The 69,740-nt window shown below is 35.1% G+C and overlaps 8 protein-coding genes and 1 long non-coding RNA gene across 12 annotated transcripts in view; 6 read left to right on the top strand and 3 right to left on the bottom strand.

Moving 5' to 3' along the window:
• The window catches only part of LOC111436897 (dual specificity protein phosphatase 1-like), a 3,124-nt gene extending 462 nt beyond the window's left edge, over nt 1–2,662 (top strand). The window contains exons 2-6 of the mRNA XM_023074688.1: nt 404–558; nt 854–989; nt 1,707–1,824; nt 2,032–2,177; nt 2,267–2,662. Of these exons, the coding sequence (XP_022930456.1) occupies nt 451–558; nt 854–989; nt 1,707–1,824; nt 2,032–2,177; nt 2,267–2,304 (546 nt within the window). The 5' untranslated portion in view covers nt 404–450 and the 3' untranslated portion in view covers nt 2,305–2,662. The remainder of the gene's footprint in view (nt 1–403; nt 559–853; nt 990–1,706; nt 1,825–2,031; nt 2,178–2,266) is intronic.
• Nucleotides 2,663–14,139: 11,477 nt separating this feature from the next.
• LOC111436793 (heavy metal-associated isoprenylated plant protein 33-like) lies at nt 14,140–16,625 on the bottom strand. Its single transcript, XM_023074530.1, has 3 exons — nt 16,263–16,625; nt 16,091–16,166; nt 14,140–15,966 (listed from the first exon to the last, which is right to left on the bottom strand). The coding sequence occupies exons 1-3, from the start codon at nt 16,290–16,292 to the stop codon at nt 14,459–14,461; spliced, it is 1,614 nt and encodes a 537-aa protein (XP_022930298.1). The 5' UTR covers nt 16,293–16,625; the 3' UTR covers nt 14,140–14,458.
• LOC111436794 (DUF21 domain-containing protein At4g14240-like) lies at nt 16,423–34,871 on the top strand. Its single transcript, XM_023074531.1, has 14 exons — nt 16,423–16,511; nt 29,791–30,108; nt 30,344–30,420; nt 30,655–30,738; nt 30,827–30,940; nt 31,645–31,728; nt 31,807–31,878; nt 31,996–32,063; nt 32,535–32,622; nt 32,750–32,823; nt 32,932–33,307; nt 33,390–33,436; nt 33,534–33,609; nt 34,448–34,871. The coding sequence occupies exons 2-14, from the start codon at nt 29,868–29,870 to the stop codon at nt 34,499–34,501; spliced, it is 1,455 nt and encodes a 484-aa protein (XP_022930299.1). The 5' UTR covers nt 16,423–16,511; nt 29,791–29,867; the 3' UTR covers nt 34,502–34,871.
• LOC111436796 (TVP38/TMEM64 family membrane protein slr0305-like) lies at nt 18,887–23,779 on the bottom strand. The gene is made up of 9 exons (XM_023074533.1): nt 23,393–23,779; nt 22,865–22,926; nt 22,704–22,758; nt 22,489–22,587; nt 22,222–22,308; nt 21,239–21,355; nt 20,040–20,132; nt 19,786–19,816; nt 18,887–19,313 (listed from the first exon to the last, which is right to left on the bottom strand). The coding sequence occupies exons 1-9, from the start codon at nt 23,486–23,488 to the stop codon at nt 19,126–19,128; spliced, it is 828 nt and encodes a 275-aa protein (XP_022930301.1). The 5' UTR covers nt 23,489–23,779; the 3' UTR covers nt 18,887–19,125.
• LOC111436795 (adenylate isopentenyltransferase 5, chloroplastic-like) lies at nt 27,170–28,694 on the top strand. The gene is made up of 2 exons (XM_023074532.1): nt 27,170–27,339; nt 27,605–28,694. Exon 2 carries the CDS (start codon nt 27,611–27,613, stop codon nt 28,583–28,585), a length of 975 nt encoding a protein of 324 aa, XP_022930300.1. The 5' UTR covers nt 27,170–27,339; nt 27,605–27,610; the 3' UTR covers nt 28,586–28,694.
• Nucleotides 34,872–35,974: 1,103 nt separating the features above from the next.
• LOC111436778 lies at nt 35,975–36,965 on the top strand. Its single transcript, XR_002709330.1, has 3 exons — nt 35,975–36,306; nt 36,512–36,708; nt 36,850–36,965. It is a non-coding gene; the product is annotated as an uncharacterized LOC111436778 (long non-coding RNA).
• A 2,040-nt stretch (nt 36,966–39,005) lies between these two features.
• On the top strand, nt 39,006–43,753 carry LOC111436777 (uncharacterized protein At5g19025-like). 2 transcript variants are annotated; one of them, XM_023074506.1, is made up of 3 exons: nt 39,006–39,931; nt 40,980–41,041; nt 43,405–43,753. In XM_023074506.1, exons 1-2 carry the CDS (start codon nt 39,303–39,305, stop codon nt 41,029–41,031), a joined length of 681 nt encoding a protein of 226 aa, XP_022930274.1. In that variant the 5' UTR covers nt 39,006–39,302; the 3' UTR covers nt 41,032–41,041; nt 43,405–43,753. The 2 variants fall into 2 exon arrangements, with proteins under 2 accessions (XP_022930274.1, XP_022930275.1); XM_023074507.1 differs by lacking the exon at nt 40,980–41,041 and having other exon boundaries at nt 39,009–39,931.
• A 2,003-nt stretch (nt 43,754–45,756) lies between these two features.
• Nucleotides 45,757–59,293, bottom strand: LOC111436776 (mediator of RNA polymerase II transcription subunit 33A-like). 3 transcript variants are annotated; one of them, XM_023074503.1, is made up of 12 exons: nt 58,913–59,293; nt 58,039–58,149; nt 56,691–57,038; nt 56,132–56,451; nt 55,928–56,019; nt 55,115–55,475; nt 54,199–54,412; nt 53,507–53,621; nt 53,203–53,364; nt 48,022–48,670; nt 47,493–47,699; nt 45,757–47,158 (listed from the first exon to the last, which is right to left on the bottom strand). In XM_023074503.1, the coding sequence occupies exons 1-12, from the start codon at nt 59,185–59,187 to the stop codon at nt 46,047–46,049; spliced, it is 3,966 nt and encodes a 1,321-aa protein (XP_022930271.1). In that variant the 5' UTR covers nt 59,188–59,293; the 3' UTR covers nt 45,757–46,046. The 3 variants fall into 3 exon arrangements, with proteins under 3 accessions (XP_022930271.1, XP_022930272.1, XP_022930273.1); XM_023074504.1 differs by having other exon boundaries at nt 54,199–54,409; XM_023074505.1 differs by lacking the exons at nt 58,039–58,149; nt 58,913–59,293 and adding an exon at nt 57,867–58,011.
• Nucleotides 59,294–64,795: 5,502 nt separating this feature from the next.
• The window catches only part of LOC111436856 (mitogen-activated protein kinase 15-like), a 6,060-nt gene continuing 1,115 nt past the window's right edge, over nt 64,796–69,740 (top strand). The window contains exons 1-10 of the mRNA XM_023074628.1: nt 64,796–64,851; nt 65,456–65,650; nt 66,189–66,597; nt 66,747–66,874; nt 67,006–67,065; nt 67,662–67,811; nt 67,912–68,067; nt 68,303–68,514; nt 69,003–69,104; nt 69,228–69,388. Of these exons, the coding sequence (XP_022930396.1) occupies nt 65,627–65,650; nt 66,189–66,597; nt 66,747–66,874; nt 67,006–67,065; nt 67,662–67,811; nt 67,912–68,067; nt 68,303–68,514; nt 69,003–69,104; nt 69,228–69,388 (1,402 nt within the window). The 5' untranslated portion in view covers nt 64,796–64,851; nt 65,456–65,626. The remainder of the gene's footprint in view (nt 64,852–65,455; nt 65,651–66,188; nt 66,598–66,746; nt 66,875–67,005; nt 67,066–67,661; nt 67,812–67,911; nt 68,068–68,302; nt 68,515–69,002; nt 69,105–69,227; nt 69,389–69,740) is intronic.

Here is a 69,740-nt window from a genome sequence, read left to right as displayed (position 1 = left end):
ACATCCGTTTTTTTTTCCTTATTTTAATTAGAACCTGTTTCTGCGGGTCAGCTAAGGGGTAGATTTGGGGATGTGATATTGACATGAATTGGCGTTTTGAAATCGTTTGTTTAAAACAGTCGGCGTTTGGCTCTTCGGCCTTTGATTGAGGCACTACCTCTGTGCAATTAATTCAGTTCATCGATCCTCCAATTTTCTTTGAATCTAATACAATCTTCATCACCTTGTATTATTGAGTACTGTTGAATTTCAGGTCATGGACTTATGATATCATGTATATAATTTGAATCCGTGATAATCTCCATTTGTTTGTCTGGATCCGTGTGCATTTCAATTTCCAACTTCAAATGATGAACCATGTAAATTGGGACGTTTTTAAGAATCTGCCGTGCATTTTTTGAAGGGGAAGGAAAAGAAAGAACATACAGGACTTGGTTTTGGTTTTCAACTATGGAAATGGATCAAGCTGATTTGAGTGTTCGATTATCTGCGCTTTGGAATATCATTGGTGCAAGAAGAAGCCTAAAAGACGACGGAATTCCTTGCCAAATTGAAGAGGTAATCCTAATTAGAACGAGTCTAGAATGACTTTTGAGAGTAGTGCTTTTACGTGAAATACTCTTTAAAAACACTACATAATCTTTGTTTCTCGAATTCACTAAATTACTTTGGCTAAACACCATGAAAATTTTGAAAAATACTTTGGGTAATAGCAATTTTCATCCTTTCAAAAGTCATCCTAATTCACCCTTCTAAACTTTTTGGCTGGTTGATTGTGTTTACTATTGTAGTAAGTGGTTCAGACTTCTGCTTAAACTGCATTCTGAAGCTGCTGTTCTTTGTTGTTTCTCAGGGTGTGTTCTTAGGTTCTATTGGAGCTGCCCATAACAAGGATGAACTGAAGAAATTGAATATCACTCACATTTTAACCATTGCTTGTTCCATGCCACCTGCTAATCCAAATGATTTCGTATATAAAGTAGTTGGAGGTATGTATGAAGTTCCAACTTCAATTTGGTGCAACAATTTTTTTGTACATGTCCCATAACTTAGTACTTTTACCCAATGTTTATTAGAATTCTAGCTACTTCCCTTCCCATCCCATCGTATATTCGTTGGAGAGGGAAACTTCCCTCTAACACATGCTTTTTAAAACCATGAGACTGATGACAATACGTAATGAGCCAAAACGGACAATATTTGTTAGCAGTAAGCTTGAGCTGTTACAAATGGTATCAGAGCCAGACACTGGGTGGTGTGCTAGCGAGGATGTTGGGCCCCCAAGGGGGTGGATTGTGAGATCCCATATCAATTGGAAAGGGGAACAAAGCATTCCATTTTAAAACTGTGAGATTGACGGTGATACGTAACGGGCCAAAACGGACAATATTTGCTAGAGGTGGGCTTGGGCTGTTACACCTATGGAGAATGATTCAGTCTGCATTTCTCAACCAACGAGGATTTTACTTGATTATTTCATTTCTAGTTGCATCTTCTTAAAGACAATTTTTTTCCTCACATCCTACTATTCATGTGGGATATTCATTATGCATCTTAATAATACCGTGAACGACTTACAGTATCATTGCTGTTTAGGCTTCATGTTCTGAACTCAAGTTATCAGTGCTTATCATAGTTTTTCTTTCAAATGTATATCCTACTGCTGACATCAAATGTCATTTCCTGTTGTGCGCAAATCGAGGTAGTCGTGGACACTAGAGATGCCGATATTAAGCAGCACTTCGATGATTGTTTCAACTTTATTGAGGAAGGAAGACAATCTGGAGGGGTCTTGATTCATTGCTTTGCTGGAGTATCCAGAAGGTGATTTTGCATTCTGATTCAGTCGTTGGCTTTGGCACCAATTCTGCGAAGACTTTCCTCTCTCTTTTTAAAAACAATATATATTGTTTTCCTCCTTCCCAACTCATAGAATTTGTCGAGCATTCTGATTCATTCAACTGTTTAATCTTCTGCATATTGACATAATTCTTCCGTGTTAGATGTAAACTTTCTTCATTTACCTTGCAGTGTAACCATTACACTTGCCTATCTGATGAAAAAACGTGGTATGAATCTAACTGAAGCATTGGAACATGTCAAGAGTAGACGACCACAGGCTTCTCCGAACGTCGGTTTCATGGTTCAACTCAAGGAATTCGAAACAACTCTTCAAGGTCAGCTTTGTTCAGCTGAAACTGTCCCTTTTTGTTTTTCATTTTCAACTTTCCTCAACTGAATCTGGGTTTGATTTCACCATATGTAGCTAGCAAAGAGGATGGGATGAAATTGTCAAATGTTTGAGCTCTCTGCAGCTGCAGATAACTTCCATTTACAACCGAATCAGGTAAGCTCTCGAGCCACTATGAGTATAGCTCAACAATAATTGGATTGTACTTACTGTTTTCAAGGTCTGTTAAGTTAGACGTTCACAATTTCCACTTCGAATTGGACAACAAATGATAACAACAGGCTGGGAGTAGGGCCGTAGTGTAAAAAGTAGGCCCATAACCAAATGGGCTTTGTTCTGAGCCCCATAGTAAGCCACCCGTGAGCCAAAATCCACTTTTGTCGGCCCATTAACACACACAGAGCGATATTCTGGCCTTTTAATTGGAATAATTTCATTTCCAAAGGATTTGCTTAGGAATAATTCACGTAATTATTGGATAAGATGAATGCTAACCATTAAAGTTGATTTCCCCAACAGCCGCCAAAAATAAACACAATTGTTCAAATAGCCCACACTATATCTAGGTTGAGTAAATTAATTTACTTATGTCGGAGGTAGAGTTTTATTTATTTATTTTGGTTTTTTTTTTGGGGGATAAATATTAAAAGTATGATTAAAATAAAATAATGGCGGAAAAAGGAGAGAGGAACCCACAAGCAAAGGAATGTCTCTATCAAACCAAGTGAGGGAAATTTCAAAAAATTAAATAAATAAAAAAAAAAAAAGGAAGCGCGTTAATGATGGGAGTGTAATAATGAGGCGTGGTTGGTTGTATTTGCTAGTTTGTTCACTTCTATGGGCCCCATCTCTTCCCTTATTGGGCCTTTCTCTCGGCCCAATTTCCCATAAATCACTACCGACATGGAAATTTAAAACCATGGATTTTAGGAAAAAGAATAAACATCTAAATTATTTTCGTGGCATTTAAAAAAAAAAAAAAAAAAAAAGTGAAATAATCTCCGTCCCCGAAAAAAAAGAAAAAACAAAAAGATTCCGCGTCTTCAGAGGGGAGGAGAGAGAGAGAAACAGAATGAGTGGGGCCCACCAGAGTCAGGCTAACTGACAACTTTCGCCGTTACTAAAGCTTCCGTCAGCGTTTCTCCACTCCCTTCTCTTCTTCTGAGTTTTTTTTCCCTTTTTGCCCCTTTTGGACTTTTCTCTCTTCTTCCTCCCCGTCTTTCCGCTCCACCGTCCAAACTCCAAACCCTCTCCGCTCGACTCGGCTCGGCTTGGCTCGGCTTTTTTAAAAAATATGTATATATATATATATATATAACTTGTAAATATTTATTTTAAGTCAATTTCTTCGTTAGTAATTTCATTTTTAGTTTTTACATGGTTTGCATAAATTTTACCTGTTTCATATAGATTAGGGTAAATTTATCCATTTTTTTTCGAGTTTAACACGTCATACTTACGCATAAAGTTACAAAAATAGAATTTTACGTTATGATAGTGCTAGATTTCCACAAAATCTAAGGGCTTCTTTCTATTCGTGCTTACCGAATCAAATTCAAATTCGGCTTTCAATTGGTCTATATAGCCTTCTATATATATATCTGTATCAACATGCTAGTTAGTTAATAATGGAAAAGGCTATAATCGTAATGCCAAAACATAGCTAAAAAGTTAGTCTCAATTTCATAAATATTAATTCTATCCATGAATTTCTTTTTTTTTTTTGAGATCGACAAGTAATAAATATTTTTTTTTAAAATCTAAGCTAAGATTTGACTACCAATAAAATGTTAAATAATTATCTAACGAGTTTTACGATGGAATGAATTCAAATTTTTTAGGTACTTAGTAAATTTCAATGTTCATACTATTAGACGAACATGACTCTCCACAATGGTACGATATTGTCCACTTTGAGCATAAGTTCTCACGGCTTTACTTTGGGCTTCTCCAAAAGGTCTCAAACCAATTGAGAGAATATTTTTTGATTTTAAACTCATAATCACTCTCTAAATTAATAGGACAAAAAGAATTAAATTTATTATTGGGGAAGAGAGCAGGCTAATAAATCCGATAACCTCTTCCACGTCACAACGTTTCCTTCTCTACCCTACTTTCCCCCTTTTCTTTCATTTTATTTTTAATTTTTTAATTTTTAAAATTAAAAAAATTAAAAAATCTCACTTCCCATTCCAGTAACCAATCAACTGTCCTGCACAGTCTCTCAAGAAAAAAAAATTGCATTGTCAAAATGACACAAATACCCCTCTGGATAATCCAATATAGGTGCCTTTTGAAGACCCGACAAGGGTATTATGGTAATTTCCATAACCTATTTGAAAAAAATAAACCCATAAATAAAATTCCTTTTATAGGTCCCAACAATATTAAATAAATTTCGAGTTTGACATTTTTACAGGTGTTTGATGCATGAAAAAAGGTATCGACTCATAAATTGGATTTTTGTTGCATTTTTATTTGTTTGGTTCTTTGAATTTGTTTATTTACCCTGCATATATTACACGTGTTCAAATTACGTTTAACTTACGAGCCATGAAATTCACGAATTCAAAAAAACGTTAAACTCTAAGGACCTATTCGATATTTTTTAAAAATTATAAAGACGTTGACAAAAAAAAATTGAAAACCCGGGACGTAATTTCACCTTTTATCTTTCTTGTACGAACGCTCCGAATTTCATACACTCGAACTTATTAAATATTTCATTAATTATATAAGATTTTTAGAGATTGTGGGGATTCCTTGAAACAAAATCAGATTCTCTGTGCATATAAATTAAAATTGGTATTTATTGTTCTAAATGAACCAAAAAAATGTGGGTTTTTAATACATTCAATCCTATCTTTTGCAATATTGCAGTTAGGTCCCCCAACTTCATCACATGTCATGAATTAATAGTTTGATAGAGATAGCCATCTAAATTTTCCAAATATTTAATTTTCTTCATACCCTTCAAATTTAATGTAATTGTGTTTGTGGGAGTTTGGGCAATAAATTGAAATTTGATAAATGAAGAACACCCACGTGGGAAAAGTCGAATCGAGTAGCTTTCTAGAACATTGTTTCTCTTTATCGATAAAGTTCGGCTAAGATTACATCGCGGGATGTAAGTATATACCAACACGTTTAATTCTTTGAAAAGAGGAATAGAATCATACTAATTAACTGGTTTAGCTCGACTGTTATGTTTAGATCAGCTCGAGTTCAATAACGGTCATGTTTTCATCCAACGTTGCTAGCACGAGTCTAATCATTGTAATTACTTTGAAAGGAGAAATAGAATCTTTTTAGAATTTAGCGTTAACACTAATAAATGTAAACTTTTATAACGGGTTTAGCTCGGCCGTTATGTTTATTGAGACGAGCTCGTATAAGATCAGCTCGAGCTCAATAACGGTCATGTTTTCATCCAACGTTGCTAGCACGAGTCTAATCATCGTAATTACTTTGGAAAGAGAAATAGAATCTTTTTAGAATTTAGGGTTACGACAGTTAAATGTAAGATTCTATATCTGGTTTAGTGAGACGAGACTATATAAGATCAACCCGAGCTCAAAATTCAACGGTCATACTTCTAGCCAAGAGCTGTCTCGAGATCATTATGGGACAGATGAGTATAATCGTCGTAGAACCCGAACGAAAAGGAAAAGAAAATCGGGGTTGAAGATATCTCGGGAAATCGAGAGAAAGGAAACAAAACATGGGAATTGAGGGAATTGATACCAAACTTGGAGAAGGAGAGAATTAAGGGTTTGGTTTATAGGGTATAGTAAAGGTCTTAGAACATGGCCTCCATGTGACCTCACTGCCCTTCATATTCCTTGATTTTTGAGCTTTCAGTCCCTTCAAATTCTTTATTTTGACTTCGACCCCTCTTCTTCAATTTTATTCTTTTTTTTACTATTATTTTCATTTAATTAAAAAAACATTAGGGATTTTTGAGAAACTAAAAACCCATTTTTAAATTTTAAAAAAGGGTTTATTCTTATTGCATATTTTGCAGACAAATTGGTCTGAACTTTTATGGTTTCCATGAGCCGACCGACATGTCGGAAATGGGAGAGAGAGAGAGAAAGCATCCTTCTCTCTCTTGTTTCAATGGATACAGATTGGTTGACCACAAAATATTCCAAATCAAAATTATCCTTCCGAAATAATAATTTAATGATAATATTATTCGTTTTAGTCCGTTACGTACCGATGTCAGCTTTACGATTTTAAAACACGTTTACGAGGTAGCGGTTTCCATACTCATATAAGGAATAAAAACTATCCTCACAAATCAACACGAGTGTTTCTAGCATGTTTTATTCCCACTCATAAGCATCCAGACCATTAAAAAAATGCACTTTATTGGTATAGACAGTAATTTTAAATTATTTTAAGTTTTTCTCACTCATCATATCCTCGGAATCGCTCTCATTTAAATGTGGTCTTGATTCATTCACGTATATTTCTTTTTACTCGAGTATTATAGAATTTATCAGTATCAAGTGTTAACTTATAAGTTTAGTAATACAAGATTTGATTTCAACCTAACTAAAAAAAAATAATATTAATAATAAAAAACAAGAAAAACACGTGCGTGGAAATGAATGTGTTACAACCATGTGACTCTCTCACTTTATCAATAATAATATAAACACAAAATTACGACTTTGAATATTATTTTCGTTATGTCGATGTCGAGAGCATAATTCAGTTGGTTACAAAGAGTAGCAGAATATCGATATTAGCGGAAATCGAGGTTGTATTGGACAAAAGTGATATTTGGGTTTTCGGGTTTGTGGACATAGGTGAAAATCGAAGAAACGAACCCTAATTCAGGTTGATCTAAAAAAAAAAAAAAAAAAATCTTAACTCACGAACCAAACTGAAATTTTAATTCTTTAAAACTCCAATCTAACTGTAACCGAGAAAAAAAGTTAACCTACCTCACTTGGATAAATAGTCGAAAATTTATGATTATCAAATGATTCGAGCGTAAAAAAAAAATAAAAAATGTAAAAGAAAGTCAAATGAGTGGAAGTGGATTGACATTGAAAGGAGGTATCATTAAGCATTAATATTATGGCACCAAGTTGTTGAAATAGTGGCCACCATTTTCTACTTCAATTGCTACCCTTCTTTATATATTAATACACCTAACAATCTCCACTTTAATGTGATTCATATTCGCCTAACTTTTCACTAAAAAAAAACGTACAAAATCTGACCTAACTATAACCTAAAAGAGTTCTAGTAAATATTGTCTGTTTTGGCACGTTATGTATCGTTGTTAATCTCATGATTTTTAAAAGTGAAAAGATATTGTCAGCTTTAGGTCGTTACATATCGCTGTCAGCCTCACGATTTTTGAAACGCATCTGTTTGAGAGAGGTTTTCACACCCTTATAAGAAATGTTTCGTTCCCTTCTCCAACTATCGTGGGGATCTCAAAGTCCATCCCCTTGGGAGCCCACACATCTTCAAGGGCACATTGCCGGATGTCTGGCTCTGATACCATTTGTAATAACTCAAGTCCATCGCTAGAAGATATTGTCCGCTTTTGCTCGTCATGTACCGCCGTCAACCTCACGGTTTTTAAAACGCATTTGTTAGGGAGAAGTTTCCACACCCTTATAAGAAATGTTTCGTTCCCTTCAACAACCATTGTGGGATCTCACAATCCACCCCCTTGGGAGCCCACACATCCTCAAGGGCATATTGCTCAGTGTCTGGCTCTCATACCATTTGTAAAAACCAAGCCCATCGCTAGAAAATATTGTCCTTTTTTGCTCGTCATGTGCCGCCATCAACCTCACGGTTTTTCAAACGCATTTGTTAGGGAGAGGTTTCCACACCCTAATAAAAAAATGTTCCGTTCCCTTCTCCAACCATCGTGGGATCTCACAGTCCACCCCCTTGAGAGCCCACACATCCTCAAGTTCACACCGCCTAGTGTCTGGCTCTAATACCATTTGTAACAACACAAGCCCATCGCTAAAAAATATTGTCCGCTCTTACTCGTCATGCACTGCCATCAACCTCACAGTTTTTAAAACGCATCAGTTAGGGAGAAGTTTCCACACCCTTATAAGAAATGCTTCGTTCGAGATCTCACATAAATAGAGTTACGGGACAATGTAAAATGTCTAAATGACCCTTTACTCGATGGTTTGATCCTTTTTTTTTTTTTTTAAGAAAAAGGGAAATGTGTGTTAAAGTAATGGAATAAAGGGGTGCTATGATCTCTCTCATGTTTAAAAGTTTTGTTGGGATCTTAATCTTAGCTTTCTTTAATTGTCAAAGTTAGGAACATAATCATTTGTCCCATTCTTTCTATATCTTTGCAAATCCTTTGACATGTGAAAAACATAAAAGAAAACAAATTAATTAGTAAAAAAATATTCAAGTTCGTGTTAGTCAAACTTCGATTCGATATTCAAACAGGTCTATCCTTGATCGAGGAAAAAGACGACCCCTAGAAATCTTTAAACCCTTAAAAAAATCAAAAGAGACTATATGTTTCCTACTTTTCAAGTTCTCGACCACTGTTTCGACAGCTATAAGGTATAATAGTGAGTAATGACAACTAAAGTACAACCCAACCCGACACTCTAGTGACCTCGAGAATCAATTGCTGCTTACATGCTATAAATAATCAACATTAAATCACTGTTAAAGTATTCAAACGTTTCTTCTATCAACCCTAAGATATCTATCGAAATTATATTAAAAAAAAAAGACTTTAGAGATCAATAAGATACCGTAAGAGTTGAAAGTTTTTGAAACAATCATTTCAATATGCACAAAAGAGTTAGCACATTGAAAAGTCAAATGTTTGACCAATCCTCCACTTTACAAAGCAAAAACCACTATCTATCTTGACCCATCAAGAACATCAAGAACGTCAAGAACGTCAAGAACATCGAGAACATGAACAATTCAAGTCAGATTTCATCGATAAACGAGAAAACACAAAAACTTCCCCTTTTTCTATTAAAAATCTAGACTTCTATTCATTTTCCCTTAATTCGAGCCAACAAATTTGATGTCGAGAACGGTGAAATTGTACTACGCTAATAGTGTAGCAAACAAAATGGTTGAGGACGATGGGGAATGACATTGTCTTTGCAGTGGTGGATAGAATTAGAGTTTAGGGAAATTAGGGTTTTCTTCCTTCCTCATAGTGGAAGATAGTGGAACTTCCACTTTTACTAGCCATACCAAATATTAGGTATACTTCAACATCTCGAACGATCGGGATCTAATCTTTTAGTTTCAGCCAAACGAGCAAGTATTTAAGTATTGAGTTATTATTCAATAGCTCGTTTCAAATACAGTTAATATCTCAATCATCTTGAAGGATCGAAATTTGATCCTTTAATTTCAGTCAAACCGCAAGTATTTAGCTATTGAGTTATATTCATGTTGGTGAGATATTATTCAATAGTCCGGGTATTTTAAATTATCGACGGTTCAATTTTTTTTTTTTTTTTTTTTTTTGCTATTATTAAAGTCAATTATTGTTGATTTTTGTTGAGGAATGCATGATAAGGATAGTATGGATTATAATATATTTTAAAAAATCTCGACTTAATAAAATAAACAATTGAAAAAGTGATAAATAAAATTTTATATTAAAAATATAAATTGGGTCTTTATTAATAAAGATTTGATTAAAAAAGTTATTCATAAAGATAAAGAATTTAAACTAATAAAAAAGAAATAAAGTATTAATTTATAAAATGAAAGGGATGTTGAAGGATAAAAGCGCGTGTGGCGCGTGTATACACCTTCTCGGGGTTCGATGGAATGGGTAGTTTTTATAATTATTGAATTCTTGGGGGGTCTTGTTTCCATTCTTCTATGGTACGAACTTGCCATTTCATGTTTTCCTTTTCCCAACTCGTAATTATTAACTTTGAATTTCTAAGCCTTAAAAAAAAAAAAAAAAGCAAAAAGAAAAATCGTAATTATTAATCGCATTTGACGGCGTTTGGTACCCGTCAACTTTTGTCCCAAATGTGGGACCCACCGAGTGGAGGCCGAATAGAGATAATATTGTCCAAAGTGGGGTTAATATATAATAATACCTTTGATTTCCCACTCATTTTAAAATCTTATAGAAATGACCCATTATTTTCATTATTTCTATTTTTGACCCCATTTATTTTTCTCACATTTAATCACTGTTACTCTTCGAGATGAAATAGATAAGAAAATGATCCAATGACTTCGAAAGAATCGTGAGCTAAAAATTTCAGGTACAGTTTTATCGAGTTGCAATCATAGTGACTTATCTGTCAACTTTTTTCATTATCACCTCTGAAAAAACCGAACGTTTATGAAATTAGTGTAGTAATTATGAAGATAAGAGTTTTAATCTTAATTAGTAATTATAATCGATTAATCCTTACACTAATTCATTTCATTAGTGGTGGAATTTCGTGTCATAAATTATCTAATAATATATTACATCAAATTGTCAACATGGGTGTCGTTTTATAATTATTATAGGTGGGCCTTATTACATTATGATTTGATAACACTCGTTTTATAATGTAATAAGAGTCTTATGATGATTTCACGTCACGTTCATGCTTATCCAAGGTGTGTTGTGTGTAGCTGTGTGTCCGATATCTCAATCATGCTTGTCCAGTATGTGTGTTTATTGTTCAATTGTGCTTGTTCAGTAGGATAACGGATAGCGGACAGCTAATGCGTTCCACTTATTGAATAGGGTTCTATAGTCGGTCCACGACCCCTGGATACTAAAGGCATTCTTGGGGTGATCTCGTAGTTCCTATGGGGTGGAGACGATAGGGTCGGTCCATGAATTTTCGTATATATTTGCCATTAAATGAAAAAAAAAAATAGATATTGAAACGACGAGGAAAAGAAAAAGGGAAAGAATCGGCGGCGAGTAGAGTATAGAGCAATAGTGGATTAGATGACGTGGCAAAGATGGAGTGGATATTCGAAAAGTGACACATTTCATTACAGCCAATAGGGAAACACTGGGCCCCACCTCAACCTTCATTTTAAAATGCCCCTCAAATAAATATCCTTTTTTTTTAATAATAATAATAATAATTATTATTATTATAAATTTAATCTTTTTCAACTCCGATTTTGACGTAGTAGTGCTTTACTTAATTTACAAACTACGTTCTTTACTTTTGACTAATAACCCCTTCTCATTAATCTTACCATGCTTATTATATAATGGATGATCCATTATGATTCGGGATATTAATTCAACGGTACATGAGTATTGTAGATCGGAAGAGACGTGTTTGGTATCACGGTCGTACTTTTCAAATCGCACGACGTCACGACTCCGACACGATCATGACCCGCTTTCGGAACTCAACCTACTCTTTCACTTGAACTAGTCATTATTCTCGATAACTTTCTCGTGAGAACAATTGTACAGTAGTGATTAGATTGGCTTGACACTAATGATCGAATAGTGTGCCCTGACGGTTCATCAAAAATCACGAGAAAATGGATAGTAAAAAGAAAATGGAATGGTGTAAATGAAGAAACCTACGTAACAAGTAACCTAGATGAAAAAAAGAAAAGCGAAAGGAAAAAACTTCGAAATAGTATATTTTGAATCTCTCTTTTTACTTTTACGGTGCGGAACTTACAATCCTTTGTTCCTATTTTCGGATCTAGATTCAATTTGGTTTCGAGTTTTTTTTTCCAACCCGTTTTAAGATTAAGATCGGACCTAATTTATATATTTTTTGTTTATGAAATTTAAAAATATTTATAATTTTATGTTAATAGAATCATAAATTTTGTATTTTTGCATATATGAATAATTTATTAGAATGTATTTGAAATTTTAAATATTTACTAAATATAAAATTCAAACTTACCATATAAAAATTAAAAAATACATATATTTATTTAAAAAAATGAAGAGGATTTAAATAATTTATTTATTGGAAATCAAATATTTTAATTAAATTAATAGTTGTTTTTTTGTGTGAGATTCATTTCATTCAAGTTGACACCCGTGCAAACCATGCAGCATGACCTGAAACTCATCTATCTGACACCTTTGACCTTCTCGAAATATTCTATCAATCCAACGGATCAGAACACAAGTCCACATTAGATCTGGTCGACCCGGCGCAGAGAATCAAATCTCTGAGCGGCGATCAGGTGTTGGCGACCTCACATAGGGCTCCACATCAGTAACCCTCTGATTGGACAGATGGGATAAAGGTTTTATCTTGATGTTGATGATCAACAGATGGGAGGCTTCTCATTGGTGGGCTCCTTTGACAAGACTAGACTCCTTGCATCAAACAAATCTCAGCCGTTGGATCTTCCAAAATTTTGATTCAAAGTATTAAGATAGTTTAGTTAGGTGGTCAATGTCAAAGGTGTACTAAAGTTTGTTTTTTTTAGAACTTGAGATTGAACAAGATAGATAGGTTTCTAGCATCTATACTACACTGCCATTTTGTCGAATCCCCCGAATCCCGGCTCGAGATCGGAGGTTTTGCCGACTCCCTCTCCTAATCATAAATCGAGTTATCACTCTTATAATCGTCTAATGTATTACTAAAGATTCTTATCTTTTTTTTCCCACTGTTCGTAGATTTAGTAAATTTCTCGTCAATTATCTGTACCCAGTTCTTAAAACGACATTTGCATCATAAGAGTCTCGATTCTTAGCAAAAACAAGTAAACCCATCATAAGGGTCTCGATTTTTTATTACTCAAAAGTCAAAAGAGAGTTTAACGTATATACCCTTTTAGTTAGATTGAACTGATGTGAACGTTACCTAACTCAAAACATTACAAAAAAGAAAAAAGGTAATTAAATTTAGCATTAGTTAAATTAAATTTTTATGAGATAAATCTCGAGCGTTTGTTTAACTAAATAAAACTTTTACTGATTAATTGGTGACGTCACAAAATTTATCTATAAAAGACAAAAATCTTAAATTTTTTCTTTTTTTTTTCTACTTTTATAAAAATAGAATATTGAAGTAAGAGAATATATTCTTCACACTTGAAAGAGTTTGAAAATGAAGGTAAGATAAAAGGTTGTTCCACTTAAAAAAAATCTTTTTTGAGAAATTTAGGTCATCAATTTATTCATTTCAATGAAAATAATTATACTAAATAATTCAAAATGAAAATTGACGACCATTATATTCCCTTATAAATCAACTCAAATCATTCTATAGTTTTAATTATTTTTTTCACTGTACCAAAGAATCTAATCCAAATCAAAAGAATTCAATATTATTCTCATTAATATTCATTCCCCTCATCAATATTTCAAATAAAGTGAAATTACAAATTTAACCCTTCAAATTTTAAAATTATGTCAAATACGTCCTTAAATATTAATACGAAGTTGAAGGGATAAAACTAAAAGGCCCATTAAATAGTTTTTAACGTTTCTCAACGCATTTGAATCAATACTAGAAGGTAAAGAGTTAGATGTTTAGTTCAAGTCTCGGGTCTCTAATCTTTGCATTGGTCTACAGGAGAGAGGGCATAACTCGAACAGCTAAAGTAATATTTCTTCAACTAAAAATGTCAAAAGTTCGAACCTCCCTGTTTCCTTTGTTAAACTAAAAAAAGAACGACCCAAACAAAAAAGAGAAGGAGACAAACTGAAAGGGACCCCAGCTCATAGGGTGAGGTCCACTTCACAAACATTCATGTCATACCATAGCCATGGAAGTGAAGCAAACCACATGAGGCTTCTCAAATAATAAATGAATTAATAATAATAATAATAATCATTGTAAATCCCAATTTGGAACACATCAAGCAATTGGAATTGGGGAAAGATGTAGGGACAAAGTTGTAATTTTACAATGAACTGATTTTTTTTTTTTTAGAAAATGAAAAGATTCTTATTATATTTCATTATTTATATAGCAAAGACCACAACCCCATAATAATTAAGAGAAACTCCCACTAATCTAATATTAATCATAATTTAGAACCTAATTAGGATAAGAACAGTTAAACGGAGAGAGATTACTGACAATTAAAAACCATTAATTCCCAAAGTATAAGATAAGAGCATAATCGAAATTTCCAAGTTTTTGTTTTTGTTTTTTTTTTTTGGTGTGGATTTCTTGAGCTTCTGAAGAAAAACAACTATAAACTGAACATTTTTATCTGTCGTGAACACCAGAATTTCATCACCATAATTGAGAGCTCGAACCATGGTGGGAAGGCTCTGCAAATTCTGGGTTTCTTTTTTCTTTTGATTTTTCACATTACATGGCAGCTTGAGGTGTTTTCGTCGCTGAAATAGTGGCTGTAATTGTCGCCGCCTGGCGGTGGTGGCGGATATGGGTACGGCGGGAGGTAGTTCACCGCTGGTGGTTGCCGTGCGTACATCATTGGTTGGTTGGCCATGGCGGCGCGTTGTTGGTTCATCATGGCCGCCATGTATTGTTGCTGTTGGTATGGATTTCCACCCATTGCTTCCGATGCTCCGCCTGGTCCTTGGAAATACCCACCGCCGTGTCCGACGCCGTTCATGGCAGTCGCTGGTAGTCCTTGGACTGCCGGAATCGAGCCCATTTGGCTCATTTGCATGTTGCCCATTTGTGCCATTGGCATGTTCATGTTTCCCATCGGGCGGACGGCCCCGCCTGCAGCAGCGGCGGACATTCCTCCTGCCGGTAGTCCGTGAGGACCACCCATGGTTGGAAACCCACGAGGACCACCACCGTTCATTACATGACCCATTTCACCACCGATCCTATTCCCGCCGTTGCCAGTATTAATTGGGCCGCCACCGCCACCGCCGCCGCTATTGTCGCCGTTCTTGTGAGCCCCACCATTATTATTCCCATTCTTAGCTTCGCCGCTTTTGCCTCCATTTTTGCCACCACCACCGCCGCCATGACTCTGGTTCCCGCCGCCGGAAGCACCACTTTTCTTTCCTCCATTTCCACCTCCACCGCCCATTCCATTCATTGGCATTGGCATAGCTCCGCCACCGCCGGGCATTTTATCAGCTCCCATAGCAGCCTTCTGAGCGTTCATTAGTTGCTGCATATTCATCATATTCGAATTCATCATGTTCCCATTCATCATCATCATGTTCGGCATCTGACCAACACCCCCACCGCCACCAACAGCGCCGGCGCCGGCGCCTACACCGCCACCGACACCGCCCATCGGAGGCTTCATTTTATTCGGAGGAAGAGGAATATCATCCAAATCATCTTCAAAATCATCATCAAAATCATCTTCAAGATCATCATCTTCAAAATCATCATCATCAGTCAGATCATCCTCCTCCTCCGGCAAATCGAACTTCGCCGCCTTCTGATTCGCCGGTATCGGATCATTAAACGGCGGCATTCTCAAACCCTTCAGCTGCGTTGGCATCAGCTTCGGATCTTGTAGCTGAAACCCATTCATCTGCTGCTGTAATTGCTGCAGCTGTTGAAGCTGCTGCGGCGAAAACTGCGGCAGGCCGCCACCGCCACCGCCGCTGCCCGGTTTCGGCTGATTATTTGCCCCCTTTTGAGCCCCCTGTTTATTATTGCCCCCACCTTTTCCATTGTCAACCTGCAAATTCTTCATCATAGTTTCAAGTTGGCTCTGCTGGCCGCCATTGTTATTGCTGGGATTTACCTTCGGAGCTCCCCAAATCTCTGCATATTTCTTCGATTTCGCAAGCTTATTGATTAAAGTGGCTGGGTCTACATTTCCAGAGACTGTCACCTTCCCTACCTCTGCATCTATATCTATAGTGAAAACCCCTAAAAATTTCGAACACAAACAAAAGAAAACCATTACAAAAGAAGGAAAAAAAACAGAGAACAAGAAGATAGAACTTCAAAAGCAAAAATCGAAGAGAAACAGAAAGGGACAACAAGAACCCACCATCAATTTTCTGCAAGATTTTCTTCACTTTCTGCTTACATCCATCACAGTGGATATTCACTTTAAGAACACATTTCTGAAACAGAGCAACAAAACAGAACATAAACCCACAAACAAAAAAACATCATATTACGCCACAAATCTCCAAAACAAAACAAATGGGGTTGCAAACCTTGATCTTCAGAAACTCCTCTTTACTCATTGCTTCGTCTCAGAGGAAAGAAACCAAGAGAATGGAGGAGAACCAGAGGAATGAATAGTCGTAGATCTAACAGAACAAAAACGAGGTGAAGAAGAAGAAGGAGAAGGCTAATTAGAGAGGGATTTGTAAAGGGCATCCATATTTCTTCCTTCTTTGAGGACTTTGGCTCCAAACAAGGTAACCAAGAGAGGCGAGAGAGAGAGAGAGAGAGAGAGAGAGGTTGTCCAAAGCCTTACTCTATCACTCTATCTTCCATTGGAGCTTTATTTAATAATATTGTTTTTTACAACACATTTCTACTTCCTTCCTTCGCTTCTCTAGTTGTTTGAACCAGTGGAGTGTTTGGACGGAAAGAAAGTTCACAAAAACAGAGAGAAAAAGAAAAGGAAAGAAACAGAGTTTGGCTCAGCTCGGCTTGACGAGATAAGCCTCCAATTCAGAACTGTTATGATTCTTTGGATTTTATTAACAGTGGGCTGTAAAAGAATTAGCTTTTTGGGCGGAATTTCCTCTTCACAACCTTGGATTTATGTGCATTAATGACCTTCACCAATGAATGCCCCTTTTCTGCTAATACTCTCATTCTTTTTCGCACTCTTAATCTGGGCCTTCCTAATTATCATATGAAACCGTGTTAAAAAACACGGTTTGTTTCAATGTCTTCGCTGTTAAGCTATGCTTATGCTATAGTTTCTAGGCTGTTATCTACCCGTTTTTTACTAAATTGTATGAAATTCTTTTAACATATGAATCTTGTTTCAATAATACATCTTAATTTCAAAAAGCTTCAAAAATTGTCCCCGGAAATGTTAAATATTATTCTTTTTCTTTCTTAATGTAAAATTTTGCTTATAAAAACAAACATCCACTCTGGTAACATCGTAGAGAAGAAAAGGAATATGCTTACAAATTTGTCAGAGTGTAAACATTGGTATTTATAATGTAGGCCGTATGCAATACATTAAACTATACAATATTTCATGCAATATAGATTTGAATTTCCCTTCAACAACATACTTTTATTTCCTAAGCAAATCGGTTTTTGTCCTCCTTAAAAGTCCAAAAAGCCTCTCCCCCTTCCTCCTCTCCCTCTCCTTCTTTGTTTCCATTGAAGGGGTTGCTTTACCTGAAAAGGCTAATTCTTCAAAGGAGACAAAACACCTAAACAAAATGCCTTTCTTCCCTTAATTTAAGCTAAAAGACAATGACTTAATCACCAACAATACCCTTGTTTGCAAAAACAACTTTTCAACCACATTTACTCGAAACTACATATAGTCTTCTCTATCCCTACATCCAAATAAGTTGTTGATCTACCCGACGCTGTCGAACCCTAACCAATAATGAGAAGGATTTGTGTTAGATAAACCTATCATATAATCGAGGCCGGGGTGGGGGTGGGGGTGGGGGTGGGGATTTACAAAGCCTAGATTTGGGATCCGATTCAACGTGCTCTTTTGTTGGTGTGACACTAAAAGAGGGGGTTTTCAAAACAACTGTGCTATGGCATTTCCATATGTGTAGAGGGTGCCAAATGAGGCACTACATGCTGTTTTGAAACTTGAAACTTGAAAGATGTTGGATAAGAGAAGGAAATAACAATAATAATGAGGGTAAAAAATCTCTGACCTACAAAAGCATTCCCATTTCACATGGTTTCTGACCTTTGCTTGTGCAGCTGCTCATAAACTTGGCACACAAGGGTGTAAATAGTAAATGAATGCATAAGAATGAACTTTGAAATTTAGACTGTAAGGAAAAAGAGACTTAATTTCTGAGTGGTCCTCGTACGCAGTTCTATCCACCATCTACCATCGCAGCTATCTGAAGAACAATATCCTATGATAAGATTATCAATCAACAAACAACAATGAGACAATACATTTTGGATTACAAGTCTCTGACAGATGGGAGTTTTTCCATTTACTGATTGCTTCTCTGCCTAGTAATAAGACAGAGGTCAAAAGTATTTACTGCGGGATACCTAAAAGTTAAGAACTCAAGTGAACCAATAACAATCATTCATTCCAATCAGTTAAGTGATTCATTCAAAGGTGATTATCCTGAAAAATAAAGAAGTCAAGTTCAGAATTATATTCTAGTGAACCAATAATAATTATAACAATCAATCAACAACTTTGATGGCTTAACAACTACCTTTCATCATAGCATACAAAAATATTTAACTGAACCATGCTTAGGACAAGCTAACCTATTGCGAGCTGTGAGGCGCTTTGCTAGATGATGATCAGCAATGCGAGCAGCAGCACCACAATGGCTACCCAACCGATGCGGGCTGCAGGCAACTAAATTAGAACCAGAATATTGCAGCATGAACCTTAACGTCCTCTAATGTTATATAAAGAGACTAATGGTAAAGAAGAGGCACAAGGAGGTCTTGGAGTAGGGAATCAAAAGTTATCTTGTTTTGAGGAGAAGATGATGATAGAGAAAGAGAATAGGGTTCAGTACAGTTGAAGTTCTTTTTCTTTTTCTAATCAAGGACAGGAAAAGTTACAAACAACATGCCTACCATTTGAGAAACAAATCAGACTCGGTGCCAGAAATCACTGTAGATCATGGAGATAACTCACTAAACGAACACTAAAATCTATAGAAATGTCACATTTATTGTAATGTAATGGTAAAAGAAACAATCAGCTACTTTAATACATGCTTGATTTATAAACTGGTCGTTCTATATCAAGAAACTAGATTCTATGTTATGGAATATGGATTGTACATATAACAAAAATAAAACCTTTTTGTTTAGGGAAGCCTGGCCTATTGAAAGAGGAGAATGAAGAATTTACATGTCAAAATAGTTATCTTTTCATTTGCAGTCATCTGGAGGAGAGTCAATCTTGATTATGAGGGGCTGATTAAGATCGACAGGCGCTGATTCAGCTACGATGGGTAGCTGCGAGGAGATACCCAAATAGTCAACAGCATCTCCGTTCTCGGCCAAAGCTTTTTCCAAAGCAGCCTTGGCAACTCTGGTAACGCAGTACGCCAGAACCACTGCATGCAAATCAATGTCAGAAAAGGGGCTTGGGGTACGTTCCATCTTCTTTCTTTCTTTTTTCCTTTTATCTTTAATTGAGTCAAGTTCAATGTCTCAGTTTACTATAAATTAAAGCCGAATATCAAATACTATTTTAATTATTAAGCACTCTTCTTCCACCTGAAGCATTCAATGTTGTTTTAATTATTTTAATTGACGTATCACATTACGATGACAAAGATGCTCAAAGATTTTTCCTGCTGAGTAGCAGATGGCATACAAGAAACAAATCTTTTTTAAATAAGACTAAACAACCTTTTTCCTTCTTTTCTTTTCTTTTCTTTTTTTTTTTTTTTGGTCTCGCACCGTTCTTGAGAATTATTGCCCACCTTTTTTCTTCATAGAAATGTACCCAGCCAAACAAAAAAACAAACAAGAAAAGAAAACCCAGAAAAAGGGTACAAGTTTCTGCAAAGAATATTAACTTACCAGATACCACAAGACCTAACATTATGAATGCCTGCATCCACAAATAAAAGAAAGAAGATGCATCAGACGAGAAAGAACACAAGATATATTTAGTGTGGAAGCTCTTCAAATATCAGTGGTACTTCGGTAACATATTTTTGATAAATGAATATTCTTAGTTCATGAGGTTAGTGTTACTTTGGGCTGTCTAGGAACATGCCATAAAAGAGATGTGTTACATTCCCTCTCCAACGTTGAAGATAAAAAGCACTTACCCAACGAGTCTTTGAAAATTCTCCCCAACCATGTGTAACATCAGAAAGATCTTTGAGTGTGGTTCCAACATATACTAATGCAAAGGTGATGGGCTACAATAGAGACGGTGATGGATCAAAATCTTAAAATTAGTACCTGAAGTTGATAAATCAAGACATTTACAAAGCATGTCATGATTCCTCAGCATAGAGATGTGAATCATGCCCACATGCAAAAGAAAAGAAATAAAACAAAGAATCACTAATTTGTATAATTACCATCTTTCACCTCGATGTAGAACAATGTATGCCTAGATATCATATCATTCAACAATAACCAACCAATATGCTAGGACCCTCTACATATTAAAAATTATCTAACAATCATGGGTTGGCCAAGTGGGAATGATATATGGCCATGAGGTAATAAGGGCCATGGGAATAATATAGGGCTTAAAGGGACGGTTTAAGTTATGTTATAAAATATGTGTTATTGTGCATAGTTGTCCTTTTTTATAATCATACATTCAAAGCTATGTTCTAATATTGAAGTGGATTTCCATTTCATTCTTGAGAAAATACAAGGGTTGGTGTCCACAAGATATGTGAAGACTAGAGAACAATTAAGAGGTATTCTTACCCAAGCCTTAAAATAGAGCAGGAATAAATTATTTTCGTAACAAGCGAGCATGGTAATCACCCGGAGGGGGTATTTGTGCCAAAATAATGGCCAAGGTGAGGTAAGCTAAGAGTGAGCTAGATTTGGGTAGGGAAGAGATAATCCGCCCAAAATGTTTCTAAATGGTACAAGGCACCTTGCCATTTCTCTTTCAGCCTCTAGAACTATATCCATAATCATATATAATATTAACCTTCATAATCAATGAAGTTATCATCATGGATGAACAAGAGCCAAAAGGGCTGAAAACTACAATATTCATAGATTGAACTGTATCATGACATCATAATCAATAAAGTTATCACTCCTTCCAAATAAAAAAGCCTATCCATGCACTACAGATAAACAGAAAAATAAAATTTGGAGAGACGAATTTAATACATTTTACATTGAGAGATGACCAAACAAATGAAACAAAAGCCACCAACAGTTTGTGCTCCTGCATAGGAGCACTTTAATGAACATACAAGTTACGCCAAAATTGTGATCTGAAATACGTTAGGTTACTTTAGATGTTATAAGAAGAATGTTCAGAAATTACCATCATTCCCAACCATGAAGCCAGCATGTATTCCCCTAATGAAACGGGAGTCACCGATAATAGGTAATTCAACATGTTAAAGGGAAGTAAGGGCACAAGCCGGAGCAGTAAGACTATCTGCAAAAGTGAAGATTTTGGGTCACTAACAATATTATGTGTAACTTAGTCCTCACTGTTCCCGGGTGGCATATGGACACATTGGGTGAAGTATGAACAAGTACCATACTCGGTCATTTCAAATACAAATACCATAGAAGCCAATCTAATTAAAACAAAATAATAACTTATTTCATATCACCAGCTTGCTTCATAGGTACTAAGATGCAAATTAACTTTTCTTCCAGGCACCAAGAAACAGTTTATATAGCCAAATATTCTACATCAACTTCCACTCATTCACAATCGCTCAGCTGCCAGCCTACAATTTTTCTTTTTCTTTTTTCTTTTTTGAAAAAGAAACGAAAAGCCAACCCACAATTTATTTAAATCATATATCATAGTTTAGCAAAATAAATGCATTTGAATCATCTCTTACCTCTCGGATTGCATTTCAAAATTTACTATATGGTTTCATTTACAACTCAGTATGCTTCCTATCGTGCAATGTAAGGGAAGAAACATTTTTCCATAGATACATGACATTCACGGGGAAGGGGAAAAGCTACCATTCATTTCATCCAATGTTTCATGAGCAGACTAAACATATTGTGTATTTTAGTTCAATATAAAGTATGACCATAAACAAGAATTGGTATTAAAGAGACACACGATGCTGTTTATCCACATTAAACAAAAAAAGCAAATAAACTGGAAGCCACACAAACAAGGTGTTATTTCGTTTCCATTGACCTAGAAGAAACAGGTGATTTTATAGATTGATGAAGAGTCATGAAAGGAACATGAATTTCCAGATGACAGCCTTCCTCCATATGCTACTCAAAAACCGTAAACAAACAAGGTGATTATAAACAAATTAGACAAACCTTAAATCCAGACCGATTAATAGCAATGGCAACTGAATGAAACTGTGGATAATCCTTCAGCTTGGAAACAACAAATGACTTCCCAATCTGTAAAGAATGCCAGAAAAGAATGGTCATCCAACTAGCAGTGAAACGTATTTGATCCAATAATGGCAATTATGAATTGCAAACAAAAAATGATCTTTCCTAATAATAATTCTATATTTAAATACTAAAATCCACAGAATATCTATGGAGTACAGACAACCATAAGGTTTTGAATATTACAGTTCGTCCAAGAAGGAAGGCTGCCCCAGCTCCAACAGTTGCACCAATGGAATCAGCAACAAAGCCCACAGGTAACCCAAATAGATAGCCACCACCAAGCTGAAAGACAAATAATGCGAACCATCTGAGTTCATAAAAGTAAGTTCATTCTAGAGGCATTCTTCCCTACACATTATACCTTTTACCAGGTATTCGAAGGATTAATTGATGCTTACAGTGAGTATTGAGGCAGGAACTGCCAACACTGTCAAAGGAATGTATGCAACAGACCTGCAAATATATCTACAATAATGAGGGGAAAGGAAAGCGATGGTGGAGATACAAAATCTAAAAGCAACTTGAAATGTTCTACAAGAGACTGGCTACATTAACTTACAGCACAAGTGGACCCCAAGCACCAAGATCTTGATCAACCCATAGTAAAAAGTCCTTCAGAATCTGAAATATGATGTCAAATTTCAAATATGAGTTCGATACAAATTGTATGACATTACACTAAAACTTAGAAATGAGTAATTCGTCATGAATCTTTCAGCCTCGAAAGCTAGCACATAGACTTCAAGCATATAGCTCATCAGTTGAAACAACTAAACACCCTATAAATTGAAACACAGACACATTAATCAATACTTTCCCGTGGAAGGAAGATAAAATTTGAACAAAAGCTTACACAGAGACCAGTAATTTGATCGAATAGTTTAGAGCCCAAATTTAAAACTCAAACACAATTCAAGAACAGATGGAAATGGAAATGGAAATGGATATGGATATGGATATGCCATCTCAAATAACTTCCAGAACCGTGGCAAATTAAGAAAAATCCACGAGCAATAGCCATCAACCAAATAGAGAACGAGAAACAAGAATGCAGGAGAAATAATTATTGAAAACGACAATTTGATACCTTCTCGATTGGGAGGGTGAAACAAGCAGTTACTACAGCAGCAAGAAGTAGAAGTGCGGCGGTAATCTTGAGGGCGGAGCGCCATGTAAAAGCCATAAAAAGCCTGCGACGCCAAGGCCTGCACACTTCCTCGTCGTCGTTGTGATCGGAAACGGAATGCTTCAACGACAAGCGAGCCCTCAATCCCCCAAGGTTTGCCAGATTTCTTGGCTAGGTTTTACCACTAAAAAAATAGCAAACTGGCTTAAATCTCAATCCCAATCCGCCCATCAATGGCAAAAACACCAACAATTAACTACCCGCAGTATCGCTTGCTCTCTGTCTCTGTAAAGTTCCTCTGAAATCACAACGAAGATTACAGCGAAAAAGCTCAATTTTGATCTCGAGTTTTGGCGTGAAATTTGGGATCTTAATGTCCTTTCCTCTTTTCTAATTTGGATTGGATCCAAACTTTTTTCTTCTTCTCGGGCCAATGTTTGGATCATAAAGGCCACAAACCAAAGCCCATTCTAAATTTTATTAGGAAAATTACAAAAGAGATTAAAGTCATCAAATGATTAAATAATTTAAAGCCTTGAGCTCTTAAAAAATTAATAAATAAAATGCCTTGATTTCAAAGCATAAGCATGCAAATTGGGCACAAACTTCACATGGAAAATGGTGTATTATAATAATAATAATAATAATAATAATAAAAGGGTTGAAAATGCTATTTTATATAGTAATTATGTTAATGATAATGCTTTAACTTTAAAAAAGAAAAAAAAATTAGTATTTTTCAAATTTTTTATCAAAATAGTAATAAAAATGTGGGCATAATTATTTCTAAATAAGTTGGGATAAATAAATATATATATATATATACAATACAATAGCTCTCACTTGAATGTGATCTCGGTTTATTCCTGTACTCTTTTTTTACTCGGGTGTCACATGCACATTGAAAATCTAAAAATTTATTAAACATTATTAACATTTTTAGGACCTATTAAACACAACTCCAAACGGAGTATTTTTATTAAAAAAAAATATTACAAAATATTTAATCGTCGTAGTAATATTTAACTATTTTTAAAAAAATGTATATAACGTCAATTTGAGCATAGTTTAACTGATTAAAAAGATGTATGTAACAAAAATATTAGAGATTCAAATTTTTACACTCAAACATCGATAAACTTAAAAAAAAAATTATTAGTTGAAAATTAATCAAAATCTTATATCGATATAATGAGATTAACTGTCGATAATATATATCATAAAACTTTTTAGTTATTTGAGGAAAAATACAAAAGTGTGTGTTTGAGAAAACCTTAAACATTTAATTTTTATTATTATTATTTAAAAAGAAAGTTGATTTATATTGGAAGTTGGTGCATAGTGTTGTTATATTTGGCCAACAAAAGAACATGAACAACCATGGCCACAATTGATCTAAAATAATGGAGCAACATCCATTTTGTTGGTGCGCAACTTATTTTCAAACTTCTAGATTCGAGATCATTTCGTTATGATCGCTCGCTTCCGTTATATCTCTAATTTCTAGGTGTAAAGAGAACTCGAATGAAACTGGATGGATGGTCGTCTATTGAAAGCTAAAAAAAGATCTAATTTTTAGGTATAAGAAAAACCCGAATAGAATTGGACCGATGGTCATGATCGCAAGCTAAAAAAAAAAATGGAGCTGGATACGAATTTCAAAACATGATAGAGAAATTAGTCTCGTGCTACCTCTATACATGATCGAGTATCACCCATTTGTATGATTGGACCCAACTAACCTGATCCACTGTATAATATATGGTTGTTATAACGTACAAACATAATCAACGGAAGTAAATTTCAAATAAGATTGAAAACGAAAAAAGTTTTCAAAAGAATCTCACTTTTATTTATTTATTTTAAAAATAATGATATAGATTTGAAGAGACGGATTTCGAGATTGAAGGTCAAGTGGCACACCATGTAGATAATGCCACTATAGGATCAATAAATAATACTAAGATCTAGTCGTACACTATTGTTTTTAAATGATAGGAAAGTGACAAATTTAAATATTGCAAAATGAGAATAAATTTTTTAGAATAAGATAATATATCACAAAGATATTAATTTTATTTTTTAATCCATCTTATATTATATTTTATTTTTCAATTTTATTTCAGGTAAAATTAATTCATGATTTTTTATTCTAAGTTTACTGTTTATTAGGTTGTCTTTTTCCTCAAATATTTATAATAAATAAATAAAATTTAGGTATCTAAAAAGAAAGTTCTTTTTGCCCCCACTACCAGCCCACTACGATTGTACGTAGTGGGTGCTGTTTTTATTTATTTATTTATTTAAATTTAAATTTAAAATTTATTATTCAATCGTCTAATAATATTAATTAAATTATGGGCCAAAAGACATGACTAAAGAAATATTCCATTTATTTTTGTATTATATCTTTGGAATATTTTTTATACTTGAGTTGACTCATGTACGGACTTATAGCTTATAGTTTTTTTTGGCCAAGATCGAAATATTTAAAAAAAAATCAATTAATTTATTAAATATGATTCAATTCACATATTATTAAATACTATTTTACATATAAAATAAAATAATTACAAAAAAACTTTAAAAAATTAGAAACTAAATTGAAGAATTCTTTATGACAGTAGTTATTATTTTCCATTATTTTTAAAAAGCCATTTTAAATTTCATTTAATTTTAAAGTTAATTATAAAAAACATTAATAAATGTAATTATATTTATTCATAAATTGAAATAAAATGTATATTTATTTAAGCTTTAGTCTTATTTACACATAGTAGAGATTCTCCTTTCCACTAAAAGGCAGGGTTGCTATCTTACTCAGAAACCATGGAATTCAATTAATTCTTCTCTCACCAAATTTAAAAGAGAAAAAAAAAATATATTAATAATAATAAACCAAATAAATTATTTTAAAAACTCCACTTCAGCCATTCTCCCTTTGACCGGGTCCCACAACTTCACATTATTATTATTATTATTATTTTCTATGGCAATTAATTTTGAGTTTTGTTTTAATAATCACTTTATTTTTAGTTTTCAATCGAATAAAAATAGTTAATATTTTGTTTTAAAAATATATTAAATTTTTTTTAAAGAGTTTAAAAAATATATTTGATTTTTTAAAAGGTAATTAATACTCTTGAATTTTTAAAAAACACATTTTAAACTTTTTTTTAAAACATTAAAAAAAAAAAAACTATGTTTAAAATGTTAATACCATGTTTCAAAAATATTCACGTAAGTAATATTAAAAAGTTTGAAGATAATCTATAAGGTGTTATATTCACAATAAAAAAAATTTTAAAATTTTTGAAAATCTATGAAATTTCTTTAAAGATAATATATCAAGTTTTTAAAGATATTTTTATTATGCATTATTTTTTCTTATAAATATAATAAGTGGTCGATTATTTTTCTTAAATTTGAATGTTAGATGTATTTTCTTTAGTTGAACAACATGTGAAATTGGAAGGAAATAATTCGTAGCTCTGATCTCATATATTTTTATCATTTGAGACATATTTAAGTTCACCGATATTCGATAGTTCCCATTGTTAACTAAAAAGGACAAACAAATATTAAAATACGAATAAATATTTTAAATTATAGGTAAGTCAAGTGATAAATAAAATAAAATAAAAATGTGTAAACTAGCGAAGCTTAGCCATTCCTCATCAGCATATATAAATACCCCAAGCTAATCTTATCATTGCTTTGTGGAGAGATATTAGATGATCATCATTTGTTAGTGATTGATCATAAACTTGGAGCAAAAAAAACAACAAAACAAACATATATCATATATTATATATTTTTATTTTATATACTCGTAATCTTCTAGTTCATCTCAACGTCCTACAAGGAGGCTTCGTATACCGACACTTCTCTTCCATCTATTATCCGACGTAAGTTTTGCTCGTATAAAAATATATTTTTATTTTTTCGTAACTAATGAATGTTCGTGCTCCATATTTTTCATGTCTAAATTTTTAATTTAATAAGATTAAAAATATTTAATAATTTAATTATATTCGGAAAAAAAAATACAGGAGCTTGAATGCATTTTTTTAAAAATTATTTTGAATTAACATTTAATTTAATAAGAGTGTGACTTACAAGAAATAGAAGCTATATTTAATTATCGGTTGCTTTGGCGTTTAATTTTTTCAGGAAATAATGAAAATTTCCTTGTCGGCGAGCTGCAAGAAAGCTGCGGCGGAGCCGCCGCTAATAGACTTCCAAGGAACAAACACCGTCAATTTGAAGCCATTTTTCCGGCAGAAAGATAAATTAGTGTTTGTAATGGGTGCAACCGGAACTGGAAAGTCCCGGTTGGCCGTCGATTTAGCCACCCGTTTCCCAGCTGAAATCGTAAACTCCGACAAAATCCAAATCTACAAAGGACTCGAAGTCGTCACCAATAAGGTAACCGAAAAAGAATGCTGTGGTGTCCCACATCACCTCCTTGGAATCGCCGATCCAAACTCCAACTTCACCTTCGCGGACTTCCGCCGCCACGCCACATCAACGATAAACTCCATTGTTGGAAAACACCGGCTCCCCATCGTGGCCGGCGGCTCCAACTCCTTCATCGAATCTTTAGTCGACGGCGATGCTGAGTTCCGATACCAATACGAGTGTTGCTTCCTATGGGTCGACGTGTCGTTACCAATCCTACACTCCTTCGTGTCGGAACGCGTCGATCGGATGTTGGACAACGGCTTCATTAACGAGGTACGGAATTTATTCGATCCTAATGAAAACGATTACACGCGTGGGATCCGACGCGCCATTGGAGTTCCTGAACTCGACGCGTTTCTACGCGCCGAGATGGATTCCGCCACCGATTACAGAGCGCGATCTAGAATTCTCGAAGCGGCCATTTTGAAGATAAAGGAAAACACCAGAAAATTGGCATTCCGACAATGGCAGAACATCCGCCGCCTTCGGAGCAAACGAGGATGGAATCTCCACCGCATTGACGCCACCGAAGTCTTCCAACACCGTGACAACAAACAACATTCCGACCATGTTTGGGAGGCGCTCGTCACCGAGCCGGCCTCCAAAATCCTTCACCAATTCCTATGTCAAAATACTTACACCGTCAATATTCCGACCACCGCCATTAAATCAAATTTAACTGTCTTTTAATTATGCAATTATTATAATTAAATCACCAAAATATTGTTGTTAAATGTAAATTTTAAAATTTTAGGTAGTGTGTGGATGCATGCTTTGTTAGCTAAACGAGGAAATTATTGTGTAATTAATATAATAAATCAATAAATAATTTTATTTATTTGATCCACTAAACTATACTTAGCTTAACACATTTATTTACAATTGGGCATTAATTTAAAAATGTTTGTTTTAGTGCTATAAAATAATGCGTTAATCATAGCCTTTTCAACTATATATTAAAATATTAAAAATATAACAACTTTGGATGTGATTGATATTGATCCATAGCCCATTAATTTTCTAATGAAATATAACATAAAGATTCTTAATTTTAAGCAAATGTGTAAGGTTGTTAGTGGAGCACAACTCGAAAGTTTTGATTCCATATTAGAATATAATAGTTAGTCACACTACTAACATATATTATAATAATATATGATATGATGTGACATTATACTATATTTTATGGCGACACAGTATAAATTATAAATCAACCAATCAAATTTCTTTAAAATCCTAACCCACTATTTTGTTAGTTATAATTACAGGTATAATTTATTTCATCTTATCTAGATAAGAAAATTCTGTCACGTTCCAAAAATAAAAATATATACCCACTAGCTCTTTTCATTTCAAGATATTTTTTTAATTTTTATTTTAATCGATGTCCCTCCCTTGAAAAGACGGATTAATTTAATTATATTCTGTTTTTTTATTTAAAAACAGAATAAATTTTAAAAATAAAAAAATAATGTTTTAACAGCACTGCGTTAATAATGATATAGCAATATCATGAACTACAAAAGGGTTTAACGAAAATAAATTCTGAAGCAAAAGTCAACCAAATTTGGGTCATGGAATTGGGCCGTCAAAACCATGGGCCGAGTTTTATATGGGCCATAGCGTTGGGTTGTTGTACTGTGGCCCATAACGAAATTTCAATTTCGGCCCATATGGATTAGCCCATCTACAATATTTAAAAGACATTTGGTTAAGGAAATAAATTTGTAATTTAATTTTAAAAAAATATATTTTATTTACAATATTTATAAACAGAAAATCACGAAGTAATATTTGTTAATTTATTTAGACGAAAAGAAATTTAAACAAAAAAAAAACAGTCTGCCGGGAAATCAACAAACCCGAAACGCTTCCGCCGCGAACCGCTGAGGGAGAGAGAGAGAGAGAGATTCTGCGGCGCTGATACAGAAAGAAGAAAGGAGGAAAAAGGAGAATCAGAACACGATTAACGATGCATTTTATAAATGCAGTAATGTTGACTCGAATGGCGACTCGGAATTCGGGTTTGGAACCGGAAGCCGGTGAAATTCCATTTGGATCGTTATTATGGTTTACCTACGCCGGGATCTCTTGCGTTCTTGTTCTATTTGCTGGAATCATGTCCGGTTTGACGCTTGGTCTCATGTCCCTTGGTCTCGTCGACCTCGAAATTCTTCAACGGAGTGGCACCGCTGAGGAGAAGAAACAAGCAGGTTTGTTTTCAAATTCTGATTATTATTCTGATTCTTCAGCCGTCAATTCACCTGGGATTCGATTCGGTTCTTAATAAAAAGAAAATTGGGATTTGTATTTGTGTGTTTGAATTCTTGCGGGTGGTTGGTTCTCCAGTTTCAGTGTTGGCTTCTAGCTTGCATCATGTATGCGCCTTACGATTAAGAATGTGTGTCATTCTGATTTGTATTGAATTCGACGATTCTTTTCTTTCAGCGGCTATACTTCCCGTGGTTCAGAAACAGCACCAGCTTCTTGTTACGTTGCTTTTATGCAATGCCATTGCGATGGAGGTAATTGACTTGGTTGGACCAGGAATCGTTTTCTGAGTGCGTAAAAAACAGAGGCGTTCTTCATTTCTTTTGAAATGGGGCTGACATTTAGGTGGTGAAATTAGGATTGTAAATTTTGGGATTTATCAATGAGAGTCAAATGTTACTCCTCAATATTCGTTCTTATGTTAATGGTTTCCATATTGAATTTGGCACAGTTTTTTTCCTTACTGTTTTTGCATTTGCTATCTGCAGGCACTTCCCATATACTTGGATAAACTTTTTAATCAGTATCTTGCTATAATTCTTTCTGTGACATTTGTATTGTCATTTGGAGAGGTATGTTGACATTTGTTTTTCCTTAACCTTGATTCCTTTATATGAATGATTTATCCTTTTTTTGTGGAATGTCTTCTGTTTTTGTTAGGTCATACCACAAGCAATATGCACCCGGTATGGACTTGCTGTAGGTGCCAATTTTGTGTGTCTTGTACGAATTTTGATGGTGATTTGCTATCCAATTGCTTATCCCATTGGGAAGGTAATTTTCTCTAAATATGTTGTTTGTTTAACTATTTAAGCATGTAAGTTGCATAAATTGAACGAAATTTTCTTGATTTCGAAAAAGTAAGAGATGAAGTCTTTGTCAATGCAAGGATTTTATCGAGCTAGAAAAATTGCTATCGATAAATACTATATTCAAATTAATTGTATAATTCTTATAAAAGAATTGGGTGCATGCTCAAGTAGTTCATAGCACCTTTAAGAGCCTAATTGAGGAGGCTTGGCTGATATCTTTTGCACCTTTGTATGTTTTGTACAATATCGTTGCCAGTCCTCGAGGGCCATTTTAAGTTTAGCTGTAGTTGCTGAAAATGGGATCACAGGGTATTGCAAGCCAATGGCTTCCGATGGCTATGCCTTGGTTTTAGCTATTCTTTGAAAGGTTCCATGCAGGATAAGTATGCAGGCTTGCTATTGCAGTATGTACGACTTTCAAAGTGTTTATATGGATGATAATACCGTTACGATTTTTATTTTCTTTTCCTTGTTTTTCTTGTGTAGTGGGTTATTGGGGGCATATGGAGGCATTAGTGCATCGTAGTATTGAAATGAACTAAGGTTGTTGAGACCCTATTTAATAAATGTTGGCTGCTTCCTGTTATTTTACGTTGGCACTAATTTCATCCTCTCTTTCGTTTATCTTGACTGCTAAAGGCAATAAAAAATTCTCTTGCATTTCAGATTCTTGACTGTTTACTGGGACACAATGAGGCGTTGTTTAGGCGTGCACAATTAAAGGCTCTTGTCTCCATCCACAGTCTGGAGGTATGTGAATAAGTTTGCTGCAAAGTTCTTTAAATTCCATTATTTTTAAAATTTTTAAACCTCAGTTCTTGTGTATAGGCTGGAAAGGGTGGCGAACTCACCCACGATGAAACAACAATCATTAGTGGTGCTCTAGATTTAACTGAAAAGGTAGCTGCTGTTTAATGCATCGACTTGTTTATCTTTTACTTCTGTTGGATAGTTTCTTTATACACCCTCCCTCTAAACTGTTTCTTATTAGAGTTGTTTCATATCTAATTTGAACAGACAGCTGAAGAGGCTATGACACCCATTGAATCAACTTTTTCTTTGGATGTAAATTCAAAATTGGACTGGTAAGGGTGCTCTTAAGTTTTGGCTCTCACCATTTTATAATTTCTTAACTTCAACGGTGGTGACTGCTGAAAAATTTACCTTTTGAAATTAGCTTTTACCTTTGTCTTTGTCATTATAATAGTGAACATTCACAGTATCAGCTATTGGCTCCTAGTTCCTTCAATGTATATACGGTATAGTTGGTAGTTCTTGAGTTTAATTGTCTCCTAGGGAATAATTATTTACGGCACTCCAGATGGTTGCCCAGCTAGATAAAAAAATGTTGGTAGTTCTTGTTTCTTGATCATTTCCCAGTAATTTTTAAAGGAGCATGTACGTTAATATCTGGATTTTTTTTTTGTGAATTCTTATTCCTACTTTTTTCGATAATCTCGTATTATTTGGAGTGAGTTTCTGAGCTTTTTAAAGATACTTTAGGGAGTATTTTTCAAAGATTGTATTCTCAACATTTTTTTGAACAAATAACTCAGGGAAGCAATGGGAAAAATCCTTGCTCGTGGTCATAGTCGAGTTCCTGTCTATTCTGGGAATCCAAAGAATGTTATCGGGCTTCTACTGGTAGGCATTACGATAATCATGAATAAAAAAAATTGTATTTTCCTGTTCTAGATTTTGCAATATTTTCTTTATAGCCTATTAATTTCTTCATTTCTTTTGGTTCAACTCTTTACCCTTCTGGAATCAGGTGAAAAGTCTTTTAACAGTACGACCTGAAACGGAGACCCAAGTCAGTGCGGTTTCCATTCGGAGGATTCCCAGGTGTGTTTGCTTTTTTGCTGCTCGCACCCCCCTCCCCCCTCCCCAACCAATTTCTGAGAAACATTTTTGAATTGTTTATTTACTTATTTGTTTGCTTATGAATGTCAGGGTCCCCTCGGACATGCCTCTTTATGACATATTGAACGAATTTCAGAAAGGGAGTAGCCACATGGCTGCTGTGGTGAAAGTAAAAGGAAAAAACAAGGCTCTTCCTCCTACATTGGATGGAGAAGAATCTGAGGAAAAGAAAGGCGTGGAATCCCAATTGAAAACTCCTTTGCTACGTAAGCAGGACGAGAATTCAGATAATGTAGTCCTTGATATCGATAGAGCTTCCAAGACTTCTGGCATAAGTAGCCAACCTTCTTACCGACGCAATGATGCTTCTTCTATAAATGGGTTAAACCATTCTTCAGAGGACATAGAAGATGGTGAAGTTATTGGTATCATCACCCTTGAAGATGTATTTGAAGAACTTTTGCAGGTAAAATTTCTCCCTCTTCTCTTTGGATCATAATGTTACCTATCATTGTAAACTATACCGTAACATTTCTTAATTGATGCAGGAGGAGATTGTTGATGAAACGGATGAGTATGTTGATGTGCACAAAAGGTATTGTACAATCAATACTTTTAATTAGTTCATCGGAACCTACGACGCTACTAATTAAATGTTCTTGATTGATTTATTTCAATTATACTTTTTGCAGAATTCGTGTTGCTGCAGCTGCGGCTGCTTCTTCTATGGCAAGAGCTCCATCAATTAGGAGATTAACTGTTCAGAAGGTAGCAGTTTTTATCTCATTTTGATATACATTCCACAAGTATCATGTTTTTGTTTTGAATTGTTCTGTTTGGAATGGTATCCTTTTACCAGCAGGTTAAACTGCCATATTCCTAGGTCCTTTGTGAGCATTAAGGGGGTCGGATTGGTTTGATCGAATACCATCTATTTGTTGCTTTAAACTTGTACTTTTAGTTAAGGAGATGAATCGAGGTAGATCAATTCTATCGTTAGTAATTCCAGAATATGCTCCCAGTAAAGGGGAAAATATCAAATAAATCTAGGAGCTCAAAATTCCTTGTAACAGCTCATAGGCCACCGCGAGTTGATATTGTCCTCTTTAGACTTTTCGCTTCTCCTCAAGGTTTGAAAAAGCGTCTGCTATGGAGAGGGTCTAGCCCTACTCTGACTAGTGCCTGGCACCGTCCAGTGACCGGCTCCTTTACTATTTGTAACAGCCCAAGCCCACCGCTAGCATATATTGTCTGTTTTGGCCCGTATCGCCGTTAGCCTCACGGTATTAAAATGCGTCTATTAAGGAGAGATATTCACACCCTTATAAGAAATGCTTCGTTCCCTTCTCCAACCGAGGTGGGATCTCACATTCCTTGACCTTCCCTTTTCTGTGTGACCTTCCCTTTTCTTTCTTTTGTTGTTGGAATTCAACTGGGTGAGGATTGGATGGTCAAAGGTTACAGTGTCTTGAGTTATTGAGCTTTTCTCAGGTTAGCCCTTTGACCATTTTCTTACATGGTACATTATGCTAAAATTTGATTACATGCCTCAATGTACATCATTTATAATAGTTTTTAAATTGTCCTTCCTTCTGTAATTTATCAGGGAGTTCAAACTAAGCAAGCAAGCTCAAACACCAAAGAAATCCACCGAGGATGAATCAAATTCTGCAAAACTTCCAGGAGGAACTTCTTATAACAAGTCTTGAAGGTTTAGGGTTCAGAGCCCCTTTCTTTCTTCCATGATGAACAAGCTCAGGTGAACTACAAAACCTAAAACTTAAGCCCACCTTGTATGTAAATTTTGATTTTTTTTTACCTTTCATTGAAACTGATGACGGTGTTATATGTTGGGATCATCAAATTTTGCCCCCTCTCATCATCATTACCCCTTGTGTCTTCTTGATCTTTTGGTCTGATTTTCTTTCCTGTACAAATTAAAACTTCTGGTATGGCAGTTCATTTGGTCTTGTTATTTAGGGTTCTTAGCACATGAACCTCCTAAAAAAAATTTTAAATTCTTGCGTTTGGAAAAAGGCTGTAATTTTCAACCCTACCCACCCCAATTTTGGCTCTCCCAATCTTTACTTATTTTTTGTAATATTCTTTCAAAACTTTCGAAGAGTATAGTAGCATGGAATAATTCATTTTCTGCTTTGTTCTTTACAATTTTACATTTTAATTTTATTTCTCACTTTGTTTTAGTTCATTTATCCTAACTTTTATTATTTTCTTTAATTGTTTATTTATTTATACTCTTTGTTTTGTTTGTTATATAAATGCTAGTTGTTCAATCATATAATATTCTTATTTTTCGGTGGCTTAATCATTAACCGTGTTTGACTTAAAACAATTTTTTGTTCGGTGACCTCTTAGCTAAAATGACCGTGTTGGTTTCTGGGAATATTTTTCACTCTTAATACTGTTTATTGATAAATGTTGTGGAAATGAAAAAAAGAAAATCTCGATGAAAATAGTTCTTTTAGAACTCAACAATCGCGGGAATGAAAATCGAATCATCAACCTCTAACACGTTTAATGTTGTAACTATTCGGCTAAAACGAATGCTAATAGAAGAGGCCCAATAACCTTGTTGGGCTAAGTGTAAGGCCTGGATCGAATCCAATTTGTAGGAGTCAGCCCAAATAACCTTATTGGGCCCAGAGTAGGGCCTGTATCGAAGTCCATTAGTAGGAGTCAGCCCAAATAACCTTATTGGGCCCAGAGTAGGGCCTTTATCGAAGTCCATTTGTAAGAGTCGGCCCAGATAACCTTATTGGGCCCAGAGTAGGGCCTTTATCGAAGTCCATTAGTAGGAGTCAGCCCAAATAATCTTATTGGGCCCATAGTAGGGCCTTTATCGAAGTCCATTAGTAGGAGTCAGCCCAAATAGCCTTATTGGGCCCAGAGTAGGGCCTTTATCGAAGTCCATTTGTAGGAGTCAACCCAAATAACCTTATTGGGCCCAGTAGAAGGCCTGTATCGAATCCCATTTGTAGGGGTCAGCGCAAACTATATGGGTATAAAATTGAAATTTCAATATAATAGAGGAGGCCCACTAATCTTATTGGGCCCAGAGTAAGGCCTGTGTCGGTTCCCTTTTGCACGCATCAGCGCACACTTTAAAGCCCAGCCCATCTACCCGCGCAAAATTTCCAGAAGTGGAAGTTCCATCAAGTGCGATCAAATCTTTCATTTCGTGATGACACGCGAAACTGAATTACAGTCTCTGCAAGACAAGAAGAGAAAGAAGAGCATCATGCAGAATTCTTGAGGTCGAGAGTAAAGCAATTTCTTGCTTGTTTTCGTGTTGTGCATTTCTCACATGCGGTTTCTGCTCCTCCATCGTCTCTGGAATCTTGAGGTGCTCCGCTAGGCTTGCATACTGCGGCCTGTTCGGAGTTTCCTTGGTGGTTTCATGGGTTCTCAGAGAGTTCGCAGCTCCTCTGACGGAGAAGATGCCATGTGAGTTTCATCACTTGCTTTAATTTTCTGTTATTCTAGCCGATTTTCAATTGTTTATTCGTACGTTCGATTTTCTTGGCTTCTTATGCTGAATATTGCGAGTGTCGTTATTGTAGCGATAGATTGTGGTTTCAATGATTCGCGAGCTTAATTTTTGGTTGTTTTTTTGTGTGCTATGTTGATTCCGAGTTTAAATCAATCGCAGTATGCTCGTCGGTTGTGAATTACGGTGTTTTCTGTAATTTTGGTTAAATGTGGCAACTCATTGCATCGCTGGGACCTCGGTCTAATTTTTCAAGGAATGATGAATTCACTCGAGAAAATAGGATACTTGAATTTAGAATTATTGTTGTGGCGGGCGGTTATTGAATGTATCCGGGATCCATATAGGTTGAAATGGAAGTTGGTTAAAGTTTTGATTAGTCAAAGAAGCAAGTCGTCTCTCAATTCTCAGGTTCTTTCAAAAAGAATAGAAAAGGTCATCTCCCAAGTTGAGTAAATGTCAGTTTGTCTCTTCTAAAAGTACTAATAAATAATAGGTAGACTCCCTAATTGGATCGAATAGGATCATCTTACTACAAATTTGTTTTAAAGTTCTTGGAACAAATACTATCCATTCCATAATTGATCTAAATAGGTTATATTTACTATTGTTTTCACTCTCTAATGCTACCTTATGCTTTCTATTTATCTTCTTAAATCCAGTAGTATTTAAAATTAATGGCAACTAGAGATATTGTCTTCTTTGGGCTTTCCTTCAAGATTTTAAAACGGGTCTACTAGGAAGAGATTTCCACATCCTTATAAGAAATGCTTCGTTCTCCTCTCCAACCGATGTGGGACCTCATACGAAAAGTGATGGTTAAATGTTATGAGAAGTATCAGGGCATCTGTACATATCGTGAATTAGAATTTGCAGGAGATATGATTGAATTAAACTTAAAAGCGAAGCATAAAAGATTTGATTGATTCTAAGGCTGACTTGAGGCTATTAAGTTTATGAAATGGTGCTTTCTGGAACTGTGATCCTTAAGATTCCAAAGTCACTGGCTAATTTCGATGTTATATGATGGAAATGCCAATGGTTCTATATTCTTCATTTTAACTTTTTAATAATCTCAGTTATGATTTTTGTCTTCGTAGATGTATAGAATGAAGATTCATGAACAAGATCAATAAAAAATTCTTCTGATATTGAGATGCAGTGTAAGAAAGAGAGGGAATTGAGTTGAGAGAACTGTTGTGTAAGGAATTCCTTACACTTCGTGCAGATACCTAAGACTAAACTTTCAGAAGAGTTGATTACGAATTGAGTAGCTTAAGGAAGAGGACTTGCAAAGTTTATTTGAAGAACATTTAGTAATATCGTATATTTGTACAAATTATGATTGCATCACAGGAAAAAAAGGGGAGAATATTTGGAACTCTGAATTTTTAAGGGGAAAAGATTGTTCAGTGCTGACATTATTGGCTTCTAATTTCTCATTGTAAGATCAGGTGGGATAACCTCTTCTCAAAGCAGAAGGACTTGAAGGATGGAAAGAACAAAAGGAATGAGAGGGAAAGGGAAAACCTGTCAGTTACTCCTATACATTCTTCCACCTGAGCTATGCTATGGCTGGGTTAGCCTGAATGAGAGCTCGAACCTTGTAGACATTGGCTGGACGTCGGTTTGGGAACGAATCTGCCCAGAGTGGGTCACTTCTGCTCTATATATTTGGTCACTTGTCACCCCTCCCACCATCAATTAAGATAGAGGAATGGAGCATTCCTTATAAGGTGTGGAAAACCTCTCTCTAACAAACGTGTTTTAAAACCTTCAGGGAAAGTCTGATAGGAAAAGCTCAAAGAGGACAATATCTGCTAGCGGTGGGCGTGGTTGTTACGCATTTTTCTTGATCGTGAGTTCTTTTACGTCTGTCATTCTGTTCCGAGTGTATGATTCACATACTTGACTTTTGGGCATCTTTTTAATTCCTTACCCATTCTGCTTGTTTTTCAGCATCCTTTGATGCTCTTTTAATAGTGGTATTGTTTCTACACCAAATCAAATATTTATTTATAATATCCAAATGGATAAGCTTTCTCTTTCACCTTTTACTTTATTTGCCACTTGTTCAAAGTTGAAATAGAAAATTTGATTTTCTTTAGGTATTTTGAATTGATTTCCAATTTTATTGGAATCTTTAAATGGTTATTACCATTTAAAAAAAAAAAAAGAATCACTTAAAATCATTTAAAAAAATTTTAAAAAATTTCCAGATCAAACTTTTATGTTTTATTTATTGAACTTTTTTTTTATAAAGTATGATATAATCTTCTACAAAAAAAAAAAAAAAAAAAAAAAANTGTTTTATTTATTGAACTTTTTTTTTATAAAGTATGATATAATCTTCTACAAAAAAAAAAAAAAGAAGAAAGAATATTAAATTACAAAAGCCAAACAAAAAAATCCCTAGAAGTTAAAAAATTTATGTATAAATCATTTTTGTTTAAAAAAAACAAAAAAAAAACATTCATTTTAAAAAATAATAATTAAAATAAACATCTTCCCTCATTTTAATTACCTTTATTTTTAGAGAATCATTAATTAATTTAACATCACGTGAACGCTTGGAAGCTCAATAGTCCAATTTAATTTCACTTTATTTCATTTACTTTTCCGCAAATAATAATAATAATAAGCCTTTATTTATTATTTTTCGTTGGAAACGAAAGTAGATGAAAAAATATATAAATAATATATCGTCTTTCACCATTCTCAGCCACTCTCCTCCGTGGCGCGTGTGTGATCCTCAAGCAGACGGTTCACGTTCGCCGGTCCGTCACCACCACTTCGCTAACGTGCGCCACTCTTCTTCTTCTTCTTCTTCTTCTTCTTCTTCCTTCTCAATCTTTCTTTTCTCTCATAGTCCCCTTTTTACAGGAAGATCCCTAATTTTGCCCTAATTGTGAACTCCATTCATTCCAATCTCTAACTGGGCTTTCTATAGAACATGCGCAATCTTCTGGTTCCGACAACCGCCATGCCTCCGTCCTCAATTCTCACCTCATCGTCGTCAATTTCCAAATCCAAGACTTGTGCAAACCCTAGCCCTAGCAATTCCCTTCTCTGTAAACACTCTCCATCCGCAACCCTTGATCTTCTTATCCTCATTCTCGTTCTGTTTTCCGGTACCTTTCTTGTAACGTCATATTTCTCTTACATTTTCAACTCTCTTTCGATTCTCTTGTCGTATTCGGCCCTGCAGCTTCCTCAATTTCCGTTTCCGTTTATTGTTGGGTTTTTGTTGTTTTTCTGTGTGATTGTTGGTGTGTTTGAGATTTGTTGTGGCGCTAGATCGAGGAAATGCGCGAAGCCGGGATGTAAAGGGTTGAAGAAGGCTATGGAGTTTGATCTGCAATTGCAAACGGAGGAGTGTGTGAAGGGTGGGTCGAAGGAGATTGATAAATTGCCGTGGAAGGGAGGTAGTGAGGCCAACCCGGATTATGAGTGCTTGAGGTCCGAGCTGAGGAAGATGGCACCACCCAATGGTCGAGCTATTTTGCTCTTTCGGGCGCGCTGTGGCTGCCCCATCGCGAAGCTTGAAGGCTGGGGGACTAAGCGCGGGCGGCGGCATAAGAAGTGAGTTCATCTTTTGTGCCATTGATATTTTTTGGAATTGGTTTTTTGCTCTAATCATTTTTAAGGCTTGAATTCTTTGGCTCTCTTGTTTTTTATTCTGGAATTGAGTTCTTTACTGCTGAAATTATCCCGATCTCCTCCTCCTCCTGAATAAAACTCTTAACACTAAAGAAAATTGATAAGGGAAAAGTCTGTATCTGAAATTAGATAACATTTGCTTAAGATATTTGTGGCATACATGAAACTTTTGACAAATTGAGGAGAAACTCCTTCCCTTTTCTGATATTGCGATTGTTAAATGGTCTTATGAGCAATTTCATGGAAGTGGGACTAAGGAAGAGCGAAGAGGAAGCATTTTTCTGATTCAGTTTGGTAAATCAATGCTTGTTCCTTTTCGTATATTGATTTCTCAAAAAGAAAAAAAAAAAGGGGTTGAGTTGATCAATTTCCGTTGACAGGAATCAGGACTTTTAAGTACTTGCAGAGTGCATCACAGTTCTGAACTGAATTGTTAAAAGAAACTAGTCGTTTAGCTGTCTTAGCATCTTGGACTTGTAACTGATACTGCCAAGTTTTCAACATGTGTGTATCCATACCTATTTCTTCATGGAATTCCAACTAAATCCACAGGATCTGAGACTCTAGGTAGATGTTCAAAGTTCAATCATTTATCTTTTTCGGTTGAAAAATTAACCGATGCTGAACTCTGAAATATGTGTTCGTGTAGATTTTGTGAGGGATTTGTAGGTTTGGATTGAATTGATTTACATGTTGGCAAGTTTTTGTTACCCTGTTTTGTTTCTGAGCTTGTATGTATGTTCATACAGTTCTCATTTGGTGTAGTACTTGCATTTCTTTTATTCTTCTCCTTATTGACATCTATTGAGGAGATGAATCTTGCCTTGTCTGGTTGACTAGGACAAATTGTAGAGTTTATAGACACTTTCCCTTGATTTATTGAAGATGTTTATCTTTTTACCCATTTAAAATGACATAAGTTCTCCTAAATCTTGGGTCCACTCTTCAAGTTAGTTAATTTATTTTTTAGTGGGAAGCTATGCAAGAAAGTTTCGGGGGCTTGGTTAGCATACCCCAAGTAATTTGTTTCTGGTGAGCGATTATTGCTCGGTTGAAGCACTGATGTTCTCGTAGTTGCTAAGTAACTAAATTTATGTGTACATGGTGTCCAGCTCTAGTTGGTGCTTATATTGCTAACTTTATCTGATTTCCTTTTTTTTGGTTTAATTTAGAGTCATATGCGTGATTTACATCATAGGCAATACCTAATTGTTTTAATTGAACCCTTGCACTGCCATTAGGTTAATTTATTATTTGCACTTTCAACTTTGGTTCGTTTTGGACCTTTGCACTTTCAAAATGTCCATTTTCATTTTATACTTTCAAGTTTTATACTTCAAAAGAATCTCCTATACTTTTTAAAGTGACCATTTTGGTGTCTATAGACAAAATTCTAAGACCAATGAAAACCATTTAATACTACAAAGTTATTGTGAGATCCCACATCGGTTGGAGAGGGGAACGAAGCATTCCTTATAAGGGTGTGAAAACCTCTCCCTAGCAGACACATTTTAAAACCTTGTGGGGAACTTGGAAGGAAAAACCCATAGAGGACGATGCTAGCGTTGGGCTTGGGTTGTTACAAATGGTATCAGAGCCATACACCTGACGAACCTTTTAAGGGTGTGAAAACCTCTCCCTTGTAGATGCGTTTTAAAACCGTGAGGCTGACAGCGATACGTAACGGGCCAAAACGTACTATATTTGCTAGCAGTGGCATAGACTGTTAACTAGTTACATTTCGAGGAAGTTATGTAGGATAGTGCTAAAATTTTGAGAAAAAAGAAAATGAGGGGACCAAAACACTTTTTTCCAATGTATAGAGAACAAGTACAAGGATTAATATGGACAAAAGCTGAAAATACAGGATCATAATGGACAGCTTGAAAGTGTAAGGACCAAAATAAACAAAAGTTAAAATGACATAATTAAAACAGTATTTCAACCCATTTCTTCAGCCTATCTGAGAGAGTATATTGGTTTTTATCTTTTTACAAGAAACTGAAATATTGTCAGAAATAAACAAATGAAATTATGGATAAAAAACAAAGAGAATTGCCTAGGGTCCAGGTGAAAACACCCCAGCCAGATGGACTGTAAAAGAACAGCCTTTTTATCGCTAAAAGCCATGGAGAGGGTATAATTACAAAAGAATTTCCTATGAGAGCACCACAGGAAATTCTATCCTTCAAATATCCTTTGGTTTCTCTCCTACCATATAACTCAGGAATCATCTATCCTTCAAAGGCAACTCAAGCATTGTCTTTGAACCTCCAATCTGATCAGACTTCCGAAAGCTAATCACGTTATGATGCTATTGCCTTATTTTGTTTATTCAAAAACCGTAAAAATGGTGATTTTTTTTGTGTTTGTATGTTATCAAATAATCAACCATTTGCACAAAACAGCTATTCATTGGTCCTTATGCACTTATCCAACATGACTTATCATTTGAGATCCATTATAGATTTTTCAATAAAAACCATATATTTATTACTTGGTTAGCTTATGCGAGATCCCACATTGGTTGGAGAAGAGAACAAAGCATTCCTTATAAAGGCGTGGAAACCTCTACCTAGTAGACGCACTTTAAAACCTTGAGGGGAAGCCTAAAAAGGACAATAACTGTTAGCGATGAGTTTGGGCTGTTATAACTTCTTTGTATGAAAAATGTATGATCAAGTCGAGTCTTGCCATTTGTTGTCTCATAGCAATTTTTTTCACTGTTCTATATATGCATGTAGCCTCCCTTCCCCGGAATCCTGATTGTGATAATCTAGTTCTATAGCTGTATTCCTTACACTTTACAAGTGACATGACCTCCATCCTATTTTACTTCACTGATTTCAGTTTCACAAAATATGTGGAAGCATGAACGTTCTAATATTACGCGCAGGATCTATAGATTTGGAAGTTTTATCCTAAAATCCTGTTTACCTCTTGTGGGCAAAGGGATTGGGAATTCAATGCATCCTGATTCCTGGTACACTACTTTCTAGCAAGTAGTAACCAATGACTGTAGATTATAGTCACATTCATCTCAGCTTTTGTACCAACTTTTTACCACGAGCTCGCATCGAGCTATAGAAAACCCAAACCTTTATCAATTTCCATGTAAAGTTAAATCAGTTCGAAGTTCTTGGCTTCATCTGATGATATATATAGAGAGATGAATTCTGCATAATTGAAACCTCTTGGAATATACTGGATAGGACATCTTACATTTTATCTTTGTGTTCCATTGTTCTTTTGTTGTTAACATTTGAACTGGTTTACATGTTCTCACTGATGAACAATCTCTTTCACATGTTTTCTACCCTGTGATTTGCATTATGAATTCTGTATGGTTAATTTTAGACGAGATTAGTAATCTTCAATGCTTCCATTTTCTGCAGGGCTCTGGCTACATTGGGCATTAACGGGGGAGGAGGCCATCACTGATCATCGATGGCGACTTCATTATCGAGAAGACCTTCCATATAACTTACTTTCTCTTTCCATCATTTTACTTATTTTTAGATGCTCTTTCTGAAACATATGGATTATTAGAGCTTTCTTTTATAAGAATTCTATAACATAGTGATATTCATTTTCAGAAACAGGCTTCCCCCATCCCTGCATTAGCCTGGGGAGACCCTCCCTCTCCCTCGCCCATGGAAATTGAAATATATACCAAAACTTACTGCAAATAAAACGATAGACAATGATAATTATGTCTCATGGTCCATCTTGCGAGTATTTTTAGTACTGGAGTCCATTTAGCATAAGCCTTTCTATATATTATTTCTAAATCTGGGTTTGAGTCCAATACTTTCATCCTTGATATCTTGATCAATATGTATGTCAGATGTGAACGTCTTACCGACGGCAGCTTGTTGTTTGATCCGTATTCTAAGCTGGATTCTGTATGTTGTAACATTATGTTATTTGGGTATGAAGAACTTCGCGAATTGGACAAGCCCGCCTGTTCTTCGACAAAATGCCTGACAGAGGTTGCGTCTCTTACACCACCTTGATTTTGGGTTTGCCACAAAATGATTGTTGGAGTTAAAGTAATGGAAGTTCGACCGATGGCAGGTTGTTGTTTGATTCGCGTTCTAAGCTGGATTCTGTATGTTGTAACATTATGTTGTGGGTATGTAAAACTTCGCGAATTGGACAATGCCCGCCAGTTCGACAAAATGCCTGACAGAGGATGATGCGTCTCTTTCACCACCATGATTTTGGGTTTGTCACAAAATGATTGTTGGAGTGAAGTAATGGAAGTTCTCACACCACCATGATTTGAGTGTGGCCCCAAATGAAATGACAATGGCAAGTGTTATGTCAGGTTGTTCACATATGGGTGGGATTTGGAATTGCTGGATGCTCAATGCACTGGTCATAAAGTTACATTTCGTTAGTCATGTTCTTATTTCAACGACTTTGCTGTACATGTATTGTGTTTGTTCAAGTTTAAAAGATGCCAGGAGATTCTTCTATGAAATGTCAGTTCGTAACGCCGCTTCGACGTGGAATGAGATATTAAAAGGTTACGTAAAAGCTGGCCTTGTTGATGAAGCAAGAGAGCTGTTTGAAAGTATTGCAGAAAGAGATGATTTCTTGGGCTACAATGATTGATGAGTATGTGCAAGTGAAACAGTTAAGGGAAGCTTTGATGATTATCGATTTGGCTTCTGCTTGTGGGCAGGCAGTTCCATTCTATTGTGGGTTTCTCAAAGAACATAATGATTAAGCAAGCAAGGTGAATATTTGATGTGATGCCTCAAAAGGATGTTTATTCATGGAGCACCGTGATTTCTAAGTTGAGCACAGAATGAGTTGCCTGATATGGGTTTGGAGCTTTTCCATGGGATGGTGATTTTCACAACATCATTAAAAAAAAGAAGGTTCACACCCAAGACAAGACAAACAAGGAGCTAACCTTCAAGTGGCGCCATCCGGCCATGTAAGAGCCAATATTGAGAATTGTCATGACGCAACCAAGGAGGGTGGTGCATCATCCAACACATCAAGAGTGTGCATTGAAGATAAGCCAAGGCATACTCAAGGTTCAAGAGAACAAGGCGACACGAATGTCAAAGACAAGCTCGAAGAGGGTCGATTAGGGCCCCCTGGACCATAACCTCGGAAGTAGGGTTTCAATATGAGTTTCGACATGCGGCTTGAGAATTAAGTCCGTTGATATGAAAGATGAAAGCTCACCAAATTCGGTGTCAATCAAATACTCAACAGACTATGCACGAGGCCATTATGTCCGCTTGCCAAGATAACATCTACTAGAGAACGATTGAAAATGCCTCAAAGTGGCAGGGGGGAGGCACAACGTTGGCTCTCTACCACCCCTAGGCCCTTTGGCCCAAGCGAGCTACTCTGTGGCACATGCATGTATCACGGAACGAGTGTCTCGGACATCTTCCTTTGAAAAGGGTCTTTCAAAGACAGTAGTAGACGACATGAATGTGTCAGAATTGCGCCCCAACCCACGCAACCCACGCATCGGATCGGAATGTATGTTGCAATGATAATTTGAGTGCTGCTGTTATTGACATGCATGCTAAATAGGGAAAAGTATTAGCACTGCCTTAGATGTGTTTTATCAAATCAGAGCAAGGCTTCCACAGCTTAACCATGGAATGCCATCTTATGGAGTGTATACATCATAGAACCGAACATAAAGCATTATGGATGTCTGGTGGATCGGATCTGTTAGGCAGGGCCGGGAAATTGAGGGAAGCTAAGGAAACTACAAGAACCATGCCAATCATGACACTTTTTGTCATTTACAGTTTCAAGTTATAAAGCATTTGTTTATAACCCTGATTTCTTTTGTATTCATCTTTACATTCCTTCCTTTTGGAACACAGTGGAATAACTCATTACAAAACACCATTAGGCTTTGTAACTAACTCACAACCCTATACTTAAATAACTAAAGCTGATACTTACATGATTTTTACTTAGAAGAACAGCTATAGTACAAACTATCTAACACTAGAAATGACCTAAAAAGAATACAACAAATGGCTGAATAAAATTACATCTCACTTTCAATGATCAGTTCAGCAGCAGCACCTATGGTACCAACACCACCAAGTTCAAGCAATGCAAAAGCAAGCTCCTTCTCGTTCCACTGCCCGAGTCCACGGCTCAATCGTTTCAATACTTCTACATCCACATCTAGAACCCAGCTCGGAGTGCAACTGACCATTAGGCTAACGAACCCTGTCACGTAGGCATGCCATGTAGCCCAATCACAACCCAGAGATATCTTTCCATCAAGGGCACTTGCGAGAAATTCCATGTGGTCGCCAAGGATTTTGGGACGCCTCTTTGATGCAGTTGATGAAGAGTCAGTACCCCAAGCAAAAGTACCACATAGCACTGCAAAGTAAGCTAATGCGTATCCTCCTAGCATGGAAACTATTCCCTCTGAACATGGATGTTCAGATCTATGAACTGAAATGAACCAAGAAGGCAATGTTTCTTTTATCACAGATTGAACCAATACTAAACCGCCTGCAAGCCATACTAGTGAAGCTCCAAGGGAAGCTGCAAGCTGCACTTGAGTCATTGCTGAAGATAATGAAATATGTCCATATCTTTTTCCATTATAGTTGTTCAATTTGCCTGATCTTTCTTTTCGGGTACTATTACAAGCTATTTCTCTTACAGAATCCATCAAAAGAGACAGAATCTCTTCAACCAACAGAGCGACCTCTCTAATTGATCGGTAGACACGTAAAAAAAGAATACCTGGAGCAACGGGAGAAATCCCACCACAGAAATGAGATCCAAATCCGTGGCCAAGAAGGGCCCCAACACCACCGTGATATGAGAGAGGATTGGCAGTCAGGCCAAGGGCGGCGGTGAAGCAGCTTTTGAGCAGCTGAACCACGGCATCGCGGTTCTGGAGGAAGACTGTACGAGATGCTGAGAAGATCAGGAAATCACTCCAACGTCTGGCTTTTTGAGTCCACAAGGAAGCAACGATTGGCATGCATGGCCATGGGCAACCAGCTGCGAGAGACTCCATGGCTGGGCCGGCCAAATTGAGGAAACGTTCGGATGCTCTGTCAATTTTGTAGGTTATGGTAAGGCTTACAAAGGCAGCTAAGGGCAGAGGAAGTGTAGCTGGAGAGCTTCCCCCTACAAACATACAGATAAAAAAAAGTCACACAATCAGCTAAGGGCTAATAAGGTTTTTCCTTCCGATTTGATTTTTCATATTGATTAGAGCATTTAGTTTAGGGTCTAAATTTCATGTCATTTCAGCCAATCAAAAAGAAGGTGTTTGATAGAACCGAGACAGTGATTACAAACAACATGAAGCCCCTAACTTATCACTTGAACAGTCAAAGATAATCCATGTGAATGTATTATAGTGTAGTTGGATTTGGTTTGTTTTCTAAGTGCCCAAGAAATGCATAATCAAACTTGAATATTTTCATTTAGAAGTTTATCGTGATGACAATGACCATACCTGCAGCCAGACTAGGCACATCGACACCAGTAGCAGCTAGGATTTTCCTGATCTGCTCCTCAACATTAGAAAGATTTGCTGCGGGGCTTGGCCAATCTGATCCATTCATAAAAACAGGTTTCCATAATCCACGAGTTACTTCTGCAGAAAAGTAGCTCGCTATGCTTGCTAAAGATGCTGGCAGAAAATCGGCTAGATCTTTTAGTCCTGTTATGATTACATGAAAAGAAATTAATGATTTGATGAAAAGTTCATTTCAAAATTGGATATGAGAGCAACTTAGATGAACTCTTTTCCTTATTTCAAGTTCACTGCTCAACTACCCAACTCAGAAGAAATCCTAAGTTAAAGACAAGTTTCAAGAATGAACTAAATGGGATATCTTAGATTTCAGGCATGATTGTACAAACTGTTAATGTAAAGTTAAGTGCTCCCTCCGAATAAGAAGGAAATAATAAAGATATCACGAACTTGGTCGCAAAGAAGATATGCAAAAATTGTGAAATTCATCCAACAGATACATACTAACCTGTAGCCAGCTCACGAGGAGAAAGCTTTCCATGAGCACAGGCTGTTAGAGCAGCATCAATCACAAAAGGAACAGCTTCCATTATATCCCAGGCGGGCAATTTAGATCTTAAAGAAGAATCTTCATTTCCAGGCCCAGAAGAACTACTGCTTCCAGAAGTAACTGAAGTTAAAGGTTGATTTCCGCCACTAATTCTTCGGAACATCATGTTAAGAAGTCCATCAACAGTCTGATGAACTGAGTTGCCACGAACATGACCAGAGAGGGTGGATGCTATACATGCTCGATACCAGACTTTCAATTTGGGAAATGAGTCTACAAATACTGGTTGGGGAGAAGAGGAACTTGCTACAGCTGAAAGTCTCATTTTATTGCGACCTTTGTGGGCTTTTCCAGATACTAGATGGGAATTTCTCAATAATAGTAGATATTCTGGAGTAAGTTGAGGTCCAACTGTCGGTGCATCACCCACCCCATGGTCTAGAGGAGGATGGTTAAACCCCCAAAGCTTCAAGAGAAGAGTAAACGCATTTGAAAACACAGCATGAGCAGACATTTCTTCCCCTGTTGCTAAGGTCCAATTGAGATTTGGCACACATGATCCGAAAACCTCACAGATTGGCATCAGTGAACATGCGAGCTGTGGAACCTAAACAGATATCAATGAAAGCATAATGAAATTGATAAGTGGAGGTTGGAATCTCATTTTGAAAAATTTAGAAAAACAAAACAAAACTATATTTCAAATAGAGAATATATATATATATATGTAGTACAACGGAGATTTGAACCTCCAATCTTAAGAAAATGAGTAGGCATCTTAACCGATGGACTAGGCTCATGTTGGTTGGAGTTGAAGAGAGCATTCATTTTTCTATTTAGTTTCTCACACTTAAATTTGATGTTATGACTGGTCTTCATGGCACCAAACAAGCATGGAAAGGAATCTATACCAGAGAGGATAATAACTCGAAGTTATTACAAATATTTTAGGAGGCATTCTTGGACCATACCCTTGGTCAAACCACCAAGAAACATCACCCAAAGGGGCTTCTCAAGTATAGTATGACTCAACACCAGATTTATACATCACAGAGACTGTGGTCATACCACAAAGCCCTAAAAAAAGTAAAGACCACTCCCATCTGCCATGGATCACCCCCTACTTTCCAAGCCAACTCCAACAAAAAGAGGTCTGGCCATGCCCCATGAACCCATAGTTTCCCCACATAAACCAAAGGCCACCAGCCCCTCCCCACATTTCACCAATCTGCAAAACCCCATCTACAATACCACTTCTTATCCCTGGCCAAAAGTTGTGACATCACCAGAAAAATATGTCATCATCATAAGGAACCAAAAAAGACCTTCATTGTCTCAGGAACAAACTCTCCATTGTCGGCTCTCACCAAGAATCTGACAATGAATATGTATCTAGCCCTCTACCCCTCTCCACAGCCCCACCATCCCCTACCGTGGGTATGCCCAACCTCTCTCTCCCATTGCTAGAGATTATCCTTGCGGATACAGATCTTGACACTAGAATGAAACAAAGGCAGAAGAGGTCACCTCGATGTTGGCAACACTCATACCAACAATGGCCATCCAAATCTTGGCACCATGGCTAAAAGGCCACATTTGCATCATGGTTATTCCATCTGAAAAAAGAAGTCCAATACAGCCAAGAAATAGAGTAAACTGACTAGAGAGATTGTTGGCCTCCTTTCAAACATCAACTATGAGAAATCGAGCAAGTCGCAATTGGGTGGCCAATATGTTTTATGATTATCATCTCTTCAAATGTTAAAGGCTTGGGAGACTGTCAAAAGAGGGCCCCTCGTCAAGACCATCCTCCTCAAATACAATCCCCCAATGGTTATTCTTCCATAAACAAAATTGAATGTTGTTGACCGGGGGATGGTTAAATCCCTTTGGAGAGCTAGACATATTGGTTGGTCAGCTTTGGATACAACAAGAACATCAGGGGGATCTTAATTTTGTGGAATGACCCAACTCTGATCATTTTCGAAGTCACCAAAGGCCTATGCACCTTAACCACACATATTACGTTGGCTGATAGTTACAATTTTTGGATAACAGGGATCTATGGCCCGGTAGATATTAAGAAATACCTCTTTTCTAGTGGGAATTACAGGACTGGTCTTGCCTATCCACAGAGAATTGGATTTTGGGTGGTGACTTTAATATCTCTCGGTGGGCACATGAAAAGTTAAGTGGAAAAGTCACCAGAGGCATGAGACACTTCAACAATTTCATAAGAGAACTTGAATTCATTGACCTTCCCCTCAATAATGGTCTCTATACTTGGTCAAACAATAGATGTCCCCCCACCATAACACTCATCGACAAATTTCAAGCCACAAAAGGCCTACTTGGAAAATTCAGTAAGGCCGGTGTTTGAAGAATGAATAGACCTACATTTGATCATCATTCCATTCTCCTTTCCATGGGTTGCAATAAGTAGGGCCCCTCGCCTTCTGCTTTGAGAATATGTTGCTGAACCATCCTGAATTTTTGTCAATGGTAGAATATTGGTAAAAGAATACGCCCCTATGGAGATGGTCGAGGCCTGGTTCATCAACAAACTTAAAAGACTAAAATAAGGCTTAAAGAAATGGAACAAGGAGGTTTTCGGTTGTATTTCCACAAAAAGAAACCAAGTACTTACTGAAATTGCTCTCCTTAATCAGATGGAGGAAACTAGCTCTATTGCACTAGTTCAACACGCTCACAAAAAGCTCATGAAAGTAGAACTTATTTGATTGACAGCAAAGGAAGAACAATCTTGGAGACAAAAATATAAAAAACGATGGCTAGAGGAGGGTGACATGAACTCCAGATTTTTTCATTGTATCATGGCTACAAAGAACTGAAAGAGTACCATCATGGAAATTCTATCGACACAAATCAAAAGTTTAGTAAACAGATGAAATAGTCTCAGAATTTGTGTATTTTTACACGCCCTTATATACAAAGGATGATGCCCTCTTCGAATTTCCTCATGATCCTGATTGTGATTTTAGTAAACAGATGAAATAGTCTCAGAATTTGTGTATTTTTACACACCCTTATATACAAAGGATGATGCCCTCTTCGAATTTCCTCATGATCCTGATTGGAGTCACATTGATCAATAGCAAACTGCCTTCCTCGAAGTTGCTTACACCAAAGAAGAGGTGGGGAAGGCAATACAGCACCTGGGCTCCAACAAAACTCCAGGACCAGATGCTTTTACCTCAGAAGATTTTAAAAAATGTTGGAGCTTTCTGAGAGCCAATATCACGAGTGTTTCAAGATTTTTTTCAAAATGGAGTTATCAATAGCAACGGAAATGAAACATACATCTATTTGATTTCAAAGAAACTAGATGCCCACATTGTCGTAGACTTTTGTCCCGTAAGTCTGACAACCGGACTATATAAAATCATAGCAAAGGTGCTATCAGAATGTCTTAAAAAGGTTCTCCCTTTCAAAATTACTGGGCAACAAATCCTCGATGAATCCCTCGTGGCAAATGAACTCATAGATGAATGGGAAAGAAGAAACAAAAAGGTGTAGTCATCAAACTTGACTTGGGAAAGGCCTTCGACAAGGTAGATTGGACTTTCCTCGAAAACATTCTTGTAGCAAAAGGTTTTGGCTCAAAATGACGGAGGGGGATAAAAGGATGCATCTCATCCACAAACTTCTCCATCATCATCAATGGAAGACCGAGAGGGAAGATCTGTGCCAATAGAAGTACATAAAGAAACATCAAAACTTCATCATCAACCAAATTCGCCATAGGGTGGGTGATGGAGGAAGACATTATTCTCGACCGACCCATGGATCACAAACACCATGCTAGCCCTGCAGTATCCACTTTTGTACAAACTCTCTCATAGCAAAAGAGTTATGATCAAAGAAACGTGGAATGTTGTCAACAAATTTTGGGATTTGAAGCTTGGTAGGAACCTAAAGGATAACGAAGCAATGGAATGAGGCAAATTAAGCATTGACCTTGCCCCAGTGGTATTGACGAATGAAGCAGACTCATTGACTTGGCTTCCCCGTGCTTATGGGGTCTTCTCTACGAAAATTTTGATGATGAACATAGGGGAAAAGGTAGAAGCACTAAATCTCACGCTAGCAAAAACAAGATGGAAATGACATCACCTTAAAAAGGTGAAGTTCTTCCTTTGGGAAATAACGCATAAAGCCATTAGCACAAGTAATCTTCAAAAAAAAAAAAAAGAATGTCCTACGTGATTCTGTTTCCAAATTGATGTCCATTATGCAAGAAAGAAAATGAATCACAGAGTCACTTATTTATGTAATGCACATACGCTTAGAATTTCTAGACAAGGATTTTCAATATTTTCGAATGACATCTCATATTTCCTAGGGAGATAAAGGATCTATTGGACATATCTTTAATGTACCACTCTTTCAAGAATGCAAAAGTCTTGCTATGAATAAACCTCATCATGACTTTTTTTTGGAATCTCTATGGAAAGAAAGAAATAAAAAAACATTCACGGAAAAGACACAGACTTATAAAATCTCTTTAACAATGTTGTTTACCAAGCTATATCTTGGTGTAAATTGTCTAAAAATTTTACTTCCTAGTTATACCTCCTCATTGTAAATTGGAAAGGTCTTTTGTAAACATCATGGATATTATATCCTTTTTGTAAATTCCAATCAACAATGAAATTATCTCTAATAAAATTCTAAAAAAAAACTATTCTTACATTGTCGTGGCCTCTCTATTTAAATTCTCCCCCTACTTCCATAGTTGTATTCTTCCCACATTTAGTTCTATGTCAATGTTTTGGCTATCATGATTTTCACATAAGAAAAGAATTTTCATTGATGATGAGAAGACCTATGATCAGATTTGGGACATCATGTTTCTTCTTCTTGGTGTCAAAGAGCAAATATCTTCTCTAGCAACTTTGTTTCTTCTGTATATGCTAGTCAAAAGGGCCTTTCTGTAACACCTTTTTTTTTTTTTTTTTGGATCTCTTTCTACTTACTTGTATCAATAAAAACATTTCTTGGTAGCGAGAAGAACCTCATTTTTCTCAGAAACAAGTACATCAAAGAAAATGGTTCTAATTAAACCAGTAAAAGAATAGTGTCTCAATACTAATATCAGGCCAGCAATGAAGAACATACCAAACCATGCAGAGAAAAAATCTGAACACAATCAATAGATGCTATTCCAACAATAAGCACATTCAGCATTGGAGCGTAGCCTAGCAAATGACTTTCACATCCAGAATAATCTTGGGGAACTGGAGGAGAAAGTAATCTAGTAATGTAATGGACGGTATGTTCCTGCATGGAAGTAAGCCATGATATAAATATAGTTGTCTGGTTAAAATAGTGGGAATGAAACAAAATGATTTCTTTAGAAAAATCTGAGGAGACCAGGAAAAAAAAAACTTTAATTTAAGCAGTATTTTCTTTCAATTGTCACCTGAATATTCCAGCCACGGATCAAGGAGGCCCCACAAAGAATGGTTGCAGCAGATATCTTCTCTTCATCTGATCCTTTTACCGCTATCTCAAATATTTTCTCCAGTTCTGCTAAGCTTCCATCAAACCCATGAGCTTAAAATTCAGACCTTTTGGTAAATTTACAAAAAAGAGCATCTCATATACCTGACTTCATGGAAAAGGGGAAAAAAGGGAACAACTAAAGAACAGGCCATAAGTAAACAAGAAAAGAGCTAATCTGAAAGCCATCCATATGTTATCAAAACAATATATGACACATTCTCTCTATAAGATGACTTGACAGAATAGAGTACATTTAGGTTCATCACACTGATTTTTGCAAATCGAGATCCTTGAGTAGTTACAAAAATATGCTTATAGGTCAAAGGGGAGTAGGGATCTTCCATTTTCTGGATATTCAAAACCAGCCTGAACAGGAATTAATAAAGATTATAAAAGTACTCTAGGTAATCTTCCCAATATAAACTTCTAAGTAAGTTGTAAAATCATTTAATTTTGGTGGGGACTTTCTTCACAACAAGGAAACCAGCACAAACATTAAATAAAAAAACTAATGGCATGCCTTTTAGTATGAAGTTCCGATTTCCAATGTCCAAACAGAAAAGGAAAAAATCACAAGAGACAACAGTAGGTTCATTCAAGCGTGTATACCTTGAAGCAGGAGTTGAAGTTAAGGCATTAATCATTATATGATTAAGTGGAGCCCCCTTCATGAAAGCTGTCCAACCTGGTGCTTGGGGTGGTATACTTTGAGGCATTTGATTAATGCATCCGTTCACATAGCCTTGCCAGAAATATGCTGATGTATCCAAAAGATTTCTAGCAATACAAGCCTCAACTATCAAATGACGCATGTTTCCAGCTGCTAAGGGCACAAAATGTAATTGTGTTAGGACGTAACAGACAGCCTCAGGCCACAAGCTTCTCTTTAAAGAAATAAATACTCTTTTATACGGAGAAAGTACATATTCTTTGGGAAAAAGAAACACCAAAAGAATCTCAAAACAAATAAAGGCTGGAAATCAAAAAAAAAAAAAAAAAAAAAAAAAAAGAACCAGGACAATGAATTATACTTGAATAAAGCTCACTGAAGTAAAATATGCGGAGGAAGAAAAATGATCTACGCCATTCTAGGACATCAGAATTAAACATTGCAGTCTGAAGAATATAAATGTCGTATGTGCTCATAACTGCCTTGCAGTACTCTGCAATTAGCTTGTGTACTAACAATTGGACATCCAAACCAATAATATCTGAAATTTTTATCTTAGCATACTAGGATATCAAACATGAACTCTTTCAATATAATGATCGGACATACTCATTATTATTTCTTCTCCAAGCCAAAACATCTTATCATATGAGAGTTGAGTAAACATTGTTCACAACGAACAGTTATGGGGATAGGGGGGTACTTTTACAAAACGTATGAGCAGACATCATCTACCGTGTATTGGAGTCAACCACCAGGAATCTCTTTTTTCTTATTATATGGGTTTTGGTACCATGAGCCAGTGAATTTCACAAGTATTATAGTTGATCCTTAAAAAGAAGAGATAATACTCACAAGAGTTCATTGGCATGTCTTTCATATTGATGCATTCTAAATACGCATTACTAACACTGATTCCAGATATAAACATCATTGCTTTGGCAGCCGCCTGATTGCACGCAGAGATAACCCCCTGAAGAGGAATCAGCAAGCTCTGATATTCCCCCAATATCTGTAGGCTAGAAATTAGTTCATTGCGACACTCTCCAGGAGCCTTCTTTTCTTTCCAGTGATTGGACGCACCATACTCTGTTTCAACACTTGTTGTACTTTCCACCTCCTCAATGAGATCGGCAATCACAAGGACTGTGATACACAATAGAAGGCATAGACGAGTGTCTATGCGAGGCACGGGCCCCTCGATGGGATCCCTTTCCTTTTTGACATTTTGCAAATAAAAATATCAGACCACTTTTTCCCAAAAATTATGAATGAAGTAAACCGATATAAATATCAAAGGGAAAATTAAATGAATATATTCTGCAACACTGTAAGATGAAAAGGGAACCAAGCAACAAATAAAACGCAGATGTAAGATGTATGTACCTTCTGTTAATATTACTTGATCACCCAAAATACAATATGTTTCATTAAATATCTAAGTTGCTTGTTAGATTTACGGAAAAGAATGTAAACCAAATAGACCAGACAATTATACTGATTGGAAATTTCGTTATTGACTTGGGGTCTACTGAAATTTTTTATTGGGCGTTTCATGGTTTCTAGCAAACTACAATAAAGATAGATGTGCCATTTCATCAGAACAGTCTTTTCTTTTACAAAATATATATCAGTAGATAATTCTATTCAGGCCAAAAGAATTCTAACCCTTTGAACAAGACGAAGAGCTGCTATCCAGAGACCCAAGAAGGTATCATGCCAACTGGTTCCATTTATTGCCTTCAAGGTTTTGACCAAACCTGCATAAATAAAGGATGAAGTTCACTTTCATGTATACTTTTCTTGTACAAACTAATAGGATTCATGTATACAAGTAAAAGTTCTAGAACTAGGGATAGAAACTAGTTGTACTTGTAATTTTTTCAATAGCACTTGTTGCTTGTACTTGATATCCATCCATTGCATCTTCTAGAACAAGATCAAGTGGAAGCCAAAGTGCAGAATAACGAGTTCTATGACACAAACTAGCAGAAGATGCTGGAGATCCAAAAGCCCTAATTGGAGGGAACTTCTGTTGTGAACTTTTTTTGCATTCTTGAGAGAAGATTGTCCAAGTATTGGAACTGAAGCGCAGAAAAATCTCCGAGTTCAGAGATTTTGACTTTCTTAATACTGAAGAATTTTCTCCAAGCAACTGGAGTCTCTGAATAAGATCTGCCCAATGTGAAGGCCTGGAAATTTATAAGAAGGTTGAAGAAAACAATGATAAAAAAGATGGACAAACCATTTTATTGGTTATGATTTTTTCCATAAGTAGTTTATACAAAATATCAGTTTAATGATATAAATAGCAAAATAATGGTTAAATTAAGTTGAATTGCACAGTTCCTCATTAAGTTTATTTATATTGTTCTACTTCAAGCTCACAAAGAAAAACTAGATTTTTAAGTTGACAGATCAATGTCCTTACATATTCCTGCAAGCCAAGTGAAGAATCCTTGAAGTAACCGTATCTTGAAGAAATTTCCCAATTATCTCAATTGCCAGCTCAACATTTACATTCCGTAATCTCTCACGTTGTTCAGTCCTTTTATCATCATAACTATTGTGACCATCTATTTCCATTTCTTGAGGTTTTGTTGGCCATTTGGATTTCTCTTCCACAATAAGTTCCAGTAGCCCTTCATCAAAGAGTGTTGCATCAAGCAACTGCCAGACAATTGAAAATATAAACTCAACCATAAGGGTCCCAGGATCATTTGCTGGCAAATTGAATGTCTCAGAAAGACGAAGAACAGCATCAACAGATGCTATGACCCTGATATAAGAGAGAGCAGTTTACTATTAAGGATGTACACATGATACGAAGAAGCAAAACTACGATCAAAAGTCATCCATTCTCTCTCGAATGATGCATAGAGTTGATTAATCTTCAAAAACCAAAGTCGTGATATCAACAAAGAAAATACTCTTCAGTAAACCTTGATTTGTAGACTCATAATTCTATGGATGAATCTTCCATTTGCAGAGTAAAATATAGAGCAAAGATATGTTGCAAAATTTGTCCCACGGCCACAACAATATAAGAAGCATTAAACATATATATAAACCCATTGACCTGGATAGGAATTATTAGAAATCTTCGGGAATAAATCAAAGCAAACCCGAATGTCTAAATCATCTCATATACTGAAATTGTCATTCTGATATTCTTTTTGTTCTTTCTAAATTCTCCATGTGCATGAGCCAACAAATACGGAAACGATTACATGGAAATAATAATGGACTATTAAGCAGCTGATATCTTGTGAAGTACAAAAGTAGGCACGGTTGCAAACTTGCTAGCATTTGTAAAGTCATGGTCAGGAAGCTTAACAAGATATAGGCTCCATTATGGCAAAAAATGAAAGGTTAGATCATAAGATTCTAAAGATAAGGGAAATTTAACACTTCATCGTTCTATGAAGTAGAATTATGGCTCCCAAAGAAGAAGAAAAGGTAGTAAAACATCACCGTTACAATTTCTATGTCAGCATCCATAAAGGTGTAAGAGAAGAACCATTAAGCAAAATTCTCCCTAAGTTTGATATTGAAGCTGTTCAAAACTTTAAAAAAAAAAAAAAAACATTCTAAAAAAAGATGATACCATCTTTAAAATATCAAGTTAACGGATCGAACGTAATTTGGCAGGGAAAAGATGGGTCAGTCCCCAGTTTGACAAAAAGACCAAGTGTCTCGTTAAACCTAAAAGAGAAAAAGAGTAGCAAAATTCTTACAGGCTTCAACTTTATTATCCTTCTGAATCAAAAACAACTCACTCTTTGTATTTGAGGACATGGATATGAGATTTCACTATAAAAGCATGTCTCCGAATGAGCTCTAGATAGAGCCTATATGCTACTGGCTGGAATTGTCTTCTTGAAATGACCCTGTAGAAAGAAGCAATAACAATTATCAACATTGTCTATTATTGATTATAAATGACAAATGAAAGGTAAACAAAAGGTAAACAAAATATTCAGATCAGATCTAATTAGTGATCAATGTCCACCATGACTTGCAAATCGGTCAGCAGATTCTACAGCTAAACGGGCAAATTGAATATCCATTATCACAAAAAATGCCAGTCTGCAGCTCAAATGCTTAATGTATCAGATACAGCAAACAGATCCGGCATCCGACAAAAAAATCATCCAAATTGGCAACAATTCATTTGATTCAATCGTTGGAAACAAAGAGTATTCTTGAACGTAAATCTTGCTTAAACACCAAATCCGTGCTGCTACCATTTAGTGAAGTACGAACAAAAACCAATAAATTCATGATCAGCGAAGTCCAATTCAGCTCCTAACTTCATAATTTCAATTGAAAAAACAATACATGAGATCACGAAGCTCAATTCATGCCATGAGTAACAAGCACATGAACACAGAGGATCATGAAAATACGAGCTCCATAACTGCAGCGAACATCGTCAAAAAGAAAAATCTCTACAAGTTCTTCACAGTTGCAACAAATTCTATCAAACAAGCTCCAATTGATCACATCAATCAAGATTTACACCCAACTCACTAACAAATATCCACATAACACGACTTTTCCACTAAAAAAAACCAAGTCCCAGAGCTCAGACATCCAAATTCCACGAACACATACACAAAACAGTACAGAGCAAAACAAACGAGCACGAACCTAGTTGTGAGCAAGGCGAGAACAAGAATTGGGGGTACGATATTCAACATCAAGGCCTTCTCAAGGAACTTCCATGAAACAGGCTCATTATTATCCCAACAAATGTCCGAAACCAGCACGTTAGCAAGCTCAACTGACGGCAAAGCCACTCCCGCCGAGTTCAAATTTGAAGACAACTGAATAGCCCAATGCAGAGGATCAACTCCCTTTCGTTGAGCTACCTTGGTGAGCTCTGTAACACCGTCCCAAAACCTGCTCTGTACAGATATCGCCATTTTTGCGCCAGATTGAACTCAACTATTGGGGAATTGCTGCTGGTAAACTGCTACGGAGCACACAGAGAGCTAGAAAGAAGGAAAGAGAAAGTTTAGGAACAGCAGTATTTGGATCGTCGATTATATAATTAATTAGATTCTCATAAAATTATATTTATTAAACATAATAAATTAATTTTGTTTTTACTCTAAAATTAATATTATTTATTTATTTATTTTTAATTAATTGATTGATTTTCGTGGATTAATTACGTCGATAAAGGAAAAGGAAAATTCCGTAGATTAGACTGACGGATCTCAAAATATAATTTTAATAAATTATAAATTTGAAAAAGTTTACTTTAAAAAATTCCAATGTTCCAATAAATATTTAGATAATTAATAATCTATTTTTTAAAAAAAGATTGCATTAAATTTTTTGAGGTGGAAATTCAAAAAATGGCTATAAAATAAAATAATTAGAAAGTCAATATAAAAGAAAAAAATCTATATTTGAAATTTCGATTAATTAAAAAAAAATTCAATTAAACAAAATCGCTGTTATTTTTTTGTCAACTCATTTTACAAATAATAGTTAATAAACTTAAAGTTTCTTTTTTTAGATAATTTTTGTCATCATTCAGATATATAATTTTTAAATTTTATATATATTAATGAGCTGGATAAAAACTAAATTTATATTAATATTATACTATTATTAAGAAATTTTAAATTAATTTATTAAATTAAATATTTTGACGACCACTAAAGTATTATCTTAACTGATTTACCATCGGTGCCTCTCATAGACGTATTGGAACCCAACACGTGGGTCCAACTGCCCCGCCTCTATTAGTTGAACCGGTCAAGGACTTTTTTGTACTTTCACACGTTGAAAAAGTATTTCCCACCCAGCTGACCGCCACCTAATTAACTTAGAATATATCCTCAACAAAACAAATTAAAATAATTACTGAGAATATATCCTTAAAAAATTAATTATAATTATTTTGTTATTTTATTATTTTATAAATTCTTAAATTTAATGTTTAATATATTTTTAAAACTTTTTATTTTATTTAATAGGTCTTCAAATTTTATATTTTGTTATTAATATTTTAGATATTGATATCAGTCAAAAATTTAAATATTTTTAAATTATTTAATAAACTTTTAAACGCAAAGGATTATTATATTTTATTTTGAATTTTATTGCTACTTTTTTTCTAATTGACTTAATAAATGATTTATAAATAAATAAAAAGGCAGGGTGAAATAGAGAAAAGTTATGTAACTACAAATTTAACCTATTACAATCATACGATGACCGTCGAAGAAGACTTGTATTAGTCTTGAAACTTGATGACCGTCGAAGAAGACTTGTATTAGTCTTGAAACTTTAAGAGTCGTTATGTCTTACGTTCGTCAACTTTAAAATTTTGAGTTTATATCTAATATATAGGAAGACTCGTTAATCTCAAACAATAAAATTAGATTTTTAATCAATGAACCGAGAACATATATTTTAATCGGTTGAACTATTTTCACGTTTGTACTAATTGCATAGCTATATAAACTTGAAGCTTTCATTTCATACTATATACTGCAATTTTATCAAAAGCATACACGGTTTGGGTTGGGTTGGGTTGGGTGAGGAAATTTTTTTGGACCAACCCAATTTTTGGATTGGGTGGGTTAGTGACTCGAGCAACCCTAATAGAGTTCTCAACCCAACCCTCAGTTGACTTGGGTTGAGTTATTGGTTGGTTCATTTTTTTAATTATTTTAAAAAATTATATATTGTTATATTAACCACTAAAATATCAAATATTCTCAAATTACAGGCATCTCAGTTATAAATATCAAATATTTTTAATATTTATAATAATCTTAAAAGTAACCTAATTTTTTTTTTTTGATCGGGTTGGTCGGATTGACTTGACCAAAATACTGTAAACTCTCGAACCGACCCAAAATTTTCAGTTTTCAAAAAACTCAATCCTACCCAACTCTTATAAGGTTGGGTAGTTTAGACTGGTCGGGGTATCGAGTCATATGAACCCTCCTAAATTTATAATTTAAATACAGACTACACAAATCTGAATGTTTCTAAAAACACGAGAAAGGTTAAAAGTAAGTCGGGTTAGGTGGAGAGCATGACAAATGTGATAGGAAAGAGATGTGCTCTATCCACTAAGGAGGGGAAGGGATGGCCATCAATCCACCACCATCTTCATCCTCATCATCGTAATGTCATCAAATTGCTTTATAAATATTTGTTTAGTTCATGTTTGATATTTGTTTGCGCTGAAAATGAAAGGTTTACCATTTGGTTGAAGCTGCCCCTTTTCTAATTGTATTGTCTTAATCAATAAATATGACTTTATTTAATTGTTTGAATATAAAATAAAATAACGTGGACTATTTTAGCACATAAAGTTATTTAAAAAATTTATTCAGGAGAGAACGCTACTAGATATTGTCTACTTTTGCTCGTTAGTTTGTCATCAACCTCAAAATTTTAAAACGCGTCTGTTAGATAGAGGTTTCCACACTCTTGTAATAAATGTTTCGTTTCTATCTCCAACTAACCCGAGATCTCACAATCCACCCTCTTGTGGACCAGTGTCCTCATTGGCACATCGCCCGTGTTGGCTCTGATGCCATTTGTAACCGTCCGAGTCCACAACTAACTTTTTAGAATTAACCAGTATTTAAAAGATTTTTATATTTCATATAAATTTAAATTGAATGACTGAAAACTAAACTAAACAAAAGTGACAGTGTACGTTGAAAATTGGTACCAACTCGTTAAATCAAGTGTACAAATTTATTCGAACCCAAAAGATTCTATTTTTTACGGTTCAGAGAACTTAGAGCAATTCCTTTCCTAAATCAACCCGACCCTGCTATCAATTGCTCTTTTTCTAAAGTAATCTGATAGCAATTCATTTTTTTTTTTATCAAACTATGTACTCAGTATTTAATTCGATTATCAGATTTCTCTTAACGAATTTTCGTGACCGTGATGTTTGTAATTGAAATATGATCCATAATATCGAAAAATCATATTTTAAATTTAATTTTGGAGGTTAATAAAAATTCCCAAACTAAGGTTGCTTGGTGTATTAGGAAAATAATGTGAAATTAATTATTTAGTTAGTTAGAAAAAATATGCAGCAAAAATTAATGGCCACAAGTTTTGTCTTTATTACAGCTTATCACATACTCTTTCAAAATTAATTCTATCCTTATCTAGCTGGTCTTCCCCATTACATTTTCTTTATTTACTTATAAATTAAAGCTAAAATTGCTTTATTTTATTCTAAAAAATGTGAAATGGTACATTTGGTAGAACTTTTAAAATTTTATCTAATAGGTTAAATTAATAAAAATATTATTATTATTTTTGTACTTATCTAAAAATACTCCTATTTTTTTAAATTTTTTTAATAAAATATTAGTATTTTATTTTTAAAAAAATACCCTTAAACTAAAAAAAAAAAACCTTAATACTATGTTTAAAAAATATCTATGAAATTTTAAAAATAGAATTAACGCCCTTTTACCTTTATTAAAAAAATAACAAAAAAAAAATCATATTATTAATTGACACCTCATATATTGTCTCCAAACTTTTTAATATTGCTTTAAGTTTAAAGGTATTTTTTTAATTTTATTTTTAAAAATTTGAGTATTAACAAAATTTTTTAAAACTATAAAATATTTTTGAAACACTTTTGAAAGTTTAAGGATGTTTTTTAAACTCTTTTGAAAGTTATATTTTTTAAACAAAGAATTAATGGAATTTCGTCCAAAACTAAGATAATGGCATTTTTTAACCTTTCTTTAAAGTTTAAAAGTATTTTGTAGACTCAGTATTTTTAGACGAAATATAGAGTTAAAAAATATTTTTATTAATTTAGTCTACTAATATATCCCTAAATTACTTTAAATTTTATGTTTAATAAATTTTAAAATTTTTAATATTGTATTAACAATCTCTAATATGTAATAAATTTTTAAATAAAAAATTAAAAGTCAATTGTAATACAAGTCAAAAAGTGGGGCAAGTTTATTAATGAGTACAAGCAAATAATTGGTAGGAAAATTTGACCCCTTTCACACAAAATAATTCAATTTTTTAATTAAAAAAATCCACAAATTCCCAACTTTATCGAACAGTTTTTTCATATTTTATATTTTAATAAACAAAGATAAATAAAATTGCTTAGGAGACCATGTGAAGAATGCAATTGATAATTATATTATTATTTAAAAAAATTGAAGATATTACCCATTTAATAATTGGTTAGTTGTTTGCTTCCTATTTTGAAAAATTAAGTCAATTTTGACTTTTACCCATATTGAATTATTAAAATTATTTATAAAATTATTTATAAAATTACCGATGTAGATGGGAAATAATTATAAAAATATTTCAAAGTTAATTAATTAAAAACTAAATTAATTATTTTCTTCCTTGGGGGATGAATACATAAATCTGTAGAATGGACTTGGGCTTCGATTATATTGGGCTGCAGCTCGTAGGCCCAAATAAAATATTCTCTCCTTGCATGGCCCAATAAGCCCAATGAATCAATCATGGGTCCAAAAATGAATTATTTTAGGAAATGGTATATTATTTTCACAATAAATTAAATATTCAAATATTTTTACTTATTTTATTTTTAATTTAATTTTATAATTATTTATTTTTCAATAACTCTTAAAAATAGATTTTAAATACTTAGAAAGTAAATTTTTAAAATTTGAGTTAAACAAATTTACAACTCACATTTAGGTTATGTCTAAAAAAATGATCCGACCCGAGACAACTCAGGAACACCCGTGATTTATAAGTGAGAGACGATATATATATATATATATATATATATATATATATATATATATTTATATTATTTGTAGTTGAAATTGAGGCTAAAAGTAAACTGTTTAGTCAACCTAATATAGTCAAATTGAGTTAGATTTATTACGTCACGATAGAGACCTTCAAAGTGCAAATGACCATATGAATTATGAGATGACCTCGAAGCCATAATGATTTTATTTTATTTCATTTTTAATTGAAATAATAATTCTAAAAATAAAATAAATATTAATAATAAAAGGAAGCCAGCTATTTTTTCCTGGACGACATGAGAACCAATGTGCAAGGAAGGAACACGTGGCGTCTTTCCAAACGACATGTCAGCATCTATTCCAAGGAATCTGACTATCTGGACACTACCGATTAATCCAAAATAAATTAAAGTATTATATTTTTTATAATTTTTTGGTATTTTTATTGATTTTGATAAATATGTCACAAAATTTAATCAATATATTTTATTTGTCAGATTATTTATTGAGGTGTATCCATTAATTAATAATAAATTATTATGGACAATTTAAAAATTAATTTCAAATTTCAATTACTTGTTGAAAAGCAAATATGAAACATTTTGAAATTTCAAAAATTGAATAAAAAGTTTAATTTAAACAGAAGGACCAAAATAATTAATTTAAAAAAGTGTATTTACCAATAAAATAAAATAAAATAAAAAAGTAAAGCAATTTTCTTCCAAAAAATAAATAGCGAATAATTCAATTATTATTATCCATATCAGCCACGAGCGACTCTACTGCCTCTCTCCTTCTCACAGACTGCGCCGTTGCCTCTTGGTACAGCTTCCTGCGATATTCCCTTTTTTCCCTTCCGATTTTCTTCTTTCTTCAAGATCCACTGCAATTTTTCTCTCACAAATCTCCATTTCTTTCCTCCAAAGCTTATATTTCCTGTTCAATTTCTCAACTATCAGTAATCTGATCGAAGAAGCTCAATCTTTCTCTCGTACCCATATTCCGATTTTCCCTGTTCCAAGTTTTCCTTCCGGTTCTCTCGAGAACATCGCTCTTCAAGATTCTTCAAATTTTTAGTTCTTTCCGCCATTATTTTTAAAGATTTTCAGTATCATCGAAGAACGTGGACCCGTGCTTTGATCTGTGTACAGTAGCGTTCCCCAGCCATTTTTTTTTTTGGAGAGTTCGCCGAGTTTTGTTGATGGCGATTTTTGTATTTACTTTTCGTTTTTCACATTTTAGTTCGATTCCAGCTGTTGATGAACTATTTTGTCTGTATTGAACTTTGAAAGTAAAATTTTAGCCATTTTTTCAGTTGAGTTTGCACTTTTGGGACTTCACCTTTTGCTTTTATCTCTTGGTTTTGAGTTTGAGATTAGGTTTTTATTTAGTGTGTTTTAAAGCCAGAGTTTGGTGATCTGGACAGGTTACTGATTAGTTAAGTTAGTTTGGATTACTTGCTTCTCGTTCACTTGATTCCAAGTGACATTGGCTGTCTTGTGTGCTGCGAATCTCTGATTCAGTTCGATTTTGAAGCTACGGTTAGATTCCCTATTTGGCTTATCGATCTGGAAACTTGGAAAGGTTTCTTGCTAACATGCAGCACGATCAGAGAAGAAAGGCAAGTTTACGCCTCTTTCTTATGAGATATCTTCGTTTTCTCCGTTTAGTTAAGCTGAAAATTAGTGTTGGGCATGACCTCTTCACCTGATGCGAAGACATTATCTTACCCAATCATACATTTTCGTGTGAATATCATTTTTAGAAGTTCACTTATAATTGTTGTATGTTAATGTCTTCATGGATTCAAGGTTGGTTAGATTTTATGCTAGTTGGTTGGTAAGAAATAACTTCTTTTTGTTTTTAAGTTGTTTTGCCAAGATGTATAGGTAGTCATTTCAAAGTCAAGTACTATCTCCTTCTCTGGATTTTTTGAAATCCATGTACAGTTTACTGTTTACGTTCTTCTGTTATCTCATGTGAGAGTGATGGCGCCTAAAAATTGTGTAACCAACTCACAAATGCGAAATTCAATGGTATTTGGATGTGCTTTTTGAACACCTACTTGTGTATTTATGGGTTTCTACTTTTTGATTCACTCTCTCCATTGTGTTCTTGGTGATGATGATATTTATAGATGCTTAAATGTGTTGATGCAGTCGTCTATAGATGTGGATTTCTTCACAGAATATGGTGAAGGGAGCAGGTATAAAATAGAGGAAGTAATTGGTAAAGGAAGTTATGGTGTTGTTTGCTCTGCATATGATACTCATACTGGGGAAAAAGTTGCAATTAAGAAAATCAACGATATCTTTGAGCATGTCTCTGATGCAACTCGCATTCTTCGTGAGATAAAACTTTTAAGACTATTGAGACATCCAGACATTGTAGAGATAAAGCACATCCTACTACCTCCATCTAGAAGGGAATTCAGGGATATATATGTTGTGTTTGAGCTCATGGAATCTGATTTACACCAAGTTATCAAAGCAAACGACGATTTGACTCCAGAACATTATCAGTTCTTTCTTTACCAGCTTCTTCGTGGCTTGAAATATATACACACAGGTCATAGTCTTATCGTCAACAAGTTCATGCATTTTGATTCTGTTTATTTGGAGTATAATAATTGTATTCTGCAAAGAGTTGAAAAAGTAGTTTCTGAAGTGAAATGTTTATTCTGGTACTGATATCAACTCAATAATTACCATTTGTAGCAAACGTCTTCCACAGGGACCTAAAACCCAAAAACATCTTAGCAAATGCTGACTGCAAACTCAAGATCTGTGACTTTGGTCTAGCCAGAGTTGCTTTTAATGATACTCCTACTGCTATTTTCTGGACTGTACGTATCTTTGTAAATAGCTGTGGCTGCTGCTTTATTACTCAGTGGGTCAATTTCTTTCAATTAAAAGGCCCTTGTTCTTTGTTACACTATCTCGTAATCAATTTGTTTCATATTCCTTGCTATGGCAGGACTATGTAGCAACAAGGTGGTACAGGGCTCCTGAACTGTGCGGTTCATTTTTCTCAAAGGTGAAAGTTTGCTACTGCATATCTTTTAGTGCTAACTTAATCATTGATATTGAGTTTTTTTTTTTTTTTTTTTTTTTTTTTTTTTTTGAAAAGAGAAATAATATGAAGTACAACATCTTGGTAGCATTTTTTCCCAAATTCACACGAAGAATATGGTTTTCTATAATCTCCCCTGGTTACCTAATAGTTTTTAATGGTTCACTTGGATCTTTGGTCATTTTTTTTCTTTCCAGGCTGACATCATGGTTTTGAACAGCTTTCATATTTTGTGTGAGTGTACGTGTGTTTCTTGTTACGAAGTCAAGTTGTTAACTGCTTATAATTTTATGTATTATTTAAGTTATATGGAATGCTCTTTATTGTAGTCTGGGTAGAATGAAGGCACAAGGAGATTTTATTGAATGATCAACTGAAATTTTTTTTAACTCCTGTAAGACGGTTAATATAGAACAGGGTCAGATCATAATGTCATGTAAATTTGAGAAAACTCCCTATAAATGAGTTCAAGGATATTCATTATTACCAACAAAGAAAATAGGTTTGTTGATTTCAAAGCTGTTACATGCATTCTAATTTGTAATATATACTTCTTTCAGTATACACCAGCAATAGATATATGGAGCATTGGTTGCATCTTTGCAGAGCTTTTAACTGGAAAACCACTTTTCCCTGGAAAGAATGTTGTGCACCAATTAGATTTGATGACAGATTTTCTGGGAACCCCTAATGCAGAAGCCATTGCCAGGGTTTGATTCCTGTGAAATGTTTTTATCAAGTTTAAGTTTAACAATGACTTTTGTATGTATATCATTTTCTTTTGCTAAATATCTAATCTTATATGATTAGATACGAAATGAGAAAGCTCGGAGATACTTAAGCAGTATGCGAAAGAAGAAGCCTGTTCCTTTCTCCCAGAAGTTTCCTCATGCAGATCCCCGAGCACTTCCCTTATTGGAAAGAATGTTGGCTTTTGAGCCAAAGGATCGACCTACAGCAGAGGAGGTAAGAGACTTTCTGAGTAGTTCCACAATCCCAGTTTACTAAGATTACTAATTAATACACCGCAAATTGATTGGGTTTGGAAAATATCCCACATTTATGACAAGAATCAAGAGATTCTCATCATATTACTTCAGTCAATCTTGTTAAGCTAGCAAGCTTTCTAAAATCATTCATTACCTGTCCATCTTATATTTACATAATACAGTTTTCAAACACATGTTGCACGTACTTTTAGGCCCTTGCAGATCCATATTTTAAAGGCTTAGCGAAGGTTGAAAGAGAGCCATCTGCTCAACCTGTCACTAAGATGGAATTTGAATTTGAGAGACGAAGAATTACCAAAGAAGATGTTAGGGAGCTTATTTACCGGGAAATTCTCGAGTACCATCCAAAGATGTTGAAGGAGTTCTTAGATGGATCAGAACCTACCAGTTTCATGTATCCAAGGTATCTTAAAAACAACAGTTATCTGATCAATTCTATCCTCGAGGTGCTTTTATACTATGCCCTTCTAATTTAGCATTTTTACGAGACACCTCACTTTTTTCACGACTGTTATTTTGGGGTTTGGTTGGGGTGAAAATGTACTTCCCCTGTAACTTCTACACAATTTTTTTTTTAAATATAAACAATCTAGCTTCAAATTTTAATATCACAGTCCCAAGCTATATCATGCTTTGTTTTGGAATTCCGATCCCATGGAGAAATCTTTCACTCAAGTCTTCTTGATAGCTAAGTTCCTTCCATAGGTCATTTGTATGAGCTGTCCCGTAATCGAGTATTCAATATGAGATTCTTTTGTATTTAGATTTCTGACCTCCATTTGAGGGCTTCAAAAAAGATCTTACCCAGAACTTCAATCCACTAAGTGGTCTTTAGATTCTCGACCATTTAAGAAATGTTGCCATGTAAAAAAAAAATGTTTGCTTCTACAGTGCAGTTGACCACTTTAAGAAGCAATTTGCATACCTTGAAGAACACTATGGAAATGGTGCAACCGTTGCCCCTCCTGAAAGACAACATGCATCCTTGCCGAGGTATCTCTTTTAATACTTCAATCTTAGTATTCTGTTCTTTTTTTTTTTTTTTTTTTTGCTATCCATCAGTTGAAAATCGTTGGAAATGATTGAATGTTAACCTCTCAGTTATTATGCACGCAGGCAATGTGTTTTATATTCAGATAACATGGTACAGAACTCGGCACAAGTTGTGAATGACCTATCCAAATGTTCCATCAAAGAAGTTGAGAGGCCACAAGTGGATAGGACTTGCAATATTCCTTCAACTAGAGCTCCTATTCAAGTTCCTCAATCTATTCAAGGTGAGTGTTGCTATCCAATTGCACAGATTTGCATGCCTCTATATTTCCTCACATGCGAAGATTGCATTTATTCATTCATTTTTAGCATGATGGTATCTTCAAGAGAGCCACCCCGATTGCCAAATCGATAACAGAGGACATGGATAATAATTTAACGACTCAACCATGTTTGCTGAGACTCTGCATTTACTTGTAAATGATCTTATGTTTTATATGGTTTGTCATTTTAAAGTTCTTAGGATAGTTTTTCTATCTTCAAGAATAAAAATACAATAATTTCATGTTGGCCAACTGTTACTTAAAAAAGTTGTTTTCGCTTGTGAATACCACGATTTTCCCAATATTTATTCGT

This window comes from Cucurbita moschata, unplaced genomic scaffold, assembly GCF_002738365.1.
Source record: "Cucurbita moschata cultivar Rifu unplaced genomic scaffold, Cmos_1.0 Cmo_Scf00060, whole genome shotgun sequence".
NCBI classification, from domain to species: domain Eukaryota; kingdom Viridiplantae; phylum Streptophyta; class Magnoliopsida; order Cucurbitales; family Cucurbitaceae; genus Cucurbita; species Cucurbita moschata.
This window is presented reverse-complemented; position numbering and strand designations above follow the sequence as displayed.

What these genes read in the sequence shown, in the direction of transcription:
- LOC111436776 (XM_023074503.1), bottom strand. Translation starts at nt 59,187, where the DNA reads ATGGCGATATCTGTACAGAGCAGGTTTTGGGACGGTGTTACAGAGCTC. An exon ending in CTCGCCTTGCTCACAACTAG is followed by an intron (nt 58,150 to 58,912) that starts GTTCGTGCTCGT and finishes TTCTTTCTACAG; the next exon opens with GGTCATTTCAAGAAGACAAT. An exon ending in TGTGCCTAGTCTGGCTGCAG is followed by an intron (nt 47,159 to 47,492) that starts GTATGGTCATTG and finishes GTATGTTTGTAG; the next exon opens with GGGGAAGCTCTCCAGCTACA.
- LOC111436796 (XM_023074533.1), bottom strand. Translation starts at nt 23,488, where the DNA reads ATGGCTTTTACATGGCGCTCCGCCCTCAAGATTACCGCCGCACTTCTA. An exon ending in TCACCCTCCCAATCGAGAAG is followed by an intron (nt 22,927 to 23,392) that starts GTATCAAATTGT and finishes ATCATATTTCAG; the next exon opens with ATTCTGAAGGACTTTTTACT. An exon ending in CCTTCCTTCTTGGACGAACT is followed by an intron (nt 22,309 to 22,488) that starts GTAATATTCAAA and finishes CATTCTTTACAG; the next exon opens with ATTGGGAAGTCATTTGTTGT.
- LOC111436794 (XM_023074531.1), top strand. Translation starts at nt 29,868, where the DNA reads ATGCATTTTATAAATGCAGTAATGTTGACTCGAATGGCGACTCGGAAT. An exon ending in ATGTTATCGGGCTTCTACTG is followed by an intron (nt 32,623 to 32,749) that starts GTAGGCATTACG and finishes TTCTGGAATCAG; the next exon opens with GTGAAAAGTCTTTTAACAGT. An exon ending in TATTTGAAGAACTTTTGCAG is followed by an intron (nt 33,308 to 33,389) that starts GTAAAATTTCTC and finishes TAATTGATGCAG; the next exon opens with GAGGAGATTGTTGATGAAAC.
- LOC111436793 (XM_023074530.1), bottom strand. Translation starts at nt 16,292, where the DNA reads ATGAGTAAAGAGGAGTTTCTGAAGATCAAG. An exon ending in AGGAGTTTCTGAAGATCAAG is followed by an intron (nt 16,167 to 16,262) that starts GTTTGCAACCCC and finishes GCTCTGTTTCAG; the next exon opens with AAATGTGTTCTTAAAGTGAA. An exon ending in AATCTTGCAGAAAATTGATG is followed by an intron (nt 15,967 to 16,090) that starts GTGGGTTCTTGT and finishes CGAAATTTTTAG; the next exon opens with GGGTTTTCACTATAGATATA.
- LOC111436777 (XM_023074506.1), top strand. Translation starts at nt 39,303, where the DNA reads ATGCGCAATCTTCTGGTTCCGACAACCGCCATGCCTCCGTCCTCAATT. An exon ending in CGCGGGCGGCGGCATAAGAA is followed by an intron (nt 39,932 to 40,979) that starts GTGAGTTCATCT and finishes TTTATTTTTTAG; the next exon opens with TGGGAAGCTATGCAAGAAAG.
- LOC111436795 (XM_023074532.1), top strand. Translation starts at nt 27,611, where the DNA reads ATGAAAATTTCCTTGTCGGCGAGCTGCAAGAAAGCTGCGGCGGAGCCG.